We start from the raw sequence: 72089 nt of genomic DNA on the forward strand, positions 1-72089 counted from the left end.
TGGTTTTTTATTATAAGTCATTATCTAGTCAGTGTTCCATTGCTGTGAAGGGACACCATGGCCACTACAACTCTCAATAGGGAACACATTTAACTGAGGCTGACTTACGGTTTCAGAGGTTCAGTTCATAGAATGGCAGATGCATGATGGCCTGCAGGCAGACATAGTACTAGAGGAGTCTGTGAGTTCTACAACTGGATCCACAGATGAGAGAGAGAGAGAGAGAGAGAGAGAGAGAGAGAGAGAGAGAGAGACAGAGAGAGACAGAGAGACAGAGAGAGAGAGAGACAGAGACAGAGACAGAGAGACAGACAGACAGAGAGAGAGAAAGTGAGAGAGAGAAATAGGGAGATGGGGGGAGTTAAGTAGGGGTGGTTGATGGAGGAGGGTTATCTGTCTATTGTGTTATTTTCATTGGTCAATAAAGAGACTGCTCTGGCCCCTTGATAGGACAGAAAATTAGGTAGGCGGAGTAAACAGAATAGAATGCTGGGAAGAGGGTTATGAGGCAGACGCCATGGAGCCAGCCACCAGGTCAGACATGCTGAATCTTTTCTGGTAAGCCACCACCTCATGGTGCTACACAGATTATTAGAAATGGGTTAATATCAAGATATGAGAGTTAGTCAGTAACTAACTCTCTAGAGATAATGGGCCAGGCAGTGCTTAAATGAATACAATTTGTGTGTTGTTATTTCCGGGGCTAAGCTAGCTGTGCGGGAGCTGGGCGGGATGAAAAGCAGGCCTGCCTGCAGCTCCATCACTACAGGTGGTGGCCCAGGGAGTCACTGAACCTGATGACTTGGGCTTCTGAAACCCTAAAGCGTCAGTGGCACACTTCCTTCAAGGCTACACCTTCTAATCTTCTCAAATTGTCCATCTTTGTCAAGAAGTGCCAACTCCCTAATGACTAAGCATTAAATATATAAGCCTATGGGTGCCATTCCTATTTGAACCACTGTGGACATCAGCACTAAAAGCACTAGCAGCCATGAGGATGCTGAAGATATGGGTAGTACTTTCAAGACTAGTGTGCTGGTTTTTGGAGGAGAGAGTTGGGAGGGCGAATAAGCTCTGCCCCCTTTGTTTCCAAGGCAATACCTCCAGCACATCTTAAAACTCACATGCTCAGACTCACATGAGGGCTAGTTAAAACACAGCATGCTGGAGTCTCGTAAATAGGACTCAGAAGCTCTAGAGTGGCCCCCAGAACGTGCAACTCTAGCAAGCCTCCCAAAGATGCTGTTGATCCAGGATCTGCATCATAAGAACCATTCTCCTAGAGTAGACGGTAGGCTCGGGTACAAGGGAGAGTGTTAATTACTTCTCTCATGGTTGTGACAAAATACCTGGCAAGAAACAACCCAGTGGGGAAGGATTTATTCTGATTTACAGACGACAGAATCCAACATGGTACAGACAGCACGGTGGCAGGGACCAGAGACCGGCCGGTCACACTGCATCCACAGGAGGCGGAACATAAAGGAGAAAGTGGGGCCTGGCTATAAAGTCTTTCTTGGCCTACCTCCCTCCCACCAATTTCATCAACTAGGCTGCACCTCTTAAAGGTTCTGCAGCCTTCCCAAACAACGCCACCATCTAGCGACGATGTGAAAACATGAGTGCCTATGGGGGACGTGTCCCAATCAAACAACAGGAAGTTAGTCCCTCACAGGCACCAGTACAAGGGAAGCAGGTTCTAGGGTAGCTACATTGAGCCACACTTTGTGGTATCACAACCTTTGTGCATTTTCCCTTCCTTCTCTGTGTGATCCAGACTTAGGGAATTGCTTCTCTCAAAGACAATTCCATGACAGTGGTGGGAGAGTTTTAGTTGTAGTTTTGAGGGCCCTCCCTACTGATTTCTGAGGGTGCCAGACCAATTTACATTCCCACTGGCAGCAGTGGCTAATCTCCCCGATCCTTGTTTGTCTGTATGTTCCATCGGTTTCTTGGCGATAGCCATTTTGGCTAGGGTGAGATGGAATCTTGGTGTGGTTTTCATTTGAATTTCCTTGATGGTTAAGGTTGGTGAACATTTTTTATACATTTATTGGCTCTTTATCCCTCATCTGTTCACTTCATTGGGCCATTAAGTGGTTGCATTATTTGTTTTCTTTTTCTTTTTTAAGATTTATTTATTTCTTTTTTATGTATTCAGGTGCCTTGTCTGCATGTATGCCCATAGACCAGAAGAGGGCATCAGACTGTGAGCCACCATGTGGGTGCTGGGAATTGAACTTGGGACCTCAGGAAGAGCAGCCAGCATTCATAACAGCTGAGCCAACTCTCCAGCCCCACTGGTTTCTTGGTATGTGTGACTCCTAGATCACACAGCACATACATGTATGTGCGCTCACACACAAACACACAGTAAGTATGTCATGGAAGTAGGAGCAGGATAGGATTAGAAGAACTAAAGACATTGATGGGGCCGGGGAGGGGGATAAAGGAAAGTATGGGGATAAATACGGCCATAGTGGGTAATTTACCTGTGTGATTTTGTTTCTCTAAAAACTATCAAACCATCACCATGTACAATGAACGCATGTCAATTAGAAAAAGATAGTAATAGGATGTGACCAGCTGATGAACAACCATCCTGCCCTCTTGCTGTGTGGCACCAGCACAGTTGGCTGACAGGTTCTGCTCTGTTTAGAGACCTACATGGAGAGACACTGAGGGGGGCCAGGAGCCTACAGCCCAGAAGAACTGAAGTCTCAGTCCACTGGCCAGCGAGGAACTGAATCCTTCCACCAAACATGTAAATGAGCTGGGGAGTTAATTCATTCTTGTCGGACCTTGGCAGACCTTTCCGACACTTAGTCCTCGCCAAACTGCACCCTGACTCCTGACCCATAGTAACTTCAAGGAATTAAATGTTGCTCTGAATGTCTGTGTTTTGATTAATCTGTTACATAGCAAAGACAGTTGATACAAACACATTCCTCTTCTGTCAGGCACTAGCTGGTGATGGGATAATAGGGAACGGAGGGCTGTGTAAGTGTGAGAACCGAGCATCTCTACACAGGGAGCTGTGCTGGCTGCCGCTGGACAGTCGCCTCACGCCTTCTTATTCAAGTTCTACACAGTTTATTTTGTATTTAGAATAACCTCCTTTGCTTTTTTAATTTTTAAAATTTTTTTAATTTTTATTTTTTTAAAGATTTATTTATTTATTTATTATGTATACAACATTCTGCCTCCATGTATGCCCGCACGCCAGAGGAGGGCTCCAGATCTCATTACAGATGGTTGTGAGCCACCATGTGGTTGCCGGGAATTGAACTCAGGACCTCTGGAAGAGCAGCCAGTGCTCTTAACCACAGAGCCATCTCTCCAGCCCACCTCCTTTGTTTTTAAGATTTTATTTTTTGTTTTTACGTGTGTGTGTGTGTGTGTGCATGCATGTGTACGGATGCATGTGTACATATGCATACAGATGCCCGTGGAGCTTAGAAGAGAGTTTATTCGGATATCCTATAGATAGTTTTCAGAAGTTCTTACGCTACGCCCAAGAATAGCTATAAACAAAACAAAATCCAAACAGAATAAGCCAAGGTTCCATTTGGGAGTCGTGATGTTAGCACAGAACTATTCTCCTGGTAAATGCCCGCGATCCCAGAACTGGAGAGGCTGAGGCCGGCCTGGGCTCTACAGGGCGAGCCTCTCCCAGAACATAACCGAAACAAACAACAAAACCAAGCTGCACACACGTGTATCAAAGTGCCTAAGTGAGTATTTTATGGCAGTTTGCATCTCCTGGAAGCTGATACCTAAAGGTGGATAAGAACTAAACGAAGTTCGTCATCAAGGAAACAGTAAACATATAAATGACCCAAAGAGATGGTTCAAATTTGCAAGACTGAAAATCATGCTGCATCATTTTTTGGAGAGGTTTATTTTTATAGTAGAGAAAAAGACCACAGGAAATACACTGAACGTTTCGTGTCCTGTCAACATATCTTGAAACGAATCTGCTCATAAGCCCGTACCAGAATTCTATCATAAAGGACAATAGAGGATGGCTCCTTCTTTAATTTTTCCCAAAGACTACATGACTTCGCTGGATTAAAATCAGGGCGACTTAAATATGAACAAATTAATTTATATGGAGGAAAAGTTACAAATCATTCACTTAAAACCTGGCGCCGTGCCCACATTCTAGCCGTGCACTTGGGAGGCTTGTAGCTGCGCAGCTAATGTCTACACGGAGCGGATTTCTGAGCATAATTTATGTAGATGAAGTGTGCAGAATGTTTTTATTTGTTCTACATCTCACTGTCTCACCTCTGCATGAACTTCCCCAGGCCAGATCTACTCCAAATATTCTCACTCCCCTTCTCCACACTTCCCTCCAACGTGTTTGCCTTGGCAACTTCCACGCTCTTACAAACAATTCTCCCAAGGAAATCAATCACTCTTGCACCCGGAGAGAAATACGGTGCACTCAGTGCGATGACTAAATGAAACATGATTGAGGCAAACCATGTGTTCCCGCGTGTCCGGGATTACGCTGTTTGCTCCAGGAACATGTTCCTAATGTGTTTGGCTTCTGTTACCCCTTGTGATTGCAACTTTCACTGTCTTTTGGAATTTATGATTTCAGAAGCAACTTCTTGGACTCATTTAACAAGACATTTTTAGAACGTGAAGCCTGGGGGACTCATTGGGCCGCGTCATTCTGGTCTCCTTTCTAGGCAAGTCTGGCCCACGTAAGGGCACCTGCTGTTTGAGGAATCGCGAGGCAGTTGATCTTCTTTTCCATCTGGAACACCAGACAGATGGCTTATCTAAACGACATGGGTCCGTTATGCTTTGAAAGCTATCTGGTTCGTCAGGCACATTATTTGGGAAAAAATTTTTTTGGTTACACGGTGAGGCAATGACATTAAGAAGAGGCCTCTCTGCTGTCCCACAGCACGTGGGGTGGATATAGTTCTTATCAATCTATCATATAATTATAGAGATTTAGAAGAGAGAAATTTAGAAGTTCAAATACAGAGGAATAATAAATATTAGAAAGATGGAAATCCCAGCATTTGGGAGGCAGAGGTAAGTTTGAGGCCCAGCTGTGCCATCACAGAGTTTCTGGCCAGACTAAAAACAGAGAAAAGAGTAGGGGGAGATGAGGATCACCCTGATTCAATCACTGCACATCAATTACATATTTCAAATTACTCTGTTTTATGGCCACCAAGATTGCTCAGTGGGGAATAGCACTTCATCTAAGACTGATGACCTGAGTTTGATCCCCAGCATCCACATGGTGGAAAGAAATGTCCCCCCTGGCCTTCACATGGCATACACGGCACATAAGCGCTCCCCCATAGTAAATAAATAATACGTAACAAGAAATCACTTTACAAATTACCACCAAATTATTACTCTGCAGATATGGACACTCATATATCAATGGGGTGAGGGAGAAGGAGGAGGAAGGGGAGAAAAAGGAAGGAAGGAAGGAAGGAAGGAAGGAAGGAAGGAAGGAAGGAAGGAAGGAAAAGAAAGAGAAAGGCATTCTCTTTGAGTTGCGTCCTCGGAGGCCCTCAAGGTACCCACCACACTCACGTTGGTAGTGTTTACTAAGCACTGCAGCAGTAAATTGGTGTCCTATTTCATGTCTGAGGTCACCAAATTAGCCAAAATGTCTGTCTCATCTGCTCCCTCTCCTTTGGCATCTCTTTCCTAACACCAAGGATCACCACAGGGTGAAGTCAGGGCCCTTAGGACTTTGAAGTTTTGTGTTTTCTCCTCTGAAACTCTTCAGAGGTCCCAGGTTGCCTTTCTGTTTGATTCCATTTGCCTATGGGGCCTGGGAAACTCAGTTTTGCCTAAGCCTAATGTAGCTTTACTGTTGTTGTTGCTTGTTTAATACCACCGTAGCAGCTGGAGAAATGACTCAATGGTTAAGAGCCCTGACTGCTCTTGCAGAGTTGGCTTCCCAGCATCCACATGGTGGGTCATAACCTGTGACTACAGTTCCAGGGTTTCCGACCCCTCTTCTGGCCTCTGTGGGCACTGCATGAACATGGCCAACTTACAAATATACGTGCAAAAAATATTATACAACTAACACTAAAAGAAAACCCACACCATTTTCATTTTACATTTAACTTAATTTTTAAAAACTTTTAATATTTATTTACTCAATTTTGGGGCCCTGAGAGTCGAACTCGGGTCCTTATGTTAGGCAAGTCCTCCGCCACTGAGCTTCACTTCCAGCTCGGGTTTAGATTGTTTAGAGACACAAACGGAACAAGCACATTTTTCTACTATGGCGGTTTGGATGAGAACAGTTCCCATAGGCTCATATATTTGATGCTTGGTCTCCAATTGGTGAAACTATTTGGGAAGGATTAGGAGGTGAGGCCTTATTGGAGGAGGTGTGTCAGTGGCGGGGGTGGGTGAGCTTTGAGGTTTTGAAAGCCTACTCCATTCCAAGTTACCTCTAGGTCTCTGCCTCATGTTTATGGATCAGGATGTAAGCTCTCAACTACTGTTCTAGTAACATGCTGGCCTGCCTGCTCCCGGTCACAATCGTCATAGACTCTAACTAACCCTCTGACACTTTAAGTTCCAATCAACGCTTCCTTCTATAAGTTGCCTTGGTCATGATAGCTGCACAGTGATGGGAAAGCAACCAAGACATCTAGTCTGCTGTCGCAGGCACTGCAAACTAAGCGTGTGAAAAGGAAAGCTAACAATCACCCTTCTGGCAGCAAGTGGAATGAACTGGACTTGGAAAGATCACAACAGAATTAAGTAAAAGGGACAAAACAAGACCTGGATTTAAAAGAAAGGAGGGAAAGCCAGGTCGATGGCACAGGCCTATAATCCCAGGCCGAAGCAGGAGGATCACATATCCAGGGCTTGCCTGAGCTACTATGTGAATCTAAAGCTAGCTTGGAAAACTTGGCAAGACCCTGTCTCAAAAGGTAACAAAGCAATAGAGGGCTGGAGATGTTGTCCAGAGGTAGAGCATTTACCTAACGTACAAAATACAGAAAGGAAGGAAGGAAGGAAGGAAGGAAGGAAGGAAGGAAGGAAGGAAGGAAGGAAGGAGAGGAAGGGAGTGAAAAGAAAAAAAAGGGGGGCACAAAAGCTGACTTATTAAAGAGACCTGGGAAATCCAGTTCTATGTAGTGAGAAACATGCTGACGCCCAAAACACTAAGGGTTCTATTTTAAAAAGGTTGACTCCAGGACAGTAAAATGAAACATTTACACTCTCATCATCCCCAGACACTGGGGAGGGGACTCTTCGTGTTCAAAGGTGACTCTTATGACACTCCATTGTTTAAGATCACAAGTTTGGGAGTATTGATAGAGGATAATGGTTTGACACCATTATCTGCCACTAATTAACCTGGCAAAGAAGTTATTTAACCTCTTTGAGTCTTAGTATTCTCACTTGTAAAGTGGACAAAAAAAGAACATCTACCTTGCCTGTGCATTTTGACAACTATGTAACACTGTGGATACAACGTATTGTCACGTGATACATTCTGATCAGTATTAGCCATTGTCAACGTCCTCTTATTATTATCACTGGCTGTGATTGGAAGGTTTCCCTCCCCTAATAAGCACTGGAATCTTTTTATTCCTTTTATATTTTTAAGGTTTATTCATTTTTATTTATGTAGATGGGTGTTTTGGCTGCATGCACGTCCATGTACCATATTCAATCAGAGTACGATGAAGGGCAGAAGAGGGTGTCCTAACCCCTGAAAATGGAGTTGCAGGTGTTTGTGAGTTGCCACATAGGTGCTGGGAGCCCAGGTCTTCCGCAAGAGCAATAAGGGCTCTTATCACAGAACCATCTCTTCAGCGCCAAGAACTGGATTCTTAGTGCCCAGGGCAACGGTGTGAGGTGGATTCTTCATGGGAGGTGCTTAGGTCATGAAGGACCTGCGTTCATGTGCAGACCGAAGATGCAACAGCTGGAGTGGGCTTGTTGTCAGGGGAGTAGGTTTTTCACAGGTGAAGACAGTTCCTCTTCACTTTTGCTTCTGTCTCATGTGTGTGATGCCATCACCAGGTACCCATGCTTTCTGGGGATTTGCTCTTAGATTCCCAGCCTCTAGAACTGTAGGGGAGACAATGTTCCGTTCTCATGAAGTGCCCAATTTTAGCTGTTCCATTTTAGCAGCACACGGTAGCCTAGCACACACCATTGCTGACATACCACTTTAGAAGTTAGGAGGCAAAGTAAGTGCTGTAAAAATCATAACAAGGATGAGGGGACCATAAGAAGGGAAGATAAAGTGTCAAAGGGGAGGTGAGTCTTTTGCAGGACCTCACTTTGAGCCTTGAAGATGGGATGGGACTTGTCATTCAGTGTCCTTTGTGTCCAGTTCTATGACTGTATCCCATGGACACAGGAGTGCTTTTCTCTTGTAGATGGAATGCTTGCGTCTTTCCCATTCCTTTTGTTTTGTTTTTCAAGACAGAGTTTCTCTGTGTAGTCCTGATTATCCTGGAACGTGTTCTGTAGACCAGGCTGGCCTCGAACTCAGAGACCTGCCTGCTTCTGCCTCCTGAGTGGAGCTGGGATTAAAGGTGTGCACCACCACTGCCATCACCACCACCACCCATCGGGGTCATTGTCTCCTCCTTTCATCCTGATCCTCAGTATGAGAAATTTGGAGGCTAGGACTTCGGAACATAACAAGGCTTAGAGGAACTCATGTGGGCAGGGCCCAATGATGGGATCAGAGCCTTTCTAAGAGTCAGAACTGTTAGAGCTTGCTTGGCCTGCTGCCTGGGACCTAGAAAGAAGGTGGGTTTTGCAAGGCAGAAGAGAGTCCTCACTAGGCACCAAATCTTTCCATCCCTGACTTTGGATTTCTGGACTTTAAAATTGCAGAAGGGAACATCTGAGGTTTACACTATCTAGTCTCTGTGTTTGTATTATAGAAACCTGGGCCAAATAAGATGCTTTTTCAGGAGATGGAGCCTTGGGCCCAGTCTGCAAAGATGCCACCCTCCAGGCAGACACTTGCACAGGTCCATTGGACACCAGACACTAATGACGTCGTTCTTTTGAGTGGCAGGGTCAAAGGTTGCCGACTCATGGAAATCTGAGTTTGAAATATCAGAGCTATTTTCTTGGTTGATTCCAAAGACATTACATTGCACTGTTATAATTTTTGGGCTGGTCTGAAAGCTTTGCTTTCCTTAGCTCCCTCATCTCGGCCAGTCATTTCCCAAATAACAAAAACGCAGGCTGTCCTCCTCCCTCTTCCTCCCTTAGTGGGAGGGTGTTGGGAAGAGGGGTGGAAATGGAAAATTTATAATTTAATAAAATTTACTCTAAAAAAAAAAGGAAAAAAAAACAAAAAAAAAACCTGCAGGCTGTTTTCACTCGGTCTTTTCTCTCCTTTTTTAAACTCAAGGACACGGATCTGTCTGAGCGAATGAAGCCACAGTCTCCCTCCACATTTCTCAGAGTCGTTGACAATTTAGTTTTGAGCTGGGGAGCAAAAATAGGTCTCTACCGACAACAGCCAGGTGGCAACAGTCGATGTAATCAAGATTAGCATAAACCAGGAGTATATATCCACGGGGGAGAGACCTAGATTAGATGCCTTCTCCCGTGGCTTCCCAAACTGCAGAAACAGCCCCTGACAAAGAGTGAAGGGAGACACGGATTCATGGCTTCTAGTTGCTCATTTAACTTTCATTTCCGCCACTCTGCTTGCTTTTGGAAGCAGTCACATTGCATTTTCCAGTGATTGCTAGCTTAGGATCCCAGCGACTGCAGAAGCGTGTTTCGCTGTGCATTCGCAGTGATCGATCGATCAATAGATCTCATCCTGCACTTGGGACGTCTTCTCACCTCGGGTAAATTTACCTGCTCCATGATCAAATCCAGCTCGATCCTTCCAGTGCCGGCTGGTCCACATTTGCTGGCAGTGATCTCTTCACCAAGGCAGTCTGGCTCAACCTCATTTTCTTGCCTAATATGACACCACTGAAGAGCTCACTTCAGCAGACAGTGGCTGAGGATGTCGTGGAGGAAGACAGTGGGGAAATCCTGCCCCCACCCCAGTCATACCATGTTTAAAAAACACTGTGTGTATGTGTGCATGCACGCGTGCAATGCACACATCACATGCTACAGAGCACATGTGGAGACCAGAGGACATCTTGTTAGGAAGTAGGTTCTCTCCTATCACTGGGCCCAGGATTGAATTTAGGTTGTCAGGTTAGGTGGCTAATGGCTTTCCCCTCTGAGCCACCCCATCAACCCAGTGCCATTTTCTTAATGATGTCATCACCAGCCAGGATATTTTCATCCGGTTCTCGGTATTAACCAGTATGGAGCTATGGCCTGCTGTTTCCCAGGCATCTTTACTGTTTCCTCTGAACCCTCATTGTCAGGCCTCCATTGACTTAAGCTTCTCGGTTTTTCCTAGACAGTGGCCAGTGGCTTTGCAATGACTCAATGCAGCAGCTGTTTAATCGCTTTTGGATCAAACTCAACAACTTTAGTGGGGCAAAGTTGAAATGAGGCTTTCTTGGGTGAGTTTTGAGAGAGGACTGGCAAGAGGAAGGAAGAGCTTAAAGGGGACCAAGGGGTGTGTGTGTGAAGGGGGGGGTTTCGGCCTGTGTTAATCCCGTGCTGTTTGCTCTTAGGCTGGGATCTGGCTCTGGCCCCCTTTCTTAAGACTGATTTTTCTTTCTTTTTCTCTTTTGTTGACTTGGACAGGAAAGGGCGTGCGATCTTTTCATTCAGCCCAAACATAATACAAGAAGGCTCCCGAGCTTTGGGGGACATGTGGTTGTGTTCTGAGGGACATCTGCAGAAAGATGGTCTTGGGAAAAAGTGCCTTCTCTGGAACACAGAAACATGTCCGGAGCGAGTGATCTCCGTGCGCACAGATTCAATAAGCCCAACCGCACTTGGCTGGGGCACAAACTTAATACGGCAGCCCATATTGTTGCTCGGGAGGTCTCCAGCCAAACCGACTTCTTGTAAAAATAAATACTCATCAGCAAATATTTTGATTAGTTAAAAATGTTCGAGATGGCTAGGCCCTCGCTCCCCTCCTCCCCGCCACGCCGCTTCCCGACCGGGCCCGCTCAATGGGAGCCCGGGCCGCGGGCGCCCGGGAGGCTCGGGCGCCGGGCTCGCTGCACGCGGTTCCTAGGGCTGCGGGACACGATCGCCGGCCGCAGGCAGCCTCGCCCTCCCCGAGGCCGCCGGACCGGAGCCGCGCGTAAGCTCGATACACTTACTTGCCTTAAGCTCTTTATTAACTCCCCCGGAGGAGCGCGGCTGCGGCTGCGGTTGCGGCTGCGGCCGCGCCTCCTGCGCCCCGGTGGTCTGGCTCCTCCGTGCGGCGCACATGCTAAACAGATTAACATGCCTTGGCTGACCCACGCTTCGCAACCCGCGGATAGGGTTTCTGCAGCTCCATGTGGAAATTAACCTATCTGTACCCGTGGTCAGCTGCGCCCGGCTGCTCCCGCTCTGGCCGGGCAATGCAAACAAACCCAGGCCGTTGCCCCCCTCCCTCGGTGACTCTTGACCTCTCTCCCCCTTTCCTGGCCAAATATTTATTGGAAAAGAGGTTCTCCTCTTTGGCCAAAGGTAGGGCACATTTCTGAGAGTTCTTTATTTGTAAATGATTTTTTGGCAGGGCCAGACACCCTTACGAGGGGGGCTGGTAGGGAACTCATTCACGGTTGGGAGCTTTCTACCCCGTTGCAGGCAGGGAGCTATTTGTGTTTGTACAGAGCACACTAGTCCTGGCAGGAAAAACACTCAGGCTGTCTATAGATTGCTTTTGCTCCAACCCCTCAGTTTAACATGATGTTCTGCTTTGTTCTAGGGCAAATTTCCACTGCTCCGCCACTGCCTCCTTTTCGTACTCAGTAAGCACTGTGAAGGAATTTTTCTAGATTTTCTTTCCCTCGTAGATGAACTGAAAAAGGCAATTCAGGAACTGGTGGGTACCAGCCTGAGCCCAACACTTAACCACAGTAGCCTCTATCCATAGACCACCACTGCCTCTTCAGCAATCCAGGGCAACGGAGGGATTATTAATGGGCCTCCAGTTCACTTGCTAAGCATTTTCCGTCTGTATCCCATTATTCAAACGATAATAACATTTAGGCAAGTTCGGCTTTTCACTAGATAGAGGTTGGAGGGAATCTGTGCGGGTTGGATGGGCCGACTACAATGACCAGAGCCAAGGAGAAGGGTGGGGCGCTCCAGATTCCTTACCATGGCCTTCATCCTGAAAATATCTTCATTGTTTGGGAACCAGGAATGGCTCTTTCCTGAGATAACTGCTATTCTTGACTTAGCTACGGTCACCTTGCCTCGCGACTCAAAGTGAATCCAGGCCATATGAGGTTCCTGGCCAGCCCGTCATTCCTCCCTGGCTTCTGGCAGTCTGGCATCATGGTGGGGGTGGTTTGGGTGTTTCTCCAGCGCTGTTTCTCAAGGCCCTTGGCAGCTATCCATCCTACTTGCATTTACTTTCCAGCGCCCTCTGCTGCCTTGGCATTAGTGAGCTGCCTGAGACCCGCAGGTGGCACCCGTCACGCTGTGTGATGGCAGTGTCCATGTGGCAGGTCCACAGTAGACCTGCAGTTGGGCACAACTGCCCATGAGTAGAACCCTGTGTCCCAGCCAGCCAAGTGTGGGGCTGGCTCTGTTGGTTCATTTGGCCCGTTCTTTCCAGTTGAGTATGTATTTCTTGGATGGATGGTATGTTCCTGAGCTAGAAAAGGCTTTCAGGGTGCAAGCTTCCAGAAAAATAATCAAAAACCAACTGGCAGCACATTTTAGCTGGTGGCAGGTATGATTCTGGGGAGATGAGCTAGCCCTGGCCTTGGGAGTTAAGAACAGCATGAAAATGAAGTTATTAATAGATGTGCTGGAGAGAAAGAAAATCATTGCTCCCACCAAATGCACAATGCCATGAGAAGTCTAGAGTCTTCTGCTAAGGCAACAGAAACCACTGGGCCTGAAAAGAAAAAGAAAAAGAAAAAGAAAAAGAAAAAGAAAAAGAAAAAGAAAAAGAGAAAAAAAGAGGCACAAGGCCCACAGAAGCACAAGGCCTGAACCAGCCCAGAGCTGGGCTTCCTTTTTACTTCTGGTATGGATAACACCTCAGAATCCATTCCAGCTCCGGAGGGTGGGGCTTAATTAGAGACTCCCTGGGAGAACATGCCTCCACCTTGTCAGCCACATAGCTGGTACCCTGACTTCTGGGGAGCCTTTTTCTTCATCAACGCCTACACCTGATATTGTCCATATGGAAGCATGTGTGGGAATCCACATTACAGCAACTTTTGTCTTTTGTCGTGAAGGGCTGACAGGGTGATAAACACTCGCGGGCTCCCTCCTCCAGGAATTCCTCAACCTCCCGTGTGACTCAAGCCCTGTGGATAATATCCTTACAGGACTAAACAAATAAACAGAGGATCCGAATCAAGCGGGAGGCGCTGGGGACTGCGCGGTTCCCCTGCAAGGAAGATCCACGTAAATTTACACTCCCAGCTTGGAAGCCCTCCAGCAGCCATGAATAGCTGTTCAGTTCTGTCAGGCGGGGAGGAGCTGGGGCGCTGGGCTGACCCCAGCTCCAGCTTTGCCCCCATCAATGTGGGCTTTCAACGTTCTGTTTTCCTTACCATTGGCAACTGGGAGCAGCAAGGACCAGTAACACTTTTTATGAACCCTGGGCTCCAAGGCGCAGCTCTGACTACAGAGTTAACATTACACCCACTGACATGGAGGGAAGCTTAGCCCACTCTTGCCAGCTGCTTCTCCTTCCAGTATGACTCCTGTGCTCAGGCTGTCCCCGCTCCTGTTGCTACCTAGACCCCTGCCATTATGTCTGCTGGTCACATTCCACAAGCATGCTGGTCCTTTCTGCTCCGACAGGAGAACGTAACGGTTGCAGCAGACAGTCGAATTCTGAGCAACAGTACACTTAATATGTGTTATCTTTCCCATCGAGTACGTACATTGAGATGCCATACTCTTAAGCATGTACAGTTAAGATACTGTGTGGCAAATCTATAAGAACTAATTCATACAGTTTCTTTATTGGAAATGGTTGCTATCACAATAACACGAACACTACATGTGATCGCCATGTTGAATGGAGAAGCTTTCTTTGGCTCTATCACTATAAGTATGCCATGTGTAACAGCTCAAGATCCAGAGTCTACGTCACAGTTATGGAGAACAGTTTCGGTATTTTCTTGTATGTTTCCCTTTTGCAAATAAATGGCAGTTCTGTAAAACCTGATATTTGAAAATCTGGGTTTTCTTTCTTTCTTTTCCAAAACAATTAAAAGACTTCCTCACTGAACTCCAAGTAGAACAGAGACTGTTGTTTAATTCATATCTCCTGTCCTTTACTTCCTTTTAATAAGAGCAAATCTGTAAGGCTACCGCTACAGACTACATTTCCCAGGGTCCTTTGCAGGTAGAGTTGACTAAGTGGCTAGGAGTTGGCCAATTGGAGATTCCTGGAAATGTGCAACCCTTCTGAATAGATGCTTACAAAGAAGCTGCCACTCTTGGCACTCTCTTTTTCTTGCAGCTTGGCACAAGGGTACATAGGGGTGAGGGCAACACTGTTAGGGTGACAGAGCAACACAGTGAAAGGAAGCTCTGCCCTATTCCTGTGTATCTTTTCCCTAAGAGATGTGCCTGTTTTATTTGAGACACTATCATTTGTTCTTTGTTAAAACTGAAACTGTTGTTTCCAGCATAGCTCCAGCGCTGGCTGACTTGGGTGGTGAGAGGATGAAGAAAAGCAAGCATACAGGGTCTCACAGACAGAAAAGCTGGCGTGAGTGAACTCGGTTCGCTTACAGAGGAGCCATGCACCCCAGAAGCCCAGCGTGTTTACTATAAACAGGTAAACAAAGAGATAGGGTTTATGGTATACGGGCAAGTCAAGGTTTAGCTAACCTTGGTAGACGTGGTCTCTGTAACAGAGCAGCCTTCAGGCTGTAAGCATAAGAGATGGAGAAGGCACTGGGCATTTCCTGCACGCGCACAATATTCATGCTCAGACCAGGAGGCAAGATTTTGCCATTTTCCTGAGCTGAGATTGAGGAAGGCTTTGCCATTTTCACGGTGGGTGTGAGGCTGTGGGGATACCTAAACAATGCACATTCACTCAGGACTTCACTCCCTCCCTGCAAACAACCCAACGATCCAACAAATGAAACAAGTGTTCTGAGTTTACTGTCTCATGTAAACCAGTGGGACTTTATGGATCATAATGTACAACAAAGAATAATTTTAAGTCATAGTTTAGGGTATAAATATGCACACATATTCCAGTGTCTATTGAATAAAAAAAAGTTTACTGAGGGTTACCTTCAGGGAAAGGGGACAGCACAGCACAGGTGACGCTGGGTAAAGGAGACAGAACAATGCAGGTGACAAGATAGAAGAGAAGCAGGATACTAGATGTGGAAAGGGTTGAGCAGGGATGGGGTGGGGAGAAGGGAAGATGAAGGGTCAGGGAGGGAGGGGTAGCCATAACAAAGGATATATGAAAAGCCATATGAAGGGTTAGAGAGATGGCTCAGTGCTTAAGAGTGCTGGCTGTTCTTCCAGAGGACCTGGGTTCAATTCCCAGCACCTGTTCACATGGCAGCTTACAACTGTCTGTAACTCCAGTTCTAGGGGTTCTGATATACTCAAACAGGCATACATGCAGGCAAAACATCAATGCACATAAAAATAAATAAATAAATAAATTTAAAAAGAAAAATCCATATGGAAATCTACTTTATAAGCCAATTAAAAATATAGCTTAAAAAAGAGTTAGAAGATAGACATCTTGCTAGGATAGACAATGCTGGTCCTAAAATTCATGAGTTATTGAACAAAATATCCCAATTGGGGAGGCCCTAGAGGCCCCTAAAACAATAAGGCTATTGTTATTCCTCTTGCTTATCCACCAGAATTAACTGATAAACCCTGCTGCTGAAGACACCATGCACCATGGTTACCAGGTGTCGAGACCAAGATGGCACTGAGTGGGAAACTGGTTCCTACTTTCAGCTTTCAGAGCAGGGCAGGGTGCTGGCTGCCTTCCTGGGAAGGAAAGACATCAGTGGCCTCACCCAACCATGAACCTTGTAAACTACGATATCAACCTCGTGGGCAAGGCTGGCCGGTTGGAACAATCATGTCTTTACGGCCACAGGGGTAAGCCAACAGGCCTATGATTGTATTTGAAGCCCAATCCACAGGAGAAAATTCATGTTGATAACCTGGGCCAAAACTTGTAACTATGGAGGTCTGAATACTAGGAAAGAATACGTTACTGTTGTTTAGATACATTGACCTTGGTGCTAAACTGGCTCCCAAGTATTTATATTTTTAGCCATAGATGAATGCTCTTCTCAGCCTTAATCAGAGAAGTTTTTCTGCACCTAGAAGGCGAATACAGACGCTCATGTCTGCTCAGGGTGCGGAGAGTAAGCGACAGCTGAGCGCTCAGCCCTAAAAGGACGATTATAGTACCTCCTCCCCGTCGTCAGGAAACGTGGTGGAAGAGGAGCCAGAGGACAGGGAGAAAGGCCGAGAAATACTGTCTTCTAAGCATGGCGCAGCCCTTGTCTTCACCTGATTGCAGCTGTGGCTGCCTGCACTGGGCCGGTCAATAGTCAACTGTGTATCTGGGAGGGGTTCACAGGGTCCCGTCTCTTCCCACTGAGCTATTGGCAACCTTGGCAAGGAATGGATTCCAGAAAAGAGGCAGTCAATTGTGCCCCCCCTGGTGGGCGAACTCACCAGGCTCCAGTGGATAGTTGCAAACCCAAGATCACATAGACAGCCTCAGTTACACTCAGTGGGTCAGCAACAAACAAAAAGGCCAGGCCGTGGGGAAGGGATGTGTGGGGAGGAAGGAGAGTTGGCAGGAGCGGAAGGGAGGACAAGAGAGGGTGTGAGGTAGGAGGGATCACCCTGCACTTTCTACAAGTGTGACATTGTCAGAGAACAAAAGTAATAAAAGCCAAAGGATCAGAAGATGTGCTGGGCGTGGTGGGACACGCCTTTAGTCCCTGCACTCAGAGGTAGAGTCAGTCTGGTCTCTGAGTTCAAGCCCAGCCTGGTCTATACAGTGAGCTCCAGGACAGCCAGAATAACATAGTGAGACTGTCTCAAAATACAAAAACCAACAAGCAAGTCTGTATGTCCCTGGTCTTGTTCTCTGGAACATTCTAATGAGCTGTCTCTAGCGTGACTTCTTTGGGATTCAGGTTTTTCCTAGCCTGAAATGTGAAACTGGGTTACTCCTTTCCATGACCAAAGGGTTGTCTATGGTCCTGGAGATGAAAAGCATTTAACTAAGTTTGTAAATGATTTAATGATTAGAAAATATATCCTATTGGGACTAAAGAATTAATATCACTTGAATTTATATGGCTCGGTCTGGAGGGAGAAGAGAAATGTGGAAGGCCTCTATAATCATGCTTGAATATAAGAAAATTTGTTGACCAGCTGTTCTCAATTTCACCTGTAAAGAAAGGAAAATGAGGAATGGATCTGAGAGGCTCCATGGGGAACTATAAGGCAGACCTGGCTGACACTGTGGATCAGTGCTTCTCAAATGTCCATGCGGAGAAACCCCCTCCATGCTTGTTTCAAACACAGGTTCCCGGCTTCTACATTTACCAGTTCTGACCTGGCTCATCTGGAGTCTAGCCCAGAATTCCCCATTTTTAATATGCCTTCGCCCTCCAAGGTGAGCGGAGGCCATGGGTTCCTAGAGCCGCCTTGAGTGCCTTGTAAGTAGGTGGTGGTATGGACTGGATCCTAACAGGACTTCTGGAGATTTTCTTCTCTGGATCACCTCATTGCGTTCATTCTATTTTGTTTTACCATAGGAGAACTTACTATGTGTTGGGGGTGCCCAAAGGTTGAAAAGCATCCCCTTCAAATTCACACCCTCCCAAGAAACTTTATGGTATGATGGAGTTTGGACATAGGTCATTGGAGATACACTTTGTATTGCAGAACTCTTCCTGGGAGGTATGAGCAAATGCCCCCTACATGGCACTAATGACCAAAGAAAAGATTTCAAGTCCAGATGGTGAACCAATGGGCTTGTGGATCTTATTTATAGGTACATATGTGAAGGGTTACTTACTTACAGGGAGACCCCAAAGAGATTCCTGACTGGAAAATCCCAGTCCAGCCTGGTGTTGACTTCTCCACAGCTGTGCAGACATAGAGTCTGTCCCATCAGTGTGCCTTTAACCTAATGTGTACTATAGTGCCTCCTCGGATCACATGTGGCTGGGGCAGGGCCATATACAGCCGAAGGAAGGCAGGAGGGAACACGTGACTGTATCCTCTCTCAGGCAAAGGTGATGACCGTGTTCCCATTCCTTTCATCAAGGAATGCAGTTGGTCCAGTTTTGGGAGGGTTCTGCACAGGCATGCACAGCTACTTCAGTTTCAAAATGGCAGCAGTTCATGACAAGCTTGGAAGACACTGTTCCTCAACCTCTAGTTAAGACGAAGTCATACTGGAGTAGAATGGGCCTGCTAAGACAGCTGGCTGGCAAGGCTCAGGGTGACCACTGAGGCTGAGATGCGAGTGCTGGTGGCCGCGGGAAGTGATAAATGAGAAGGGAAGGTTCTCCCCTTGGGCATTCAGAGTCATAGCCTCTCTGACAGTTTCCAGAGTCTCTCTGTCACCTGACACCACCCAGTTTACTGCACTCTGCTGTGGCAGCTCTAGGAAACTAATTCACGGACTCTCACTATGATTCTGCCAACAGATTGAGAAGTAGCTGAGCTCTCTTGTCAGCATCTACTGTTTTATAGACCTGTTTGACTCCTTTTAAAGAGTGTGGGTATTCAACTATTTGCCATTGTCCTAAACTAGGTAAGTGGCTTACTAGCGTTTATCGCATCCTTTCCTGGTAATACCCCTAAAAATTGATCATTTGTGGCGGGGAGAGGAGATCAAGGTACAGTGCCTGTTTAGCATGCAAGAAGTGCTGTGTGTGTGTGTGTGTGTGTGTGTGTGTGTGTGTATAATACACATGGACTATAACTAAGCATGCATTGTAGACAGAGACTGCACATTAGTTTCTGGCCACCCAGATGTGAATAATTACACAGAAACTATATTAATTACAACACTGTTTGGCCAATAACTTATGCATATTTCTAACTAACTCTTACATCTTAACCCATTTCTATTCATCTGTGACTCACCATGAGGCTGTGGCGTACTGGTAAGGTTCTGGGTGGTAGCTGGCGGCTAGCGGCTGGCGGCTGTCTCCTTTGGCAGCTACTTGACGTCTTCTTGACTCTGCCTATTTGCTCTCTGTATCCCTGTTCTGATTTCCCTGCCTGGTTTTACTCTACTAAGCCAATGACTGAAACAACTTATTTAATAGCCAATGGTAATAAAACATATTCATAACATACAGAAAGGAATCCCGAAATACCTGGCGTAAGCGAGAAGGAAACACAGAACAAGAAACATTCCGCTTAGGAGTTTATTATTAGAGGGAGCATGTACAGGCCTGAGGAAGTCAGTGTGCAGAGAGAGAGAGAGAGAGAGAGAGAGAGAGAGAGATGCCGCGTCCAGCTTTTAAAGGCTGCCTAGTGCATGTGCACAGGGGGTTGACATGGCAACGTCATATGCAGATGATGGGGCTCACGCGTGTACGCAAAGGCTTAGCTGAGTCATAACGCAGATGATGTGATCCGCACCGCACGTGGGTCACGTGGGACCCTTTAACATCCCTGGGAGCCATTAGGCACTTCTGCCTGAGGGCTTGTCTGCACATGCATGGCCCCTAGAACCTGGAAATATCAGCCTTATTGTGGCTGAAATCATTACAAATCCCACATCAATGCATGATTTTCAGTATCTCTGTCAGGTGGAATTTTAACATTTATAAGATTATAAAAGTAAACGTGCTTATTTTTAATAATAAACAGAACACTCCAAATTTTTATAAAGACAGTATAAATTTGCTTTGCATTGTGTTGTTGACCGTGACTACGTTTGTAGTTACTCTTTTCTCCTACTAAAATTCGAATAGTTTCAAGAATAAATCTGATTTTTCACTGAAGAGATACTTTTTGTACAGGAAGTTTATCTATTAAAATTAGACCTGGATAAAAAAATCATAGATAAAATTCCTTAGAAGTCATAGTAAGAGAGCCTCCTGTTTTGTGGGGGTACCACTTTGTAATTGCTAAGATGTAACTAATAAAGTTCTGTTTAAATTGTTCACTTTTTAGAGAACCCGGTTTCTAGAAATCCATCGGTTTGCTGGCATCGAACCCCAGTCCCCCACCTCTCGGGTGGGTGCCATAGAACCATACAGCACAATGGAGAAAGGGCAGCGAGTGCCTGGCGTTGCAGGCACATCGTGTTTTTATGCTAATAAAACACTCAACTGAGTCATTTTCTCTGGCCACTTCTCCAATGTGGAAAAACCTAAATCAAAGACCGTGACTGCTTTTATTGGCAAACAGTAGATAAATCAGGAAAGGCAAAAGGCAAACAGGATTCGGCACAAGTGAGTCGCGGAATGGACTCTCTGGGTGAAAGGTTTATTCTGTCGGTTTTCCTCTTGAGACACTTAGGTTTAAGGAAATGTTTGCGCTGCTCTGGAGAAAGTTGGTTGTGTGTTTTTCTTTTGTGTTTGGACCACTCCTGAAGTAATTCCTTGGGGCACAATTATCTAACATATGGCGATGTAGAAAAAAGCCCGAAGCAAAGGTCATTTGGATGTTTTAGACAGGAAAGAAGAACATCCATCTTAGAGAATAGGAGTCAGGAAGGGCGAAGGCACTGCCTGTGGTCAGAGGGCCAGAGAAAGGGAAAGGTAGTGATTCTGTGTAGAAAACAAAACTGTGGATTTTGCTCTTACTTTCGTTTGTGTTTGATTTTCCATGAGAACTGGTTCTGTGGGAGCGAAAGGAAGCCTGTAGGTGACAGACAAGGTGTGACGCCCAGGTCATCACGCCACCTGTGCTTGGGACCTGTGCTGCTGAGCAGGACACTGAATTCAGTGTCCCCAAGCCTGGAACCTATGGTTGCTGTCTTGAAGTTCTTAATACTTTCTTTTAATTAGGCCTTATCATTTTATTTGGTTCTCGAGCTGCAAAGTATGTGACAGTTCTACAAACATGCCCGGTTCTAAACGTCGTTCTTTTAAATGAGAAAAATAGGGTCCTAGGAGAATAAATGACTTGCCTGCAGAAGCAGAGCCCAGACAGATGAGTTGGGCTTCTCTAGGTCTAAACTGCCACTGAGATCAAGTTTAAAGGGTCTAAACAAGGAGAAATGCCTTCCCGCACACACTGAAAAGAAACTTTTACAGCACCGTAAATGAGCCTAATAAAGCACTTGGGAGAAAGTTCTGGATGTAACTGTATTTGAAACAGACCTCATATGATTATTTTTTGGACATATCTGAAAACTATGGTCTGTTATGGTGAGTTTTGTCAGTCCCTAAGGTCTGGGAATGCTGGCATTTGCCCAGCGTTGTCTCGCCCAAAGAACCCTGTGGTCAGGATCTCTAAGCAGAAGAGTAAGTTGAATAATTCTGCTAACATCACAGTCAACCATCCCTCTCTGTCCTTGACCGCTGCCGTCCCAGTGGGAATGGGTTGCTTTTGATAATGCTGTATCTTCTTGCCAAGTCAGCAAGATAACTAAGGCCAGCTCTGTATCAACTATCCAACAAAGTGATATTACATGCCAGAACTGAACCATGTGGCTGTCTATGATTTCCAAAGGGAACCAAACTCAGAGGAAGTCATCCCGAGGTGTATTCTCAATACACTGGGCCTTTAGGCACAGCACGGTTAGGACTCAAATTTATGGTGGATTATAGATGAGGCAAGGCATAGCCAATAGTTGCTTTTAATTTTAAGATGAGAATAGAAGGTCTGCTTTTAACTGCTATGTCTCAGCACACTTTCCATACTCTATGATAATAAACATTAAGATTATATATATATATAATTATATAGTAAGTTAATATATTAAGTTATATAGTAATATATAGTAAATATATATATACACATATATGTATATAGCAAGTTCACAACTCCATGTATACATAGGAAACTGAAATTATGAATCACCAGAAAAATCCAGGGAATTCCCCAGATGTATTTTCCCTATGAGAAATCTTTAATTTTCAGTTCCCTTTGTGTAAATCAGAGGTGAATATCTAGGTTGCTATTAGATGATTCTCAAAGAAAAGGATATCGGAAGTGAACAAACACACTACCACACTCAAGGAGCCTGACAAGTGTCCAGCATCTTTCAGACATCCTGCCCATGCATTCTCGTTTGAGGAGGTGCTAGGGTTCTCCAGGGCGAGAAGAGACACTGCGTAGAGAACGTGACTCATATTCTTTGGTAAAAAAAGAGACAGGATTTTCTTACGTACCTGGTGAGGGTGTGGAAGGGTGACACATCAGGTATTTGCCATGTGAAGATCAAGTAGAAAGAAACAGAGAGTGGAAATAACACAAGGAAACTCTCTTGAGACATATCTCTTGACACATGCTGATATCCCAGCATGCTAGAGCAGAAAAACACTGGTCTTTCATATGTTGTTTTTGTTTTAGCATTACTGTGCAGTTAGCCTGGTCTTGAACTTAGCATCCCCTGCCTCAGCCTTCCAAATGCTAGCTTTGCAGGCAGGTTCCACCATGTCCAATTCCACTCGAAGTTTCTCGATGAAGAAACCAAGCAAGGGCTAAGTAGCCTGTGGTGGTCAGTTGGCTAGTTGGGAGCAAAAGTGATCCACTAGCCTCCAAGTATATTTCTTTCACAGAATGTGGAATCTGGGAAAATGTTCACTGGGGAGGACTTCGGCGAAGACAAAGTCAGTTTGTGTTAAACACTGAGGTATAGTGACCTTGACCCGGGGCATTGGTTTTTCAAGACACTTATATTGGGTTTTGGCTGCTGTGAAAACAATAGAGGACTCATCTCAAAGACCTATCTCAAATAGTCTACACAGGGTAGAGATGAAGGAGATGTAGGCACAGTTTACCTGTCCTGACTACCTGGTCCCAAATAACCAACTCAGAGGCTGAATATGAATTATAAATGCTTGGCTGATAGCTCAGGCTTATTACTAGCTAACCCTTACACTTAAATGAACTCACGTTTCTATTTATGCTTTGTCACATGGCTCGTGGCTGGTTACTTCATTTTCTACACGTTTTGCTTGCTCTGTGACTGGCTAGCATCTCTTCTTGACTTCATTCCCCTTCTTCCCATCATCCTCAATTGACTTTCCCACCTAACTTCTGCCCAGCTACCAGCTTGTCAGTTTTTTACTAACCAATGAGAGTAATACATACTCATAGTGTAGAAAAGGATTGTCCCACAGCAAGAAGGGGCAGAGCCATTAGCCCTAAGCACTTAGACAGGCCAGGTCTTTATAACTACAAACACAATAGGAGCCTCAGAGAGTACAATGAAGGCCCAGACTTGCTTCTCTGTTTGCTGCGCCTTAAGGAAAATTTTATTAACATTGTATCAATAATACATGTTTTGCTTTGAGATAGGATCTTGCCTATAGGCACGTCCTGCGTGGTTGGTATTCTCACTGTGGAAAGGTTAAAATTGGAATATAACCACTGAGATTGCATGTGATTTATGACAAATTGCTGAACATTTAATTGGGGCTGCCTTACTGTTCAGAAGTTCAGTCCATTGTTCTCACAGCAGGAAACATGGTGGCATACAGGCAGGCAGGCTTGATGCTGGAGAAGTAGCTTAGAGTTCTATATATTCAGGCAGCAGGACGAGAGAGTGACACTGGGGCTGGTTAGCATTCGAAACTTCAAAGCCTGCCCCAGAGACACACCTCTTCCAAGGAGGAGGTTGTACTTACTCCAACAAGGCCGCACCTCCCAATAGTGCCGCTCCCTGTGAGCATAGGGGGGCCATTTTCATTCAAACCACCACAGCATGTAAAACCACCATTAACCAATCTTAACATTCGCACCCGCTAGCTTAGCGATTTGTCATAAATCACGTGCAATCTTAGTGGTTACATTCCAATTTTAATTTTCCCACAGTGAGACTAGCAACCATGCAGGACATGGCTTTTCAGTTCACCATGTCTGATATGTGGATTCACTTCTGAGAATAACCTGTTGTGATGGTTTGAATGAGAAATGTCCCTTATAGTCTCCAGCATATGAACACTTGGTTCACAGTTGGTTAGCACTGTTTGGGTAATGTCTTAGTTAGGGGTTCTATTGCTGTGATTAAAAATGGCCATGACCAAAAGCTACTTGGGAAGGAAAGGGCTCATTTCATCTTCAACTTCCAGGAAACAGTCCAGCACTGAGGGAAGTCAGGGCAGGAATGCAAGCAAAGCAGGAACCTGGAGGCGTGAACTGAAGCAGCGACCTTGGAGGGACACTGCTTACTCGCTTGCCGTCCGAGGCGTGAACAGACACAGCGACCATGGAGGATGCCGCTTACTGGCTTGCTGTCCATAGCTTGCTCATTCTGCTTTCTTATACAACCCAGAATCATTAACCCAGGAGTAGAACCATCCACAATGGACTGGACCCGCCCACATTAATCACTAATTAAGAAACTATCTCCCACACTCATGCCTACAGCCAGATATTTTGGAAAGGCATTTTCTTAAATGTAGTCTCCTCTTCTCTGGTATCTCTAGCTTCAAACAAAACAAACCTACTAGTAACCATAAAGAGACCGCCAGTGGCAAGCCAACCAGGACAGGGAGGTTTAGCCTTGCTGCAGGAGGAAGGTCAGTGCGGGTGGGATCTGAAGGGAAAAACCCTCACCTAGCCCAGCTTGCTCTCTGTGCTTTCATGTAATAGCGTGAATACTCAGCTTCCTGCTGCCATGCCTCCCAGCCCTGCTGGGCATGCCTCCCAGCCATGATGGGCGCGCCTTCCTCTGGAATTGTAAGGGCAAAAGAACTGTTTGCTGTAAGTTGCTTTGCTGTTGGTGTTTTTTAGTTTAGTTTTGTTTTGTTTTTGTTTTTTAATCACAGTAAAAGAACAGCAACAAATACACCTGCCTACACACAAATCCCACTCTCAAGCACTGCTTTTTAGGAAACCAGAGGCTAAGACAATAGCAATGAATAACCTGGGCTGGCCTTTTCTCACCCTTGGTTACACAGTTCCTCCTACTTTCTTTCCTAACTCTGACGTCCTGTTTGGCTTCCCAAGTATCTAACTGATCCCCGATTTCAACCTGGTTTTCTCATTGAGGCCTACAGAACTGATGCCCCAAATCCCTCACAATCCTCAGCTATAAAAATGCCTTGATTCTTTTTCCCTTGAGTCCAAACGCTCACTCATTTTAGTGGCCACAAGCTCAGCATAAGGTGAGCAGCGCACTGTATCTTTAATTAGGTATTCCCCAAATCCCCTGTGGTATGCACCGTTTGGTTTGGTAAGTTATATCGTGAGCATTTTATGTGAGGGGATGGTGTGTGAGGATTAATAAACTGCGGTTTCTAAATAGTTTTAGCTGTCTTGAGTGAAAAATATTTTTCAAATATATGGCAGGGCTTTTAGTAACAGACATTGCCTTAGCCCACAGAATAAATTTTCTTTGGGGTTCTCTAGCTAAGCCTGGATAGGCTGAACATGCTGTTGCGATTCGATACTTGGCAGCGTGAACCGCTACAATTTATGCAGCCGTTGTTTCAGAAACAATCCTAGATATTTATCAGGTGCCAGGAACACGGCTAGAGCCTATAGATTCAAAAACACTCTCTGGCCTCCAGGTGGCTACCATCTGCAGGTCGGGGTGGAGTGGTTCGGGAGAAAATAAATAACTGAGCTGCAGATACCAGAGGAGGAGGAAGCAAAGTGCTGGGAAAGCCTGGTCATGTTTTGTTTGTGTTTTTAACACACAAAGCTTGCATGAAGATCAGAGTGCAGAACTAAGTCACTACAGTCCAGGCAGTGGTGGCACACACCTTTAATCCCAGGACTTGGGAGACAGAGGCAGATGGATCTCTGTGAGTTCAAGGCCATCCTGGGCTACGTGAGATTGAATCTGTCTAAAGGAGAAACAGAGCTCACACAAACGTGATCCCAGCACTTGGGAGGTGGAGACAGGAATGATATGGCTGGGAGGAGAGAGGAATACAAGGCAGGAGGAGACAGGAGATTCCTGTAGTCTGAAGACACATTCACTCTGTTGGTCTGAGGTTTCCACAGAGGAAAAAGGGCTCTCTAGTGGCTGCCTGCACTGCTTCTCTGATCTCTCAGCTTTCACTCCCTAATGCCTGGCTCTGGGTTTTTATTACTAAGAACATTTAGTTCTAATAAGAACATTAGAACTACAGGAAAGTCTGGAAGCAAGCAAGCAAGCAAGCAAGCAAGCAAGCAAGCAAACACAGAACCTGGTTGATGCCTCACCCAGGTGTCACAAGGGATGCATTTGGATGCAGCTTGAACGCAGAGCAGAAATTTTATGGTTTTTTTGTGTTTTTTTTTATTTTTTTGAGAGAGAAAGAACATGAAGTTGGGTGGGTGGGGAAGTAAATAAAATAAATATAATTTTATTATTTTGTGCCCCCCTGGGGGAGGAGTTAGGGGAGAGGAAAGAATATGATGAAAATATATTATATGAACTTCTTCAATAAATAGAAACAAAAAAATTTCAAAAGGAAAAAAATGGAGTAAGTTTCGATAAACAGCAACTTACAAAAACTATTGTAGAGGACACCACATATCCCCTAACTTAATGTGGTTTTTTTTGTTGTTGTTGTTTGTTTTTTTAAGATAGGACTGGTCTTGAACTCACCAGGGATAAAGAGTCACCTTGAACTCCTGATGCTTCTGCGTCTGCCTCCCAAGTTCTGGGATTACAGGTGCATCACTGTGTTTGGCTAAATCATGCCCATTCTTAACATCTTACATTTTCACAGTGCATTTGTCAAAGCAAAGAAACCAACATTGACTCAGCCTATAAAGTACACTCTATAACCTTTTTTAAATTTTTTAAAATGATTTTTATTTTGATATTTTGTATTGTATGGGTGTTTCATGTGCTTGTTTGGCTGTGTACCACATGTGTGCCTGGTGTTTCCAAATGCCAGAAGAGGGCAGAAGATCCCTTGGAACTGTAGTTACAGATAGTTGTGGACTGCCTTGTGGGTACTGGGGATTGAACCCTGGTCCTCTAGAAGAGCTGCCCCTGCTCTTAACTGCTAATCTATCTCTCCAGCCCTCCATTAGCTTTTTCAATGTCACCAGCTTTCCCAGTAATGTCCCTTCACCGCTCCTGGGTCCAGTTCAGGCGACTGCAATACCTTCATTGCCATGGCTCTTTGGTCTCTGGTCTGTGATAGTTTTTGTCTTGGCTTATCTCCAAGCTGTTAACTATCTTGACATGCTGTAAAAGATTCCTCCATCTTGGGTTGTCTGATATTTTCTCATGCATTTTCAACTGCAGTCCTGGGTTTGGAGAAGACCATTGCAGAGAACAGTCCTTCTTAGACCACGTCAGGGGCTCCACGGCCCAGGTACGCCACTGGTGATACTGAGTTGAAAGGTCTGTGTATAAGATGAAGGGATACAAAGAGTGCTTGGTGGTCAGTTAAAAGTCCAGTGAACCTCCAGGTAGGCTTCTCGAAAGGGAGTTGAGAGAAAAGCCATGTGTTGGTATGGTGGTTGTATTTTCGTAAAAGATTTTGGAGGAATTGTTTCTTTCCAAGCTTAGCAGCACATGGTAGAATGGTGGGGGAGAATTGTAGTCCTTAAAAGGTGATAAAATGGGCCAATCAGATGAAGGGGAAGGTAGAAGTTCACACAAATAGTGGCAGAGCCAGGACTTATACACAGCCCTCCTGATTCTGACCATTGTCTTGGTCACTGCGTGGTGGAAAGGTCATGGAACGCTTGTGAGAAGGATGGGACAGTGTACATGTCGTGGCTGAAAGCCTATGCTTTCTCCCAACTTTTTAAAAGCTAAACTGTGCTCAGTAAATCTGGGCAGAGTGAAGCAACTCTTATTCTGGAGGCATGCAAACCTGGGCAGGGCTAGAGACATTTCCTTCTCATTGCGAACCTTGCACTTATGACCCGAAAGGAATACACGTTGTGGCTTTGAGTGTGGGACTGTTTGTCATTGCCAGTGGCAAATACTCCTAGTATGTTTCACTGGCTATCAAGGCGGATCAATATACTCTTTTGACAGCTGAGAACTAATTGCACACTTGGTTGACCCAGATGCAGATGTCAGGGACAGCATGAGAAGTGAGTGAAGAATGTCTCACTCCTTCCCCAACAAGCCATGAGAGTTTACCATGGCGGAAAGGAAGCCTCAAGCTGGCTAATTTTAAGTTCCCACATACCAGCTTCTTTGGATCTTACACCCATTTGTCCATTTCACCAACACACGTCATACACACACCCGTATCTAGATATGTGTTAGGTAATAGGAAGGCAAGAAAAAAATAACAGCAAAACATTTTGCTTCTGAGAAGCCCCCCCACCCGCAGTAGAGAAACCAGCAAGAAATAAAACAAAACCAATCAAAAAACAAAAGCCTCTCTGAGGTTTAAAGAAGGGACCATGGGTGCTGGAGCTGGGTGTGTGGAACAGCAAAAGGTTTGGGTAAGACGTCTTATGTAACAGCTAGCAGGGGAGAGGAGAATGTGTGTTGTTATTTTGTTGTTGTGATAAAACACCATAATGAAAAGCAACTTCTAGAAGGAAGAGTTTATTTTGGTTTACAGTTGCAGAGAGTCAGAGGCCATAACCACAGGAAGACAGTCGTAAACTGGAGTGAGAAGCTGGGAGTGGACATCTTGATCTCCAAGCCCAAAGCAGAGAGAGCAAACAGGAAGTAGGGCAAGACTTTAAACTCTCAAAGTCAACCCCCAGTGACATACTTCCCTCATCCAGGACATATTCCCTGAGTTTCCCTAAATGGCAGCACCAGCAGGGAACCAAGTGTTGAAATGCCCAAGACAGGCAAGCAACATTGCTGGGTCTGTGGAAGGGGAACCGCTGGTGATGCTGGAGCATGGTGAGAGTGTTGGTAGTGAGAGACACCGGGCAACCTAAGTCCTAATACAGCCCTGCATTTGGGAAGGACTGGAGACTTCCAAGGTGAGGTCCTCCAGCCTTCTCCCGTCTTCACTGCCATCCGTCAGCCACTCAGCAATGTGGATCTTCCTACTTGATCTTGGAAGTATCAACCCTTTGGATATGTTGAAAGCATAATAGCATTTGGTTTGCGATGGGTAACAGATTCTCTTGCAGGTTAATTTTGCACATCTCAAGGCTGTATAGAAACCGCCTACTGTCCTTGATGCTGTCTTCCTACAGAACTTTTATTATACTGTGTCACGTGAGTTCCCCATAGTTCCCAGAGCTGTTAGATGCTTAAAAAAGGCCAGGATTTTTCCAGCTCTGATCTCATTAGATGTACAAATTCCAAGAGCAGCTTCCCAGAAAATAGAAGTTTTTTTTTTTTTATAAAGCAGAGTGAATGTGTGCATGAAAGATACATTGTTTATTTTCTTGGCACAGGCTTAACTCTAAAATGAGATTACTTAATTGGAGCAAACATTTCCTGACATGCTGAGAAGGAGCATTTGAACCAAATCTCCTCTTTTAGATTCAGTCTTGGGTGGGTGTGTTCTCAGCTATTTAAACCAGGCAAATCTCAAACGCAATCTCTCTTACTACCGAGGCATTCAGTTGCTAAGGCAGAACGTAACCGGATACAAGAGGCAACCGCTTGTGATCAATTATGACTTTCCATTGGGAAAGTTCCTGGGTTTGTTGTTACAGTAGTAGTTTATTTATTTATTTATGGCCACAGAGTATCTTAAATCTGGAAGCATTCAGTTAAACTTTTCATAGCACGCGTATGCTCCTGACTCTGGTGTGCAGAATAACCCTGCTCACTTTCAGTGGTTCTCTTGAGCTACTTTTTTGAACTTGGTGTCAGTGTTGCAGTATGTAATGTAATAGCATATGTATTATGTCTGTGTAATATGTATACTTACAGATGTGACATGTAGACTAGCTTTAATTCTGTGAATATTCTATAAGAAAGTGTTATATACGACTTATAAAGCTATATAATCTACATGATTCACTACTATATACAATAATGTTCATACTGGTGAAACTAGTCTTAGGGTTTGAGAGATGCTCAGGGGCTAAGAGCACTTGCTGCTCTTGCAGAGGATCTGGGTTCAGTTCAAAACCAGCTTACAACCACCTGTAACCCTAGTTCCAAGGAATCCAGTGCTCTCTGTTTGTCTCTGTAAGTACCGGTGCACATGGTGCACATTCATATACTCCTGCACACACATACTTACACATTAAAAAAAACCTAACCTGTCTACCTACATGTAATTGGCCCCCAAAATCTCATAGGGAGTGGCACAATTAGTAGGTGTGGCGTTTTTGGAGTGGGCACGACTTTGTTGGAAGAAGTATGTCACTGTGGGAGTGGGCTTTGAGGTTTCCTATGCTCAAGATGCCTCCCAGTATATCAGTTGGCTTCCTGTTGCCTGCAAGATGTAGGACTCTCAGCTCCAGCACCACGCCTGCCTGCACACTGCCATGTTCCCTCTCATGATGATAGAGGACTGAACCTCTGAAACTGTATACAGCCAGCCTCAATTCAATGTTTTCCTTTACAAGAGTTGCCATTGCCATGGTGTGTCTTCACAGTGATAGAAAACCCCAATTAAGACAATATATGTGAATATATATATATATTCATACATGCATACATACACACATATCCTAGAGGTAGCTAGTTATTCAAAGGGCCTTTGTTCCTTGGCAGGACCAAGAGGCGGCTACCTTATGAGAACTTGTTTTCACATCTTACCTTGAGTCAGGTAAAGCACTATGGTGATTTTTACCTCCAGAATGTGAACAGGGTTCAGATTTGGGGCTGCCTTCTATGTCCTTCTTGCCTCTTTGAGTTGGCTGCAATGTAGGCATGGAGACTCAGCTTTGACCAGGTGGTTAATGGCAGCATGCTAGGACACTGTTACAACATAGTAAAGGGAACTTGGGTCCGTGGATGTCCACGTGGAACACAGTGGCTTTGACCACCTGGACTGGTCACCTCCGAACTGTGTGAAGAAAACGAGCTCCTTAGTTTGTTAAGCCACATTATGAGACAGGGTACAACGAGAAAGCCAAATCATAAGGCTGGGCTTATAGCTCTGTTGGTGTGGAGTGCTTTCTCCTGGCATGCACAAGCTCCCCATTGCTGCAGCCATATTTGCTATGAAAAGAATTCTTTGATCAGAAGCAATGCCGTGTGGAATGGCACAGAGTGGGTATGACATTCTCTAAGGCACACCGAGTCACTTAGAAACATCCTAAGAAGGAAGGCAAGAAGGGTGAGCATCCGTTCTAATAAGCACAAGGTGCTGTTACAGAAAGAGTCCAGTGTAATCAACCTGTCAGCAAGTAGCTGACTGACCTCTCTGGGAGCTGTGCCAAGGTAGGAGCTCAAGGGCTGTGGGCAGATTAGGCATTAGTGGTGGCTTTAGCTGCATGGGTCCTGATGAGTGGAAGTCTAAGTACCGAGGGCGGAACTTCCATCCCTGCCCCCATTGTTCGTGAGCTCACTGGGTAAGGATAAATGTGGATTTAAAGGAGAATGGCTGAATAGGCAGCCTACCCACCTGACCCACCCTCCCATGAACGTTCACCATTCAGATATGCATATCCATGTGCCTTTATCTATGTCTCCTAATTATCAGTTTTCAGTCAACTTCTTCCCATGACCCTGACCACCAGCCAAGCTACTCATAGAGATGGCCACTGGGTAAGCTGCCATCATAGCGTCCTTGTAGCTGAGACGGGTGATTTGAGTCTCAGACAGGTGATTTGAGTTGCTCTCTGGCCTCGCAGACGCAGTCACTTCTATTTTCCAAACGATTCTACTACACTTCTGAGAGACCTCGCAGCTTGTCTTCAGTTCACAGACACTGAACCTTGAATGCTATAGCGTGCACATTTCTACCCCAGCAGCCCCCTTTCTGGCAGGCAGGCAGGCAGGCAGGCAGGCAGGCAGGCAGGCAGGCAAGCATTTCACCAAGATTTTTCGGAAAGTGAATGGATGAGGCACTTGACCATTGCACTGTCGAGACTGTGTGAAGGCAATCAGGGAGGACAAGTCCCTACATCTGCCCGACATCTGAGATTGCACAACACATGAACACTGAGAATCACTCTTCTGAGTACATGCTGAATACATTTTAGATGCCCAGTTACTATGGTAACTTTAGAAAATGTGGATGTGTGTGTGTGTGTGTGCCCACATATATGCAAAGGCCCGAGGATATCAGCAGACAAGGTCAGATTCCCTCAAACTTGAGATACAGACAGTTGTACACTGCCATGTGGGTGCTGGGAACTGAACCCAGGTCCTCTGCAAGAACAACGAGGGCTCTTAACCACTGAGCCATCTCTCCAGCTCTTAGAGTAACGTTTAAAATACTGATTGTTGGAGTACATTAATTTTAAAGAGAATGACATCAATTGTGTAACGTTATTTCTTGTCTTGGATGAGCACATATGTGTATTCAAATTTGGAGAGTTATAGCTATAGCCACAGAAATGCTCCAAATGGGCAGAAACATGCTCCCCTTATTAGTAATTATGTCTCCGGATTGCTGAAGCAGTCTGTTCCTAAGCGCTGTGAGGGTAAAGTCCATTTCAACACTGGACTTTTTCTGTGCTCTTTTAAGCTTTTCTTGGTGTTTGGTACATGAGAGAGCTTTATAAATAATTGCTCAGAGAATGAAGGCACTGTTTATCAAGATCATGTCAAACACTAGCAACTTGTTTAGATGCCTCGAGTTGCTGACCAGAGGGAGCAGCATCTATTTAGAAAGCCTTGGGCCTCGGCCAGGATAGTTAAGTTCTTGCTTTAGCTTTGCCTCTGCCTGCCTGTGTGACCTTGGGTAAGGCCTGCGTTTTTGATGGGCCTTGATTTTCTGATCTGAGAATTTTGGGGAGTTGAACAGCAGCCACGGGAGGCCCAGGGTATTTTTTTTTAAATTTTATTTATTTATTATGTGTACAGCATTCTGCCTCCATGTATGCTCACATGCCAGAAGAGGGCGCCAGATCTCATTACAGATGGTGGTGAGCCACCATGTGGTTCCTGGGAATTGAACTCAGGACCTCTGGAAGAGCAGCCAGTGCTCCTAACCAGTGAGCTATCTCTCCAGCCCCGAGCCTAGGGTATTTTGTTTAGACTGTATAGTGTTCTTAAAAATACCAACAATAACCAAAAATCAAAACCAACCAAACCAAAAAAAATTAGTATTTGTGGGGTGTGGCTGTAGTTCGTTTGACAGCGTTTTCTTAGCATGCACAGAGTTCTGTGTTGGGGCTCAGTGCCGTGCCACAGAAACCAAGTGTGGCCGCGCATGACTGTTACTTCAGCAACTGGATGCAGAGTCAAGGGGATCAGAAGTTCAAACTGTCACCATCAGCTGACACTTGAGTTTAAGATTAGCATGACTACCTGGGACCCTGTCTCAAATCAAACAAATGAACAAACAAACCGGATCAATCCAAACCAACATACTCCTGTATTTGGATGCATCTAGAGATGTATACTTTCTGGTTTGCTGGAGTTTTCATCTCTTCCTAACATCTTTGGCTATTTGAGTTCTAATCCAGGCCCTGGCATCACCTGACCTGGTAACCTCCAAACATGACACTCTCCAGTATCAACATTGTCCATGTCCAAGCCAGTGGAGTAGACAAAGGCAGGAATTAGAGCATGCTTTATTGTTGTTGCATAGGGGTCTGGATGCTTGTTGAATGAATGAACAAATGTGATGTGAGATGCCCCTCTGTATGCTGTGAATACCATTGGCTAATAAAGAGGCTGCTTTCGGCCAGTGGCTTAACAGAATATAGCCAGGCTGGAAACGTTATACAGAGAGAGTAGGTGGAATCAGGGAGAAGCCATGTAAACCCCTCCCCCCCCCCACCAGCAGGAGACAGACACCTATGTGGGAGCCTGCTGAAGCTTTACCAGTAGGCCATGACCTTGTGGTGATGCACAGGAAGTCATGGGTTAGTTTAGGATATAACAGCTAGCTAGAAATATGCTTAAGCTAATGGCCAAACAGTATTGCAAATAACATAGCTTCTGTGTGATTATTTCGAGTCAGGGCGGTCGGGAAACGAACTAGCGGCCTCTGCCAACACAAATGGAAAAATGAATCAATGAAAATGAGGCAATTCTACCAAAGCAGACCTTATGGAAAGGGATGTGGGGTACCATGTCAGACGACTTCTCTCTAAACAAGGAAAGGCATGTGTGTGTGTGTGTGTGTGTGTGTGTGTGTGTGTGTGTGTGTGGTATGTGTGTGTGTCTTCTCCAACCTCTCAAGGTCCCCAGTAGAGTACCAGCAACTAGGGAAAATAATACCTGTGTAGCGGCCATCTTCAGTTGACATGGTTTTTTTTTAAGCACTAATTGCCAGGGAGCAAAAGTTATTCCGGTGCAAAACTGACCGCCTTGTGGAGTCCTTGGTTCTGTAGACGCTGTTTGGTGTCCTCAGCCAAGCTGTGCCCTGCTTGCCGGGCGAATTAATATCAGTTACAGCAGGACACAGCTGGAGGACTTCCAGGAAGCATCCTACAGGTGTTAATTTTTTTTTTCTTTTTTGGAAATACAGACCCACGGCATTGCTGTGAACTCCAACAATATTTTTTTTTCTTCTTCCTGGAAGCTGTTAAATGTTAACATTCGATTCCACTACATGTCAGCAGAATACCCCCCACAGGCCTCTCTCCTCAGCCCCAGTGAGTCCCCCAATGCGTCTGCTCTGGGGGGCAAGGGTAAACAAGAATTGGCTCACTTTTAAAGCCACCTTGGGAGGAATTTCTAAAGCCATACATTAATCCTTTAGAAACAGCAGTGAGCAACGCCACATGACCTCTCAGACAAGACTGGAGACTCAAAGAGACTGATTATATTTTCAAAATTAACTAGAAATTAATGTAGAATTAATTAATATTTAGGTTATCATCTTATATTTTTTCTGGACCTATTTATTTGTTGTACAAATCTTCATTTTGTAGGTTAATAGTGTAACTTGATAAATTTTGTTTGACAAATCCGGGAAAGGAAAACCCATGTTCAAACCCCACATAGAGAGGGCTGAGCCAAGTTTTCTCCCTCGCTTTTGGTTTTAACAGCAGGTTTTTTGATATAGCAGTATATACCTCTCCTCTCAGCACTCAGGAGTGGAGACAGGAAGGTCATGAGTTCCAGGCTAGCCTGAGCTACCCAAAGAGGCCCTGCCAAAGAAGAGAGAGAGAAGGAAGAGGAGAAGGAGGGAGGATGGAAGGAGTAGAAGAGAAACAATGTAGGCTGTGGCCTGGAAGTTGAGGCCTGGATCTGAACTTTACCCCTTCTTGGTGGTAGAGTGACATTTCATTTACACTGTGGACATAGGGACAGAGGCTAGATCCGGTCTGTACCCCCAGAGTCCTCAGTGGTCCTGTCTCAGAATGCTCAGGAGAGACTGGTATCTCTCCCCAGACATGCAGACGGGGCCCCTGTTTTCCCTGGCCAGTTCTGTTTCATTGGAAATATCCCAGCCCGAGTTTCTGCTTTTCATTTCCCTTGTGTTTGTGGACAAGGGAGCCAGGTGCTTTGACTCTGCCCTGGCTGCCCATCAAGGTACACAGTCGGGGGAGTCTTGGGAAGGTAAACATGTGGAAGAATCTGGGCCTGGGAGGTCGCGGTTTTGCCTTTGCGAATTAGGCTGAGCTAGCACAGGACCGCGCTGCGGCCTGTGAACTGCTAAATAGCCAAGCGAAGTTTATTTCTGCATCACTGCCTTGCATTGCGTATTGATTGTCTCATCACCCGATTAAAAATAAATACGTGCAAATTCCTTGTAACGGTGAAGGGGGAATAGGAAGCCTCTGGTTTGAGACAAAGGTGGGTTGCGTAAAAGGTTATCAGGTGGTGACCTTGAGGACGGAGGAGGAAGCTAGAGGCGGTTGGTAGGAACTATCTTCTAACAATTTAAACAGGGATAGCCCATTGCAGAGTTGAAGCAGTGATAATCACTTCTAAAATTCAGTCTGTGAGGAACTCACGCTTTCCTTTGGCATAGCCACCTCCATTATCTCCGAAGCTAACAAAAGCCATTAGAATCTAATTGTTTGTGTAAGTGCTTTGGTCCTGGGTACTTACTCAGCACCCTGCAAAGAGGTGGAGGGCTCTAACTTTCTGCCCTGCCAACAGTGAGTTAGCTGCCGCTGGGGCCCACGGCAATCCTATGTCAAGCTAGAATTAAAACAAACGGATGTAGAAGGCCCTGTGATGAGGTCCTGTTTTCTCTTCGCAGCTTCTGTTCTTACCTGAATGACCTGTACAAGCCTACAGCGAGGGTTGTACAAAGCCTCTATGAAAGACAGAACACTCCTCTCTAACCCTTGCCTCTTCCACTTCCACTGAAGACGAATAGACCCAACCTTTCCCACTGGTTGTCTTGGCACTTAACATCCTGCTGTGGATGGGAGATAATTTAGATGGTGGGCGCTCTCTCCTCAGTGCGACGGTGTTGCCAGGTGATGTGGACCTGTTATGAAGTGAGCCCTAGTATGGAGTAGTTACTGAGGTCCCTGCTCTAGGAAGGACTAGATACAGCTGTAGGAGGACGTGGGTAATTCCTGACAGAAGGCTGTTGCCAAAGAGTGAATCGGTCTGTGTCACCAAGTGACCTCGTCCTCCCCTGCCGTGATGCCACCACTATAATGTGATAGAAACAGGTAAGCCCCTTGGCACAGCCATTACCATTCTCTTTAGACTCTAAAACTGTGAGCTATAACACCTCTTTTATTTATAAACTGTGCAGCTTGAGACATTTAGTTACAGCAATGGGAAATGTTTTAGTGGAGGAAATGTTTTTAAATCTCAGGCTTTTCCTGCTAACCCTTTAAATATTATCTATGATAGCTATGAAAGTAAAGACCCTCCCAGCATCCACATTCCCAGGACTCAGCACCATCCGACTCAGCAATCACAGATTACGGACTTTCAGTTGTGTGGATGGATATGGTCCCATTTAATGACCATTTAGAAGCTATTGGAGCTGAACTATGTGACTTATTCGGATTAATTTCCTTATTTTTATTCTCTCTCTCTCTCTCTCTCTCTCTCTCTCTCTCTCTCTCTCTGTGTGTGTGTGTGTGTGTGTGTGTGTGAGATGAGATGCATGTATCTTGTGAGTGTGTGGAGGTCAGAAAACAGCTATATGGAGTTGGGCTCGGCTCTCTCCTCCCACCTTGACATGGAGTCCAGCGATGGATCGCAGGTCAGCAATCCGTCCGTCGGTCCATCCCGTGCCCCCCCCCCCCATGTTTACATTTGAAAGTACCTCATGGCTATCTGGTATCTTGAGCTCCATGCCCTGGACATGTATTAATTTGATATGTCCCAGTAATATCTTTAGCTCCCAGGGGTAAGATCCATATTTATTATTTCGATGAGTCACCTAAAAAGCTCCGGGGGGGGGCCCTTCTTGGACCATGGTGTGCTAACATAATTTTAAAGGCGTTTCCCTTCTCTTAGCTCCCAGGCCCAGTTAGTAGATATTCCTAACCAGACAGATTTCTATTACCCAGTCCATCAGAGCCCAAGGGCTCAGGGTCTGAGCTGACTTCCTTGATGAGAGGGCTTGGCTGGGAAACTGCTTAGGTCTGGACGCCCGTGAGCTCTACAGATGCGCTGCGGGTTCCATCCTACCCCGTGCTGGGGGCAAACTTCCTTCAGGGCCAAGCCCATTTTCTGCATGAATGTGTTTGTGCGTCGCTTTTTGCAAGACTTTTCTGCAGGAGACCCACCACCGGAAATGCAGGAAACCACTCGGGCCAGAAACAAAACGACGCTTGCGGTACTGTTGAGGGAGAACACATGTAGGATGTTAGGAACCACAACATCCCACACCTGTGGCAACATCGACTGCAGATGGGTCTGCGCTCTCAGCCCGTGGTAGACCCAAATGCCTGTTGCTTCTGGGAAACAAAGCAAGGCTGCGCTGGTGCGAGCCCTCCCAGAAGATGCCTGACCTGGCAGAGCCTGTGCCTCTGGAGCAAAGCAAAGGCTTCATTTTTTAGGGTTACCCTAACTCGAGCCACGATTCTCAAGCGGCGCTCCTACCAGAGCAGTTTTGGCCCAAGATGTTCTGCTTGCTCATTCAAAATGAACAGAAAGCCCAAACAACCCAATGACTTACGCAGGCAAACAGCAGCCACCCCTGTAGTGAGAGCAATAAAAACCCAGAGACAGATATTGGGGTTCAAGCTGAAGATCAGAAAAGCAAAGCAAGCTGGGCATTGGTGGTACACACCTTTAATCCCAGCACTCGGGAGGCAGAGGCAGGCAGATCTCTGTTAAGTTCGAGGCCAGCCTGGTATACAAGAGCTAGTTGTTACACAGAGAAGTCCTGGTTTTTTGTTTGTTTGTTTGGTTGGTTGGTTGGTTAAAAAAGAGAGGTCTTACCTCTGTGAAGGCTGGGCAATCCTGTCCTCAGTGTGACTGCAGACTGAGACCCTGAGTTCCTGTCTCCTCCTGTCTTGTAGTCCTCTCTAGTGCAGGCTGGTGTGCCCCACCACTGCCTGGCCTCTATGGCTAACTATATCGGCTGCTGGAATTAAAGGTGTGTGCCACCACTGCCTGGCCTGCAGGACTGACACTTGTGGCTAACTTTGCACTCTGATCTTCAGACACGCTTTATTTATTAAAACACAAATAAAATATCACTACACACCCCCACACCCTGTCTACTCACTCATTACTGTCTGAACGTAGCGCTTGTTGCCTCTGAATTGGTTCTAATGAGAAACAAGTTTTAATTCTGTTAGTTTTAACTCCCTCACCCTGATATCCTCTAAAAGTAGACGCAGGGACCAGGGAGGGAGTCAGAGTCTGGTTAGGCAACAGGAAACTTTCCATTGACGGGTCCGATTACCTTATCAACAGATTTTATCTTTATTAGCTTCCTATTTAAACCCCAGTCATAAACACCATAACCAAGAACAGTTTCACTGTTCAGAATATATGAACGCGCTCAAGATTGATGGCTATCTACAGTTTTGGGCCCCGATCCAAGGCCATAAACTCCTGTGTGTTATGAGAAGCAGAGGAGGCAGGGAGGCTGCGGGCAGGGGAGTATTGTGTAACACCTCAGGAGACCTTTGAGCTGGGGGATTTTGTTTTCCGTTTTTGTTTTACTCTGTATCGATTCCCAGGGTCTTTCTGCCGAAGACTGCTATGAGACAGTGGCATGGACCACATGAGGGTCCCTAAATGCTCTCCTGTTAATATTGTCCCTTGCACTGACGTGACTGTGGGACAATTAGCTTCTGGAATGGTACATTCCCTGCTCTGTTCCGAACGCTTGAGAGGCCCATCTATTTTCGTTGAAATGCACAAAGTAATAAATAAATCAAGGTGACTTTTGCCTGTGAGGTTAAAGAGAAGCGTCTTCAGTTACTGGCTCTATTAGGTTATATACTGCTCTGGAACCGCTCACCCTCAAACTGAACTTAAAACAATAAACATTCAGTATCACACGGTTTCTATGGGACAGAAATTCCGAAGGGATCTAGCCGGCTGCTTAGGCTTCAAGTGCTGGCCAGAGCATGTTCTTCTAAGACAGCTTCCATACATGTTGTCAAGAGGTTGCAGTCTCTTGGCACATGAGACACAGTCCCTGGGGCTTCTTCAGTAAGTATGACAAAAAGACTGGCTTCTCCCAAAGTGAATGAGCCAGAAGGAAGCAAGTAGAAGCCACTGGGTCTTCTAGGATCTAATCTTGGTGGTCACACATTGTTATTTACTTAATATCCTATTGTTTATATAATTGTGCTATATACTACAGTGGACACCGTAAAGTGGGGACACCAGAAAGAGTGAGCCACTAGAAGCAATCTCGAGGGCTGGCTATCACAAATCTGAAAGACAATGACAAAGAGTGACATGAACTACAAATGACTACGAAGTACAGGTCTGCAATCAGCATGGTTTGAGTATTTCTTTATGTGCGCTCAGCAGAGATTGGTGCCCATTATCTTCCCAACGTCACCTGACAGGCTCTGGGTATAGAATGGCATTAAATACCTACTGTTCTGGAGAGGGGGAGGAAGAGGGAGGGAGGGAGGGAGAGAGGGAAGGAGGGAGGGAGGAAGGGAGAAAGAGAGGGAGGGAGGGAGGCAGATGAGTTTAAGAGTGTCCTATTCCATCTAGTTGTTTCAGCCTGTTTCTTGTACATGGGGAACAATACAGCTACTTCACAGGCTTCATGAATCTGCAAATCAAAAAAACGTAGACTAGACCCTAAGCACTCAGATGTGGTAAGTGTTTGTATAAATTCTGATTGCTTTCACTGGTGAAGTCAGCTTGAGAGATGTACACAGTGCATAGGCTTTGAATCTTGGCTCCCATACAGCAAGACATTTAGAAGTTGCAGTGGTTTGGCCCTCAGTCAGTGCCCTGGTTCTTCTCATCGTTCTTCTCTGCCATCCTTTGTATTATCCCTTCAGGGCTGTAAGACAATGAGAGCATCATGTCTTCATGTGCACAGCCAAACACTAGGTCCCGTGAAGACTGTGTGTGTGTGCGTGTGTGCGTGTGTGTGTGTGTAGAGGGGCATGTACATTTGCACATTGTGCACGGACATATGGAGGTCAGAGGACAACCTTGGAAGTCATTCCTTTTCTCATCTTCCCAAAGATTTCATCTTTATTTCTTGAGATAGATTTCTCACTGGCTTCAAACTCATCAAGCACTTAGGCTGGCTGGCTGGTGAATCACAGAGAGCTACCCGTCTCTGCCTCCCCAGTGCTGAGATCACTGCAACTGTGAACCACTACCCGTGGCTTTTTTGCCTGAGTTCTGGGGACCAAACTCGGGTTCTTGTACTGGCAAGGCAAACACTTTACTGTTATCTTCCCTGTTCCCATAATGCCCCCTTTTAAAGTGTAGGAAACTTCCTGTATTATAGTAGACTTCCCCAGATTACTCTTAGCCAAGTTCCTATTTCTAAGCCAATCATTGGCTAGAAGTGGTGAATTATCAGTTATTAATTGAAGCTATTCCTTACACCCAGAGAAAGGTGTGGTGTTCTGGAAGCATGTCTGTATGAGGAAAGGGAGAGAGAGAGAGAGAGAGAGAGAGAGAAAGAGAAAAAGAGAGAGAGAGAGAGAGAGAGAGAGAGAAACGTTCATGAGGATGGTAACCAAGCAATATATTACAGGTATGAGGGAGATAAAATTTTGTGTGTGTGGAGAGTGGAGAATGTCTTTATTCTTTCTGTCTGTGCTGTGCACTTAAAGCGTAGCTTGCCTGGATATAGAGTTCCAGACGGGAAGGAATTTTGCCTTATTATCACAAAGCTACTGCTCTACTCGGCTTCCATTTCTGTGGTATTTTAAGAAGTGATGTATTTACAACTCCTAACTTTTGGTCTAGTAGACCAGATTTCCTCCTAGAAGTTGTTTTAAAGTTTGACTTATTCATGAGGTCCTGAGGTTTTATGATAATGTGTTGTGTAGGCCTCGTTCTTAGTGTTGGGCCCTTCTTTGTCCTTCTGGTTTAAGAACACATCCCGGTGGGTTCTGGGGCACATTCTGGTATTGTTTCTTTGAAAAACAAATTATCTTCCGCACTTTCCTCCTAGAACTCAATCAGCTGCTCTATCTCTTGAATTGATCTTCAAGCTCTTTCTTAAGTGACTTTCCATTTTTCTTTGTTGCTTCCTCAAATATTTCTTCAGTTTAAGTTCTTATTCTCTCACTGGATTCATTTCTAATCAATACTTGTAATTTCCAGAATTTCTTTCCTTTATAAGGCTCCTTTTGGGGGGCATCATTTCCTTAATTTATAAAATGATACCTTTTCTCATCTCCCCAAAGATTTGACCTAGAAAGCCAATTTGTGTTTGTATTTAAATTTTCCTATGCTTCCCCCAGATTCTTATTTTTCTATATTGACTTCTGTCCTTTATTACTGACTTTTTAAAAACTATCTGGTGCTTCTTCATTTTCTCATATTTAAGTAAATATATACTTTTGCCTGTTGGCTACCTGTCAGCTGTGAACAGGAAGGAATAACCAAAGTCTTACATTATGATATCATACCCAGATGAAATTGAGGCAATCATCGCCAATATTTATTAAGTGTGTACTCTTTTATTGAACACCGATAACTATGATACAAGTTGAAATTGAGGAAACGGAGGCTTACAGTGCTATATAACCTATCCAGGACCGTATAACCAGAGGTAGTGAAATCTGTTATTAGTTACAAGGTTGTACTGTCTCTTACTAGGGGAATTTTGGCCTTGGCAGTGATCTTAATTTATTCTTTCTCTCACCTTCTTGTTGGTTCCAGAAGAAATAATTAAGACATAATTTTTAATGAAGCAGAAACTAATGACAAGGGAAAATCCAAGTTCTTCCCCCAAACACTACTCACTAGACATCTTTTAAAAAATATATTTACTTTTGTACGGATGTTTTGTCTGCATGTATGTCTGTGCAGCATATGTGTGTAATGCATGCTGAATCTAGAAGAGGGTGTTAGATTCCTGGGAACTGGAGTTACAGACAGTTGTGAGCTGTCGTGTAGGTGCTGAGAATCCAACCAGGGTCCTCTGGAAGAGCAGCCAGTGCTCTTAACCACTGAGCCATCTCTCTAGCCCCAGCACTTACTGGAATTTTAAAAGGGACGATGTTGATTCAAAGGAGCTGTGGGAACCACAGAGCTAACCTTCCATCATCTGCTTCTGTGCTATGGGACAATGGTACTAGCCTGTCTGTTGGGAGTTTAAATTTCATCTCAGGAGGCAGATTGCTTCCTGAAGGTTACATGTAGTTCGAATCTTCACGTCCCCTGAGGTCCACATGCTAACGGTGTGCTTCCCCGCTATTAATGCTCTTGGAAAGTACTGAGGCTTTGGGAAGATGAGGTCTAACAGCAGGAAGTTGGTCATTGGGTTGAACCCTTGAAGGGAATCATGGGACCAGAGCCCTTACCTGTTTTTTTTTTTTTTCCTCCCAACTGCCATTAGGTAAGCTTTTTCCTTCCCTGTAAGCTCCCACCGTGATGTACATCTATACTACAGGGCACAGCAACGCAGAGCTCCAATAAATTTACTATCATCTTTATAAGTTGTTTATCTTCGGTGCTCGATGAAAGTACCACCCAGAAAGATAATTATAACGTGCTATGGTTTGCCCTTGGAGATAATTAGCTTCTTAAAGGTATGACAACTTGAAATCATAAAAACAACTTGACGTTGCAGGGACATCAAGATTTCGTAGGGAGGTGTTGGCTCAGGGAAGGTGGTCATGTTTATAACGGTGATGGAGGCTGCGTGTGTGTGTGTGTGTGTGTGTGTGTGTGTGTGTGTGCGCGCGCGTGCACGCACGCCAGCGGGATCTAGACAGGGGAAACCGAGGAGTAAGGATGGGAGCTTAGGAAAGGTGACAGCGCCTGCCACTAGAAGGGATCAGCAGTTGCCTCCACTTTCAGAAAATCCTTGGAGCAAGAGCAAGGGGGGCACAAGAGTGAGGAGCCAGTCCGCAGTCACATCAGTTCCTCCCAGCTCTAAAGTTTCGGAGCACTCAACGGTCCACAAAGCTGCACTAAGAGGAGCTTTGGCTTCCTGTTTCCAGAGAAATACTCTGATCTTTCTACTATTTTAAATTGAAAATTTTTGTTTTTAATCTATTTGAAAATCTGGAAGGCATACTATAAATCAATGCAAGAAGCATCATCACTTTTAAAGTTAGTCATTGTTTTCTTGAACAGAATTCCCCAGTTTAAAGAGCAATAAGAAAGCAGAGCCGCTGTCAGCACTGGGAGAGTCACAGGTAAGTAGGAGCCTGCAGGTCCACTTTTGTTCAAAACACATATCAAGTCCTGTTTCGACTTATTTTTAGCCCTTAAACCTCCCCCCAGATTTTAACTGTCTCCTCTGGGTAGCCTCTTAAGAGCTTTGCCTTTGGGAGGAGCGACGAGTTCCCTGCTGCGGCCAGACACGCAGTCATTGGTTGTATCCGGGTTTTCTGTAGCTAGAAGAAATGTGGCCCTAGGAACACAAACTTAAGCCCCAAATCTGGCGAGCCCAGGACAAAGCTCCGTGCTGTATAAAGACCCAGAAGGTATGAGGAACCCACAGCCCAAACACGCTGTTAAGCAGCCTTGCCTTACTGGGATGCTCAAGTGGGGTCTGAGTTATTTAACCAAGGTAGGATAGATGAATCTCTCACACGGAACAGGCTGGCCTGATCCCGGCCAGTTCCCTCTGGAGACAAGGGTGTGACTGGCAGTGAAGGGTGAACTCATGAGATCCTCAACTTTTCTGGGTTCCTTGGCCTGGCCAGCAGGGAACAAAGGACACTAGCTTCTTCCACACGCGTGCAAGTACCTCGCGAACTACCCTGGGCTCATTTTCCACTCCGCTGCTTAGCTTGCCCGGCTTGTAAACCTAACCTGACGTGGGCTCATTAATTTGGCAGCGACTGGAAAGCTGGACCATAGCGGCACAGCCGGGAGGCCTTTGTGGACCCGGGGTCAGGTCAGAGGGCAACCGAAACACGGCTGAACCCTGCACGCTGCTGCTCCAGGGGTTGGAGTCCCTGCGAGCCTTCCGGAGCCAGGAACCCGCGACCCAGCCGGGTGCTTCCTCCTCACCCAGGACCCGAGCCTGAGCCCCCACCGCTGAGCCCCCACCGAGGTCGCCTCCTGCCTTCAGGATGCGGCCTCTGGGGTGCAAGCACCAAGCAGGGATGTGATGATGCAAGGATGTGCGCATGCAGGGACGCGGGATGCGCATGTATGCGCTTCTCCCGGTGCCACCCGGAGCGTTTAGACTGCAGAGCATTCCTGAATCTGGATTACCTTGGATTTAGATGTCTCTCACACATGCCTGCGGCTAGGTAGCCGGCAGCAGGCTAGGAACTGTTCTGTGTTTTACGAGCGGCTCCAGCACAGATTAATTTTTAGCAATTTTCGAAAAAACAAAGCGGCCTCCTTCTGAGCCTTTAGGTGACTCTTGTGACATTTAGCAGCAAAGAAAACTATTTCCTCTGCCATTCAGAGCTAACCACGTGTAATTAGCCCAGAAGTCTGTTGTATTTTGGGAAACTGTTTGCGATATCCCATCTGTTTTCATCTCGGGGGTTCAAACGAGTCTGTGTTTACCCTTCTGCTGGGGAAATTGGTTTACATGCGTGGCAATTTCGGTGGACACTGAGGTATTCCCTTGAACTAATGCTGCGGGTCCAACAGGCTTTGTACTGCTAATGACCCTCCATTATGTCTGTCAGGAGACATTTACACAGCTCCATGGTCGGTTCCATAAAGGAAATTAAGACCTTAGGTTTATCATAACTATTTGTAAACCAATTGGTCTTCGACGATGGCCAGAGAACAGTAGGGTCACAGGGGCAAAGCCTCCACCGGTCACCCATCTCTAACTCCGGCCTTCAGCCCTGCTGAGTTGGTCTTTGTGGCCCCAGTCTCTCCTTACTGTACCGTGAGTGCTCCTAGAGTTGTGGTCTGGTTCCCCGAGTGACGGATCAAGAAAACTCAGGTCCCACGTATTGCTGACCTGGTGTATTTCAAAGACTGAGAGTGGACTGGAGTTTAGGTAGTTCAGGTACCATCCCGTGACCTCTAGAACCGCAGGAAGTTCGTCACTCTCCCAAGAGGCGGGTGTCTCTTGCTCCCTGACTGAGGGTACAGAAAGTGGCCAGGTCAAGAATGTGGGAAGAGCCGGCCTGATGGAAATGCTGGTGCAGGGTACTTTGTGTGTCAGGGTGGGCAGACAGGTCAGGGAAGAGGCTGTCCAGGAGGCTCCTTGCACCCCTGTGCGGTCCTCCGGTTGTGTAATCTGAGAAATTGTTCCCGAATCACTTCAGATACCCTGGCTGAGAGGCCTACAATCAGGTCCTGGCAAGTGTGCAAATGCTGATTATGCGGGTGTTACCTCATTCACCCTTGTGGTAGGCAGGCTGCTCTCGCTGCTGGGCTTATCCTGGCACAAGAGGGCAGATGCCGGGGTGGGTAAAGGGTGTTAACCAGGGAACCCAAAGCCTGGGAGCATAAAACAGGGTGGAAATGAAGCTGTTGACAGTCTTGCCTAGGGCTTCAATGCCAGTTCCCTGTCTCTGGATCCTGGTAGAGTGAGCCATTGCTTCCGAGAACTTCATCTTTCCATCTTTCTCTTGAGAAGAAAAGAAGTAGAGCAAAACCGGAGTGATTCACTCATGGCACAAAAGGGTCCAAGGCTGCCTTGATGAAGTTCAGCAACCTGGAGAGGTGGTTCAGCCAGTACAGATGCTTGCCACTGGAGTCTGGGGGCCTGGGTCCCAGCTGGGAACCCAGGTAAGGTGGAAGGAGAGAGCTCCATGAAGTCATTTGGCTTCCACACGCACACCCGTTTCCCAGAATCATGTGCACATAATAGCAATATTGTAGATATTAGTTTAAAATTTTAAATTCAATGCGAGATTCCCTCCAATGAGACTTCTCACAGCTTGCTGAGATCCTGTCATTTGCTTGGAACTGTATATCCAACAATGAAGATGTGTGTCCTGCCCCCATAGGACTCTCGCTCTTTTGTTTGGAGAGAAAATGATTTAAAAGATTTGGAATGTTTGTTGCAGGAGGCAGGACCTCCAGACCGTTACTATGGAGACAAGTGAGGACGTTCCAGGCTGCTTCCCCATACAGACACCTGAAGAAAGGCACAGGCTTGAAAGGTGGTTTTCAGGTCGTACAGGAGAGGAAACAGGTGGGGGTTGGAACGCTATAAGCCCTTGTTATTTTTCCCACCTCTGCTCCTGCAGTGGGCCACCCCAAACACCTGAGCTCACTGCGTATTGTCTTGACTGTTCCATCATTCACTGAGGCAGGGGAAACCCCGTTTTCTGCCTGTCAACCCAGCTGCCTGTCTTGCTATTTGTATCAACACGACACACCGTAATCTCTAAGAGATGTGTTAGCTGAATTATGAGCCAAGGTGTCACGTGGCTTTTTCCCCCATGCTAGGACTTCAACAGCTGTTCTAGACAGACAGCACCCAAAAGAGGACTGCTCCCTTCACGAGATGAATCGGACAGGCTTAATTGCCAGCAGGAAATTCACAGAGCGCTCTTGAAATTTGGTGTGTGATTAGGAGGAATCTCCGCCGCAGAGCTCAGATTGCATTTCTGATCGATTCTGAGACCATTTCTACCCAGTCTGTGTTTGGAAGGAAATAATTCTTTCTGCTTGAAAAAAAAAAAAAACTAATTCTGTGCTTGAAGTAGCCTAGCAGAGTGGCAAATAAATCGGGAAACATTTGCTGTTTTGATTCACGAACACACGCGTGCGTGTCCACACACACTCACACACAGCCTCTCTTTTTGCCTTATTAGGCTGTGCACTGAGAGAATGCAGTGTCCTGTAAATGCTCACAGTCTTATCAGTTCTAAAGGTGTCAAGTGCTTGATTTTGAACACGTTTTCATAGCACATTGCCCTGGGAAGGGTCTCTAGGCCTCCACAAGGTGGACTGTGCAGACCGCTCCAATGGCCCCTCTTTTGTCATCTCAAATCCAGCTTGTTTAAGTCTAATTGACTTGAGACCTTTCTCTCTTGCCCAAGGTCTTTCAGGATAATCAAGCATAAATGTCATAGGCCTGGGCTATGAGAACAGGCCAAGGCCAGAGGCTGCCTCCCTGTTGAGGTAGCCTAGGCAAGAAGGCTTGACACTTACACATTCACCCCCCATCATCTCTCCTCCTCCCCATCTGAGAGTCAGAAATCCTACTCCCCAAGACACTTCGAGCAAAGTACACACATTTAAAACGTATGCATTTGGATAGCACTCCAGTTACAGCTGAGTTCATTGCTCCCTGGCAGGGTGCTTAGGAAATTTTCATTCAAAAACAAGGTAAACAAACAAAGTCCCCATTTTTTTTTTTAAAAAAAATCAACTTCTCAACTTCTAATTTTTTTTAGAGTTATGTTAGGTGGCTTTGAACTTCAGATCCTCATGTCTCAACCTCCCAAGTACTGGTTTTACAGACATACAACAGCATACCTGGCTTCTCATTATGAATTCCGAAGCACTTAATTTGCATTTCTTCCATGAGTGTATTCACTGGTGGGTTGAAATGTTCTCAGCACATAGAACATCTGGTCATTAGTTTTTCCCTTCTGGAAACTTCCTTCATATGTTTTCGGGAATGACCAAGGGGTCTAGGGTTGAGTTTATGGACAGTGAATGAGACCTGTAACCGGAGAAAACATACCTCTGGCAGGCAGTGGATGAGGCAGAGGAGAGAAAGACAGAGAGACAGATTCAGCTTCTAAAATGTCTTGGCAGATTCTCACCTTTTCTCTAATACAGAAGGAGCTTTGGAAAAGAGAAAATGACTGTGTGTACCCTGACTGCAGTGAAATGATGACCATACATGGTGGAGACAGAACATTCTAGTTCCAGCATCTATACACTGAATTCTTTTTGTCTGTTTCTTCCTGCCGGACATAGAGGTGAACTATAAAAGTTACCATTTATTATTTATCATATAGATAAAACATACAGGAATGTTTTAATTCTAAAATGTACGGGACGTCTATGTTCTGTAGACTGAGTTCTAGTGACATAGAACTCATTTTAGATTATGATTAACCTTCAAGTTGTGTTTTAGCTAAGTTAGCTTTGCCTTACTTACAAGCTATGATTTTATGTATGTATGTATGTGTGTATGTATGTATGTAGTCATTTGTTTATTTATTTATTTAGGGTATTTATAAAACGCTCCCTTCATTTCAATAGCCACCTGTGGGTGTCTAAAAAATGACTTAGAGAACTTTCCAAAATATGGTCAAACCCTTGTAGCCAACCGTTACAGAAACAAGCAAAGCAAACCCTCTACTACCTGGGGAAAATAAACCGAAGTGACGTCTTTCATCGTGTGGGGAGGGCAGCTAATGAGGCTCCTCCGGCAGATTCAGGAAGTGTGTGCTATGTCCTCCCTGATGGAGGCATCCCCTGCCTTCAGCTCCCAGAAAGTCAAGTTAGGGAGGACTGGGGGGACTAATCCCACTGACAGAAGAGAGGGAAGTGGAGTGCGTGTCCTAGGTAATGGAGGTTCTGGGTTGTGTGGATAAAGCAACACTGGGTCATGCATTTCAGCGCATATACCTCTTCTTGTCCCACAAGTAGAGGAGAGGGAAATATTTAAGGTGATATTTGGGAAGGGCTGGAAGAAGGGTGATGTTCTGAGGTGTGACATTGCTGTCCAGACATGGATTTTGAGGCCCACGGTAACTTTAGGTAGAACTGAAATCTTGGGCAAGTCAGTTTGCTTCTCCTGAGTCTGAAAGTGTTCTTCTCCCTTTGTCTTTACACGGGTGTGCACCCACGTGCACATGTGTGTGCCCTCATGCACAGTCTTCACCAGCTGTCACTCAAACCCAAGGGAAACTGGAGCGACCCTGAAAAGGGATGGGAGGCTCAGTCCCATGTGGCACCTCGTCTGACGGTGCAGGGTCGGACACACAGATAGATGCTCAGGCGGTTGAGAATGAAACAGGGCCTGGAGGTAGACCAAGTGTAATGAGGCAGAGGAAAGGGTTAGTAGGGACACAGGCGAGAGTCACCTGACTGTTGTCAGGCATGCTGAAAGGGACATAAAGTAGTGCTTTTAACAGTGTCTCTGAGGCCTTCTTGCCTATCTGGGCCTTCTTACCAGTCACCCTTACTAGATCTCAGGGGACAGAAGCAGTGACATTACCTGCTCCCCAGCACTGCAGTGAGGTTTAGACGCATGAGTACGTGCCAAGCATTTGCCTTGCTGCCCACAGTGTGTGTAACTGGAGGGTCAGAGGGGTGGGATCCGACTAAAGCACCAGCCTCCCTGAGCCTGACTTCATCATCACGTGACTGTGGGAAGGTCCCACCCCCATGCTTCAGATTCATCCTTCGTAGACTAGGAACAGTAATGGTGCCTCCCGCCTGATGGTGGTGGTGGTGGTTATGGTTACATGCACGGTCTCTGGCATGTAGCACACATTTGCTTTTGGTTTGTCCTTTGAGACAGGTTCTTGCTCTGCAGCACTGACTGGCCTTGAACTTGAGATCTTTCCAATTCAGCTTCCCTGGTGCTGAGGTAATAGTGTGCCTTGCTTCCGATTTGCTTTTAGTGTGATTGTTTTTAGTATTGCCATTGCGGTACGCCCAACAGCCGCTTGAGGCAGATGAATGACAGTCTGGGGTCTTTCTAGGACTCTACCAGCCCATGCCTACGCTGCCTTGAAGATCTCTGTGAGCTGTGTCTATGGAAGAGAAATGGGCACAGTCCATTGGCCAAGCAGGCAGACCTTATCATATCTCGTTCCCCCATCTCCACCCATGCCTGGTCATCACCTGCACTTCTCCTCCCTGCTGCCTCTTCTTCCGAGTCCGCTGGCTCCCAGGAAGGCTTGCTGTGGCTGCTGGTGGTCCAGATGGAGAAAGAGAGAATGGAATCAGTAGGCAGTTCTTGGCTTTTAATGTCCTTAAATCAAAAAGAAATGAAAAATGGAATGCATGGGGCTGGAGAGACAGCTCGGTGGTTAAGAGCACTTTCTTCCCTTGCAGAGAACCCGAGTTCTATTCCCAGCACCCACATGGCAGGTCACAACAGTCTATGGCTCCATTTCCAGGGGATCTGGTACTTGCTCTGGCCTCCTTGAACACCAAGGATGCTCACCGTGCACTTTACGTCCATTCAGGCAAAACACTAATACATACATAGAAAATAAAAACAAAGAAAGAACAAAATCAGAATCCAAAAGATTAGGTTTTTTAATTAATTAAATAATGTATTCTTAATGTGTCTATAGATCCAGAGTGCTATCACTACCATTTTAAGGGACAGGAAACTTTTCCAGAACATTTCAGTGCCTCCACCCCATAGGTTCCTCTGAAAACACCTTTCCCTGGGGAGTGGACTTGAGCTCAGTAGAGAGTGGAACACGCTTACACACACCCCCTTCGTTAGCCCACGATTCAAACAAAGGCTGTGGCGTTCTTCCACAGCTGGGCAGAGCAGAAATGGGCTGGGCAAACAGTCCCAAGCTAAGCCCCAAATCCCCGAATTGCAAGGCCTTTAATTTGTACCTCTGTGTAGCTTTGTTATTGACGTTTATTAGCCGAGAGTGTGGCTGCCAACACCAGTTTGGAGTAGATTGTGGTAAAAACAGATCCCCTCTTTACACACTCCAATCAGTGCGGAAGGACTGTTTTTATTGAAACCGTATCTCAGCTCCAGCCTCTCCATACACCCAGACACACATGCACAGAGTTTAAATTGTATTTATAGTTGGTAAATGTTCTAATTATGGGGCTGCGTGTGTTCGGAGAGGAAAATTAAATCAGCGAGCATGGGAGGTCATGCCGCCCCTTCCGCTCTGGTTTGGGCTCCTTATGGTTTTCAGCTTTGAGAAATCAATGCCGTGAAATGGCGGGTGACAAGCCAAGCAGACATTTGTCTCCTGGTTGATTTGCAATGTTATCTGCAGATTGTTGTGTTTTTGTTGTTGTTTTATTCCCCCCTTGATGAGGTGAATTTTTGATTCTTTCTTGCCCGCTTCCCTTAACACATCCCAGAGCAATTTCTAACAAGCGTCTCTCCTGGATAGTGTCGCAGGCCTTGCTTTCCATATTAGGACACATGAAATGCTGAAGGGAAGATGAATGTCATTGATATTCTTCCCGGCGCTCGGTTCCATGCTGCTGTCATGATGATGCTGAGACTGCCAGCCATTGGAGTACCCACCCTTCTGCTGTCCTTTGCCGAGTCACTAAAGAATGAGTCTTAGGGCTGGGCTGGGGTGGGGCGCCTCAGTCAGTAAACCGTGTGCTTTGCAAGAGCACAGACCTAAGTTAGTCCCTGGAACCCATGGACAAGTGTAGTGCACACTCGTGGACTCAACACAAGGAAGGAAGAGATAGGAGGCTCTCAGGCCGCTGATGAGTTCCAGGCCAGTAATGGACCCTGCTTAAAAGAGGTGGACAGCGACCCCAAAGATCACGCATGAGGTTGCCCTCTGGCCTTTACACACAGGTGCCCTCACACACATGCACACATATGCATGAGTGAGTGCACTGTCTTAATCTCATTCACACATTAAAAAGAAGAGGAGGAGGAGGAGAAAGAATCAGAGCTACAACAGACCAAGGGGATTAAAGGGTTTGGACATGGCTGTTCCTGTTCCTCTACTGTTAGCTCAAGGAGGTTATAACGTTCAAACAAGGGCATAATCTACCCAGGTCTTCTCTACCACAGTAATTTTGCTGCTACAGGCAAAATGCCTCGTAGTGTAGGACTGAGTTGACAGATCACTGAGGGGATGTTCACCCATACTCTTGAGTTATCCAGCTTATTTATGAATACCATACTTAGCCTTCCATGCAGACTGTGTGGTGCAGACCTGGCACCCTCCGCTGACGGATCTCTTTGCTGACAGTTGAGAGTAGTGTCATCTGTGACAATCCAATGGAGGCCTTGGGTAGATCCAGATGTAGAGTTGATTAATGTTGGAGTCAGCACTGCCAGCAGCCAGGTCACGCGAGTGCTGATCCCCAGGAAGCAGTCCTGGTGGTTGTGACATCAGTGACCAGTGACATGCCAATAGATTCTAAGCAGGTGCCAGAATTGTATCAGCTCAGTGGAATTCCCGAAAATCCTGCAGGATGCAATCTTCCAAGCAGAAAACTGGTTTGCTCTTTTTCATATTCCCTAAACCCAGGGGCTGTTTTTTAAAATCAATAATTTCTTAACTAAGAAATGCAGGAAGGTACCAGGAGCAAGCCTCTCACTCAGTGTTAGGACCCGACTAGGTTGTGAAGAGCACAGAAAAGTGTAGAATGGCAAATCAACCTATTTCACGCTTCCGCAGCGCTTTTGATGGGCCACATACAACCGTGATCATTTTCCTTTTTCAGCTTTATCTCACATCTCCGCGAAGAAGGTGAATCCCATGAAAGATACAGGGTGTATACTTTGAAGCACTCATGGGTGTAAGGCCCCATTCTCTTTCCCTATCTTCGTGGGTTGTGATGAGATGGGCAAACGCCACATGGTTTAGTCAGCGACAGAGCCACATGGTTTAGTCAGCGGCAGCGCCTACAGAACCACAGATTCATCGTTCATCATCCTTGCTCATTCTTAGGGCCAAATGTTTCTCAACGTGTGGTCAGCAGCACCAGCACCATCCAGACCTGCTAAATGGGCCTCTGGGGATGGGGCCTTCTGTTCCAACATGTCCTCTAGACTCGCCCAGTGCTTGAGCAAAATAGAGAACCTCTGGCCTTAGGTCAATGATTCCCAGTTTGAGTTTCCAGACACCAGGCCTCAGGGGACACAATGGTGAAGCTCCATCAGTGGTTTTCATAAAGCAGTAGAAATCACGTTGATGGTAGCCTGCAAAACTGTGCGTTCATCATGTTCCACCCGAGCATGAAAACTGGGAGAAGAGACGGTGATTGATTAGTGTTAGTGTTCTTTTGTTATTGATTGGTTACTAATATGCTTTGTTTTAGACAGAGGGAAGGCCAAAGATGGGGGTATCCCTGTTCTCAGGATGATTTCAGGTTTTGAACGGGTTATTCTAACACTATTCTGTAAGTGACAAAAAGATGCAACTAATTCTATAATAATAATGATGGTGATGATGATGATGAACGCTAAAATCCCCGGGGGAAAGAAACCTAGAGATGAGGCGATGCGGCTGAAAGATAAGGGTGGGGAGAGAAGGAATGGCAGGCCACAGCCAGCTGGATGCCTGCCCCTCTAGTATCTTGTTCCCATGGCAGCAGAGCCCACTTCTGGTATCTGCTCCCACCACCCAGCCTAGAAGGCCAGGTTCTGTCCTTCACACTGTCCTGATCACAAGAAGCACACACTGAACAGGCTCACAGAGGTTCTACCTTCGGGTGGCACTCTTCAAAGAAGACCCTCAACTTAAGTTTTTTGTAGACCTACCTTTAAAAACAAACGAGCAAACTTTATCATCTTTGACTATACTCGGCAGTTCTTCTAGAAGTGACTTCTCCATCTTAGCAAGGGCTTGACACCAGATAATGTATGTACTCGGAAAACATCACTTTTAATCTACAACCATTACTTTAGAGAATACAGAGGTTTAATTTCGGCTCAACAATTTTGCAGATATTATATGGTTTGTATTTCAACAAGCGAGGTAAATCTCTGCTTAGCAAAACCCTGAGCTTGTGTGGATGGTGGACCTAGCTTTAGCTTTGCTTTTGACCTCACATCCAAATGCCTGTGCTCTAAGGACACCCTGTACAGACACAACATGATGGACAGGTAGGCAGAGCAGAGATGTGAGCACAAGGAAGCTTCCTGTGGATAGCTGACACCCTGAGAACATTAGCTAGCATTTCTTCTTAGTGGGGAAGGGGGTTCTGGTTCTAAATGAGGTGTGAGTGTTCGAGAGGGTGGTAACCTTGTCCCATTGAATTATGATGAGAAAACAACTCAGTTGCCTGCAGAGCCAAAAACAAACCTCAGAACTGCTTAACTCATCCGTCAAACAAACTGTATTTTAGGAAATGCAGGACAGAGAAAAATGCACAAAAGAAAAGGAGATTTATTTATTTGTACAAAAGTGGAATGACAGGCGTTTGAGTGGATCCAAATAGAGTTTAGGGAGGAAAAAAATGTGATTCATTGCCAGCTATTAAATCTTGTTTATCCCTTTTTAAACTAACCAGAAACACATTTTGGAAAAATCCAAGTTAACAGTTGAAGCATTGGGAGCTGCTTCAGGCACTGCCTGGGCTCTCTGCCTACCAAGGGGAGGGCAGGAGTGACCTGAGTCAGCAGGTTTGGGGACCAGAAGAGTGAGTGACCTGTCCTGATCCAATAGCCCACCCAGCCTCTGCCAGGAGCCCATCACTTTCCCCAGAGAAGGAAATGCATCTAACGGCAGCCAGAAGAAGCCAGAAGTTTACTCTGCTTTGAAGGACACAAACTATTTTTCTAAAGACGCAGTCACCAAGAGATGCATCTCTCGGTGTGCACCCTTTCCCTGGGTCCGTTCCCATCTCCCAGGACTCCAGCTGATCTGACCAGAGCCGACTCCAGACACAGACACGAGACTGAAATTTTTCAGCGCACTTGACAAGTGTCTGAAAGCTTGGCTGGAATCCCAGCTGTTGGTGGAAGAAATCTCTGCGATGCAAGGGCTGAGGTGGCCTCTGTGTACCCTCCTGCCAGGGCCGGGGACGGAGCAGCCTCCTCTAGCTGCTTCCACTGCCCGCCAGCACCCTCTCGGGTTAATGTGCTGTGTTACTGGCAGTGGCTTACACCGAGAAGAGACGAACTTAGCTGTAGATTTAAAGAATCATAAAAGGTACATATTTCAGGGTCTGGGTAGAGTCGTGCAAAAGTAACTTTTCTGTAACAAAATCCCTGATCTCTCTCTTGTTTTTCAAGCAAGTAATTCCAGCCTGAAGAATACGTGGGCCTGCTGGTCTCAGCTGTGGCTGCAGACAGGACTCCTCTGAGGCCAAGGACTCCTGGAACCCACGAAGGGACTCAGCCAGAGAGCTGCTGTTCTCGGTCCACTCCTGCGTGGAAGGGGCAACCATGTTGTGCTTCGCCAGCTTCCAGCCTTTGCTTCTGCCCTCCCCCCCAAACCTCTGCACACCCCGCCCCACCGTTTCCTTCTCATATTTCTATCAACACTGTAGATTTCTTGATGGTAAGATCTGGGCCTTAATCTCATTTCTTACCAGTAGGCCTACTGCATAAAGAAGGCCTTGAATGTGATAATTAGGCTGAAGCCTCCTGGAAATACGTTCAGGCTTTGGACCTGGTTACAGCGTGTGCCGTCTGGGCCAGGTGGACACAGGGCCAGGGGCAGGTCGAGATGTCTTTCTCCAAGTGTCTATCTCAATATCTAGGGCGAGGAAAGTGATTTAAAAATACTTTAGCTCTAGAACCAACAGCTTGGCCACAACAGAAGAAACATCGGCCCTCTCATCTCGTGGGGCTCTAGCATCTGCACATGCAAGCGTGTGCTCAGGCACGCACGCACGCACACACACACACACACACACACACACACACACACACACACACAGAATCTATTTAAGATGTTGTCACAGTCCCTATGGGGTAGCCTTTATGAGAGGTTCACACCATGACCCAAGAGGGAACAGAGAGAAAAACTTGGAAGAAAGTGGTACTGTTTGGCCAGGCTGACAGTTTTCAGAAGGACTAGACAGAAATGTCACAGCATATATGATGGTTAATTACCTGTCAGCTTGGCAGAATCTGGGATCACCTGGGAGATAGACCTGGGAGCATGCTCAATTACCTTAACTGAGGTAGGAAGACCCGCCCACTGTGGGTGGCACCATTCCCTAGGCAACCAATCCTGGACTGTTTAAAAATGAAGAAAGTGAGCTGTGCACTGCTGTGTGTGTCTGCATTGCTCTCTATTCCTGACTATGGATGCTCTGTGTCCAACTCCTCAAATTTCTGAGACTGTGAGCTGAGTGAAATTCTTTGTCCCTTAAGTCATTTTTAGCAGAGTATTTTAAGATAGCAGTAGGCTCGTGTAAGGAAAGCTGAGGAAGCCCTAGGTAACTGTGTAAAGAGCAGATAAATTCCCGAGTGAACGTGCATCTCTTGACGTGAACATAGCCATGCAAAGACCAATGCCTCAGACCCAAGGGAAAATTACGAAGTGTCCCCTGGGCCCCCAGATGGGCGACAAAATGAGCACCCAAATGGCAGCTCACAGTTATCTCTTCTCTGGTCTGAAGTGCAGATGCTGGCGGGATGTGCGAAGACTGGCACTCTCGGATTCCTCCTCCTGGATATCTGTAGCCCGAGGTCCCGGGTTGTGCAGTAGATAGCGCCACTCTCCTGGAGCGCACACCAGCCACCTGGCCCTGGCTTTTCTATACACGTCTGCTCTGCCTTCATTCCCTTATCTCCCTAGCCAGGTTTTTCAGGATCGAGTCAGTCATATTTAAGATGTGTTCCCCAGTTGCTGCTGGTTTTGTAGGATGCTGTCTGTAGGGAGTGGGGTCTAGATGGTGGAGGTAGGTCACAGGGTGGGCCTTTGAAGGGCATGACCCTACCACTGGCTCCTTCTGCTCTCTGGTTCTTGGTAGCTGCTACCTCACACCACTTACTGCCACATGGATTAGCCCATCCAAAAGACCCACGAATCTTTCTAAGGCCCTCCCTACTACTTCCTGTGTTTCTCTATATGTATCCTGGGTCCTCCAAAACTTCTATGGCTAATTCTGGTCAGTCAATCACTGACTCTACCCTCTGATTCAAGGTAAACTTTATTGGCAGTCTCAGAGTGTCAGTGTGAAAAAATATCCTCAAAATTTCCCATTTTGTCTAAATAAAAAGGAAAAGTTTTAACTCTAACATATTAAAACTAGATGCAATAATTATCAAGTAAGAATTAAATTCACAATGTCTAGTTCTTTTGTATTTGGCATATTCAGAGAAAATATTTCATTATCTATTCTATCTTAGTGAGTCCAAAGTTTTGTATCTAATTTTCTTTCTAGCATAAATAGTATTACCAACCTAGAACTATCTTGTAAGACCTTAAAACATTTTCTTAGATAAACAACTTAAGCTTTTATGTCTCTCAACCTCATACACTTAACATCTCTTTAGTGACTTTCTTTTCCGAATTTGGTGACAAGGGAAGCTAACTATGACTATCTCATCTTCAACCTCATCTGAGACCCAAGAACTATACCTGAGTAAATAGGAAGTACAGAGCAAACGACTTCCAAAACTATAGAAACAGCAGAGATGATGGCTGCCTGGACAGTCACCCAAAGTTCTTCTGCAATGTTAGGGCATTCATCTTCGCCCTACAGGCCTAGAATATCAGACAGACTTTTCTGTGAAGCAGGAATTTTGGAGGACTTTCCTACCTTGTCTTGGCAAAGTTTGGCAGTTGTTTTCTTTTGTGTCCTGCTTGTCCAGTTTAGCAAACAGGCAAGTTTCCTGCCTAAAGGCTAGCTTTACCACAATGAAAACAAACTCAATATGGAGGTTTTTTGATGGCCAGCATCCTTTTTTAAAGTAAGTTGGTGCTGCCAAGAGCAGATGTGGATCACTGTCATGAAAAGCCTTATGTTATTAAAACATCTTAAATGCCTATTCTGTAGGTATTTTCAGTGTTTGAAGACCACCGATCTTAAATATATCTCTGTTTGACCTTGAAAACATATCTAACATTACCACAAATTTGATTGTTATAGATGACTGCTAACCTTAATAATCCTAAATTGTAATACGAGGTTCTCCTTGCTTGTGAGGGTTTCTGTTTCCTTCGTTATGATAAAAGATAAAATAGATATAAATATTGTAACTGTAATTCTAGCTTGATACCTCTTTGTTATTTGTAATTTTACGATGCTAAAATGAAATCCTTTCTTTTTTAAACAGAAAAAGGGGAAATGATGTAGGAGATCCTTCTATTTATGTATTGCTTTCATTGGTTGAATAAAGAAACTGCCTTGGCCTTTTGATAGGGCAGCAATTAGGTAGGTGGAGTAGACAGAACTGAATTCTGGGAGGAAAAAAGCGGGGTCAGTGATTGCCACCATGGAGCCAGCTGCCAGGTCAGACATGCTAAATCTTTCCCAGTAAGCCGCAACCTCATGATGACATACAGATTATTAGAAATGGGTTAAATCAAGATGTGAGAGTTAGCCAATAAGAGGCTAGAGCTTATGGGCCAAGCAGTAATTTAATTAATACAATTTCTGTGTGGTTATTTTGGGTTAAGCTAGCTGGGCGGTGGAACACAGCCCGTTCCTCCTACTACACTAAATAGTTTCTTAATTATCCTAAATATTTTTTAGTAATAACTTTCAAGGACTATAACTTTATATTATATTGTTAAATAGGCTACATAGATAGGTATAATACCTTAAACAAGAGTGGAAACATGTATACAGTTTAACAAAAATAACTTTAAATTTATATCAATATGCAAAAATCCATACCAATGTAAAATAATTGAGACTAGTAGTTACTTGTTTTTAGTTTAAAAGTAAATTCAATAATCTAACCTTTTATCCTATCTTATATTCCCCCCTTTTTTCTTTTCGGAACAAGATCCCTGAATCTAATCTCCTTTGTTTAGTTTTCTCCCTGACATAACCAATAACAACTTGCAACCAAGCACTCTAAAGAATGTCAAACATCCGTAACCCAATGAATGACAAAAAAACACTCATCCTACCTCTTGGGAATGTGGGTGTCATGCTCTTAAAATTACTTCCTGTTGTCTGGGGGCAATGGCATCTTTAGGAGACCCTGAGGAAATAGAGATAATGGTCAAATCCTGGAAGACCAGTCTCTAAGTAATGGGAGAGTTCAGGGCTTGTCTGAAGTACTGACTAGAGTAGTCTGTGAGGCTGGTTCCTCTTAGCTAGCTACTTTGAAGTTGTTCTGGATGCAGAATCTTGAGGAAACACACAACAGAGGCATTCTGAGAAGTTGGATCACCTGGACTACTTGTTTTCCTTGGTGTCTGGTCCTTTTTTTCTGGAAACACACAAATGTTTAAAGTAAGCATAAGTCCATTTGGACTACATACAACTCTCTGTCCATGCTGTATGAAAGGATTGTATATAATAATAAGTCAGGAGGACTCTGTAACCAACAAGGTTTACCATGTCTCATCTCAGAGCTTTTCTCAGGTAGAGGGATCAGCAGATACGTCACCTGCCTTGGAGTTTTTCTCTTTCTTCCTTCAAGTCTACAGCCAAGATTTTCAGGAAGTCTCCTTTGGTCAAGTCTGATCTTTAATAATTTTGACGTAATCCATAGATTTTTGGTTCCTGTGAAAACAAAAGCATAACCTTTTTCTCAAAGCAGCACATTTGCTGACTTCCATTATAAAGTTAAGACTTTTTAAAATATATATAATTATAGGCTGGTTTAATTTAACAATTTTTCTACAATCGAATGTCTCTCCAAAGCATTTGCCCTTCACCCATCAGCATTCAAAAATTCAAAGTCAACAAATGACCATACAGGATCCAGACACCCTGTGTATTTTCCACCCTCGTGTCTTATTCTTTTTATATTACTTTACTCTTTCTTTAAAGGCTTTATTATTTTTAAACTATTTATTTATTTACTTTCTATGACTGTCTATATCTATTTTTTTTTCTTTCTTCAGCATCTAAGCACAAATTAAAAAATTCTGTACCTGTTTAGAATTTTTTTTTTTGGTCTGGACCTTACTTTACTAAATGCCCGCAACATTCTCTGACTGTATGACCCAAGATTTAAACTGCTAGGCTATCACCACATGGCTCCACTTAGCACATGGTGCTGGCAGCTGACTCCGCTCCCATGAGAGCCTAGCTTCATACCTTTGGGTACCCCCCTGGAGTCGCCTTTACCTGCCCTAGAACTGGGAATTTGCTGAGTTCTGCTGTGACAAGCATTTTTTAATCTAGTCTTCCATTCTAGTAGCTATTGTAGTAGGGCACCATTCAAGTGTTTAACTGTATATCAGTGCCTCTTAAAGCATCCACACCTCTGTACACTGCAAAAGATGAACCTTCAAAATACTGTGTAAAATTTCATTCATAGGAAATTTCTAAATGGGTAAATTCATAGAAACAGAAATATGGGGAGAGACGGCAGTGGCTGTGGTATTCCCAGGGAAGCCAGACATCACAAACACTGGGAAGCAGCAGGAGACTGGCTTAGACTGACTGATAATCAAGGCCTGGCATACAAAGCTTGGCAAAATGCCAGCTCTGGCGAGCTACTCATGTTTTGCTGATGTCATCGCTGTGGTCACAAGGCAATCCCGTGGGGTGAAGAGACACCGCTCTCACAGAGATCCTGAGGCTGCCACAGTTCACTCTTCTGGTCTGCCTGTCCCCTCCCTCGCAGCTGCCATTTGTGTCTATTTAGCTGCAAGTGCGAAGGTCGCTCAGGGACAAATCCTCATCCAAGTGAAAGCCTGGGCACTGGCTGTGCCCATTCATGAAGGAGTCCTCCTTGCCCACCTTTCACTCGACGACCTATTCTGCACTCCAGGAGGATGAGGCGCCTTCCTGTGGTTCCACAGGTACCAAAGTCGAGCCTTTCATCCTCACATACCAGGCCTCATTTCCAATAAGCACAGCACTGGGGCCTTTTCATGCCAACAGGGGACTGAAAGACAGCGTGGGAGGCTTCTCAACTTATCCCAGGAAGGATGGGAACTCACAGCCAGGGCAGACATGCTGAAAGGTGACAAGATTAAAATGTGACCCTCTCAAGTGGTCACATCATCAAGGCTAATAAAAGCAGGGGCTCTGGTCTCATTTAATTTTTAACATGAATAGCCTCCCAGAATAGTCACATAGGCTGAAACCCCTTCAAGTGATTCCTGGGTGAACACTGGTCACTGTTTGGTCCCCAAGGGTGACACGTTCCTGATCCTTTGTCTAGCTACATCCCAGACAACCAGCAGCTTCCTGAGCTCTCTTCTGCAGACTGCAAAGATGTTTCTGGAATTAGAAATATGCTCTCCTGACTTGTCTTAGCGGGTCAGTTGGAGGGCCATGGAATGAACAGACAGATATCCTGGATAGGCCAAGCAAAAGAGAGCTTGCTGGCGGCCATGGGATGCTCAGTTATTGACAAGAATCCTGGAAAACCAGGCTTAGGAGAGGAAGAAATAAAGACCGCTATAGAGAACGGAAGCTTGGGGTGTAAGAGTGAGGCTATGCTAGAACAATCTGACTAAAGCAAAGCTAGGTCTTCGGCTGGGCTGGATTCGAAGGCGTGAGGGGTACACCTGGCTGAGTCTTTTGAAAAGTCTGCTGATGACCGCCACTGTCTTGTCTCTCGGCTTCTGTGGTAGGAGGCAAACGCCATTCCGGGAGAGGGAAAGTTTCCCTCACTTGAAGCAGTCAGGAGCTGATGAGGAGTACTGTAGAGGAGTCAAAACTAACCTTTATTTCTTACAGCTGTAGTGTAGAAAATCACCCCAAACACGCAAAATTGAATCACAGCTCCTCTCTGAGTGCGGGGAGCAAAACAGTGCTATGTTGCCAGTTTGGGGTGGGGGTAGGGGTCTGAATTTGGGAACTTCTTGCAAAGTTGGCATCTGGACATGAGCTAAAGGAATATCCAATCTGGCACCAAATAACTTGCTTGCTTGGCTGGGCACACTTGACTACTTCAGGGCAGATAAAGTGAGCTAGACCATGGAACAAACACAAACAGCAAATCTGGATCATTTCAGATAGATTTAAGCAACCCTACATGGTGGGTGTCTTCAGTTGTTCATTTCTTTGAAAATATTTAATAGGTGATTAGCAGTTAGAGAAAGGGATGAACAAAGAGACTATCTGCATTGAAAAATGCTAAACGTAATTAATGTGCATTCATAGTTTATGCGTTTCCACACACAGGCTGTTAGCCTGTGAGAGCAGAGTAGTAACGATGGGCAGGGTGCACCATCCTGCAGGGGTTGGCAGATGAAGCTCCAGCCATGTGATCCTCGGCACAGTGCGGCAGGCAAGGCTTTTAAGTGGGCTGTTTCCTTTGCTGTGATCTGTCAGGCAATTAAGTTTCGTTCTGGCACCCAGTTGGACCGTAGGGCTGAAAAGACCCAATGTGATGGATGTGGATCTGTTTCAAGGAGACAGAAACTGAGAAGCATCCAAGACCACAGGTTTTACAACAACCTCCGCCCTCTGAAGACGGCTGAGCCAACACTGGGTAGAGCTTGACAGGCAGGAGAATTGGAAGGCATTCTCTGATGTGATGGGAGAGCTCACAAGCACCGCAGCAGCTTTGGAAGACTCTGGTGGCTTTTGTGAAGGACAGAGGAGGAGCTGTCTGCAGAGGTGCATTATGGGAATTGGAAAGTTCTGGAGGGCGATTGCCAAGACAGTCTGCTCACCAACGCTCAAGGGAGGGACAAAGCGATGCTCCCTCTCCTCGGACTCAGGAAGTGGAAGATGTCATCACACAAGGCCCGCCTGCCTCCGGGAGCTGCCATCTCGCTGCCTCTTCTCCAGAGACTTGATTCTCATCTTTGGCGTTGCGGAGCTAATCCCTCAAGGTTCCAGGAGAAGGGAAGCCTGTGTGTTTCCACAGCGCTCATAATGGTTCTGTGGTTTCAGTAGGCACGCCATTAGGAGTCTGTTGGGGGAGCCAGACGACACTCTCGACTCCTCTTTGGTGAAATCTTACTGATGAAATGATAGAGCACTATTTTATTGATTATAAGGAATTATAAATAACAATGGTTGTAGTTTTGAAAAATATCTAGGGAAGGATAAGTAGAAGCAGATTTTTTTTTTGTCTTGGCAATGAAATAACTACCATGTTAGTGTATAGTGATATTTCTGAAAGAATAAGGATTGTTTCTCTTTCTAAAGAAAGATTTCTAAATAAAGAGCATAATGCAATGCTAAAGATAAAGAATATTGGGCTGGAGAGATGGCTCAGCAGTTAAGAAAACTGGCTGCTCTTTCAGAGGACCTGGGTTCAATTTCCAACACCCACATGGCAACTCACAACTGTCTGTAACTCCAGTTCCAGGGAATCCAACACCCTCACAGACATACATACAGGCAAAACCAATGCACATAAAGTAAAAAGAAAAAGAAAAGAATATTCTTGGAAAATCTAGGAGTCAGTGTGAGAGAAATGCTATCAGCAACAGAGGGCTAAAATATAAAATTAGATATGTTGCTTATGAAATTTCACTTTCAAAATATTTGACTTTAAGAAATGGTACATTGAGTTGAGTTCGAACAACCAGTCTTCATACCACTGAGATTTGCCATAAAACATCCATGCATTTATATAAAAGTTTATTAAATACTCTAAAATACATTAGCTCTCTATATACATAGTCTTTAACTATATATACATAGACTTGAAGGATTTTATTTGTTCTATGTATAATATAGCTTCTTTTTAAAAATAGAATAATGTTAAAGTAGCATTTCACAGACTTGGGAAACTCTCTCATTTAGCTACGAATCTCTAGACACAGCCTAGGATGTATTATTTGTAAAAATCAAATATTAAAAACAGCCGCTGTTCCTGGAACCTAATAAATTTCTCTGGGAGATTCACACAAAACATTTTACAGTTCTGTTAACATATATTCTTTCCATTTCTTTCTCAAGCATTCACCCCAAGACATAAAATAATAATAATAACAATCACAGCAGGTTCTCACTGGTTGGGTGGAAAAGGAAAATCCATCAAGAGTCTATGGGAATGATCCAATAAGATCTACAGAGAGTTAGCGTTAAGATAGAACAAGAATTCTTGTTCTACAATACATATGGAAATACCGTTACGCTATAATACAGTCTTGTGTAATAGTAAAGTTATCTAAGAAACCCCCTAATTTTTATAGCTGTAGTCTGAAATACCTGTGAGTGGACTGCCCTATTGCCAGGAACCTGCTTTAAAATAGTTCAGCGAGTGGAAAAGAAGTGAAGCAGATAGCGTAGCATCCACTCATTAGTCTTCATTCATTTGTTTGACTGGTTGGTTTGTTTTGTATTTGATGGGGGTCTCATGATCTTGTTCTAACTGGCCTGGAATTTACAATGTAAATCAGGATGATCTTAACTCATAGAGATCCACCTGCCTCTGCCTCCCAAGTGCTAGGATTAAAGGTGTGCACTGCCATACCCGGTCTGTTCATAATTCTTAATTCTGGGTGATGTGATTATGAGGTTTGCTGTTATCCTCAATTTTTTTGACCCTTTCAAACTTTATTTATTTATTTTTTAATTTATAAAAGTTTATTAATTTATAAAAGTTTCCATTTCCGCCCCTCCTCCCAACACCCTCCCACTTCCCCCACTCCCTCTCCTCCTCCCTCTCCATCCCTAAGAGCAGTCAGGGTTTCCTGCCCTGTGGGAAGTTCAAGTTCCTCCCCCCTCCCTCCAGGTCCAGGAAGGTGAGCATCCAAACAGACTAGGATTCCAAAAATCCAGTATATGCAGAGGAAACAAGTCCCAGTGTCATTGTCAATGGCTTCTCAGAAAGACCCCGTGCCAGCCACATTCAGAGAATCTGGTTGGATCACATGCTCGTTCAGTCCCAGTCCAACTGGTCTTGGAGAACTCTCATTAGATCAGTCCCCTTGTATCAGTGGGTGAACGCACTCCTCACGATCCTGCCTTTCTTGTTCAAGTTCTTCCTCCTTCTGCTCCTCATTTAGACCTTGGGGGCTCAGTCCAGTGCTCCAATGTGGGTCTCTGTCTCAATCTCCATCCATCAATGGGTGAATTTTTCCTCTGATCTTGCCTTCTTTGCTCACATTCTCTTTCCTTCTGCTTCTTGTTTGGACCTAGTAAAAATGGCAATTCTACCAAAAGCAATCTATAGATTCAATGCAATCCCCATCAAAATCCCATCAAACTTCTTCACAGACCTTGAGAGAATAATAATCAATTTTATATGGAAAAACAAAAAACCCAGGATAGCCAAAACAATCTTATATAATAAAGGAACTTCTGGAGGTATTACCATCCCTGACTTCAAACTCTATTACAGAGCTACAGTATTGAAAACAGCTTAGTACTAGCATAAGAACAGAGAAGTCGACCTATGGAATCTAATAGAAGACCCAGATATTAACCCACAAACCTATGAACACTTGATTTTCGACAAGGGAGCTAAAGGTATGCAATGGAAGAAGGAAAGCATCTTTGACAAATGGTGCTGGCATAACTGGATGTCAACCTGTAGAAGAATGAAAGTAGATCCATATCTATCACCATGCACAATAATCAAGTCCAAATGGATTAAAGACCTCAACATTAATCTGACCACTTTGTTATCCTCCATTTTATAAATGATTAAAATTATTCAATATAGAAAATCTTTTAAAACTTAGGCAAGTAGAAGAAATGGAATTCTTGACATCAGGAATACACACATTTTTCTTTTTCTTTTATTTTTTTATGAGACAGAGTTTTTCTGTGTAGCGCTGACTGTTCTAGAACTCATTCAGTAGACCAGCCTGGCCTTAAACTCAGAGACCTGCCTGCCTCTGTCTTGAGTGGTGGGCTTAAAGGCATGTGCTACCAGGCCTGGCCCGGAACACAAAAATCTTATGAGGAGTCTTGCGATAGAAGGGGAATAGATAAAGTCCTGAATGAATGTGTATTGTGCACATTAGCACCATCATATGAAAAACTCAGGTGCCTCAGACTCATGGGAATAGCAAGGCCTTCCTGGGATGTAGGTATGGATGTTGACAGTGTATACAGAGAGCCCTGGCCACAGCTTCCTCTTCCCTGAGGACAGCAGCTGAGACTCCTCCCCTCTAGAGACCCCTGCTGAGATTAGATAACCAGCCTCCTCCTCCTTCATACCGAGTTCCCAGGCTGCTATTGGTGTGTCCTCATCAGAACATCAACTTTTCCTTCCTGCCTGTTGTTTCTACACTGCTCTCAGCTGCATCAGGTCAATTCCTGACTTTGCAGGTTAGAGGAAGGAAAAGGTATAGGCAATGCTTGGCTTGGTCTCAAGATGTTCTTGGTAGTCCATTTCCTTTTGGAGGCAGGAGAAGCTATAGAATGTTTGAATGCTGATATAGGAGCATGGGTAAGGCAGGCAGAGTAGACATCTCCAGTGTGCTGTCCTCGAGTAAGAAGAAGCAATGGGACCTGTTGAATGTGCCGCATTCATCCAGAGTCAACCAGAAATGGCAGCGAGGATGGGGAAAGGGCAGGAGCTATCCTGGCAGGACGGCTGCTATTTGTTCTGGTAAGTCACAAATGAGATCATGGACCAAGGGTGAAGAATGGAGAGAACCCATTAGAGGCTTAAGTAGAGAGGGGAAGATGAGGGAGAAATGCAGAATTGCCTAGAGAAATGAGACAGAATCTTCAGAGATTACCAGAGACCTACCTGAGGCTGAGACCAGCCAGTAAGTGGAGAAGCTGTTTGTGATTGTGTTCCATGATACCCCGCTCTCATCCTCTCCCCATTCCCTCTTGCGCAATGACCACGACCAGTTCACTCTCTGCCTAACTGCTTTGGGGGAACATATTCTGCTTAGAAGTAGAGCAATCTGGAAGCAAGGAAGTATTTCTGCCTTCACAAAGCAGCAATCAGCCAATAAGGCTCTGCTTGCTGTTAGGTAGGTCCTGAATGTTTATGTTTCCCAGAGACTCATGAGGGAAACCCTGCTGGCAGATAGTGGCAAGGCCATGTGGTAGACAAGAGGCAATGAAGTTGGATGCAGATGGAAGATGTCAGTGAATGCTAGAGTTGCTGCAGTGTGGGAAGAGGTGTGGGACACAGACGGCTGAAATTGAGAACAGGAGGTGGAGAGAATTGGAAATGGGGTTAGCTGTTAAACATTGTCCTTGTAAGAGAGGAAATGAAGAGGAAATGAAGGAACTAGAAACCCGGGGCATTGGAAGATGCCAGGAGCAGAATCAGAGAGATTGAACATAACGTAATATCTTCAAGGACTCTCCAAGGCTCCTTGGTGGTCAGGCATCAACTGATGCTTGAGAAGCAAGGTGAGAAAATGATTTGGAAGATGCAGAGCAAGAAGGTACCCGGCCCAGGCGAGGACCATGTGAGAGGATGCTGCAAGGAGACGCTCTTGCAGCATCATATTCCCATCCAAGTTGGAAAGTAAAGTGGTACACGGACCAGTGGTGGAGGACATTGGCGGTTTTGTTGAGACTGGTGTGAATTCCAGAGAACATCCAGGACAAGTCTGGGGATGGAAACGGTGGAGGGCTGGTCACACTGGGGACATACGGGGTTCTGTGGGAGTGCAGCTGAGTGAGATGGGGCGTCTGGGATCTTTGTCTTCTTGTTTTGATTTAAAAAACAAAAAACAAAAAAAAAAAAAACAAAAAAAAACCCAAACAACTAGGAAGCAAATGGGGAAGTGGATATCCCAGGATATATGGAAGTTTCTGTTCTGATTATTCTTTTCTATGGCATATAAAAGAAGGGGTTTAATCATGCCATTTTCATACACGTGTGAGATATCTCACTTCCATTAACCTTTCCTTGCCTCTCTGCCTCCTCCCCACTAACTCCCTTCTCCCTGACCCAGCCCCCTCACTCTCATGTCATATAAAACACGTATATCCTACTCTTAGTCACCCTGTCACGCTTTGTGACTTCCAGTGTCCTTCAAACTATCTCTCTGGGGAGAAAAGTCTGTTCTGTTGTTTGTTGTTAGCTACCACGTCTCATGAAGGCTGTGTCTAATGTGTTGCCATTCTCTGGAAACCTCATTGTAAAATGTTTCCCTAACTTAAATCCCCAAACTCCGCCTATTCTTCCCCTAGCAGTCATACCCTCCTTTTTACTGTTTTACTTTTGTCAAATGTAAGAGTTGAAATTCTGCAGTATGCGGACGTTTCAGACTGCCTTGTTTCACTCAGTTGTGTACATTTGCGCTCCCTTCTTGTCATGGTCTAGCTCAGTGGCTCATTCATTTGAAGGACTGAATGACAGTTCATCACCTGATCTGCCTTGTCCATTTGGGTCTGAAGGTCATTTTGGTCACTTGTTCTGCACATTTTGAGTAAAATCGAGATCAACATAAAGAAGGTTTTTGCGAGTATGTCAGTTATAAAGGAGTTTTTGGTAAAAACAAAATATATTCAGAAGAAACAGACAAACCCTCTTCCAAAAGTAGCTGTAACATTACTCACAAAGCTGGTGAGGTTGCTCTGTGGATAATGGTGCTTGCTACCAACCTTGAGGTCAGTCTCTGAGACCTACCCAGTGAAGGAGAGAACCAGTTCTCACAAACTGTCCTCGGATCTTTACACATATGCCATGAACACACACACACACACACACACACACACACTAGATACAAGCACATGAACACATACACATGCACATAATTAATAACTTCACAAAAGTTTTTTAAATAAAATAAAAGCTGAAGACACTATTCATGAATGAGAATTCCTGTTGTCTCACATCCTTTCCCATAACTGGTGTTGTTCTGTGTTTTTATTAAAACTAAGAAAAAAAATCAGTGGCGAACATTTTGTAATCCTAGTTTCAAGTGATGCCCTAAGTCCTAGCAAGTACCCCATTTCCACACTCTGAAACACACATTTCTGTCCTAATACAATTGCAGGATTATTAGAGGTCTTTTGTGGATAAAGACTTGAGAAAGGACATCCTGCTTAGAGGGCATCCTGCCTTGGATCCAAAGAACCAGACATGGACACTGTCCAGCTAAGGAACACAGACAGTGAGTCATCAATTGCCCTCACCCAAGCTGCATGTGTCCTGGGACTTGCTTCCCCACGGAGACTGGGTTACATAGTGTTCCAGAGTCTGACCTTACATCTCCAGGATAGGCACGGCAGCCTGCCAGTACCCAGAAAACTATGGATTTGCAGTTTCCCAAGAAGCATCACCATCAGCAGGACATGGTACAGACAGACAACGTCTCTCCTGGTCAGTCATTAACCCCCGCTTTCTTTCACCTTGAATCTTCTACTTGCCGCTGTGCGGGGGATACTAGCATATCACTTTGGGCATACTAGCACACTGAATGATCCTTTGGGGATGCAGTTTGATTCATGTTGGTGGCATGGCATACCCCACATACCCTTTCTTGTCACCTGGCTCTGGGAAAGCAGTGTCCTTGTCTTCACACGCAGAGGATTTTAGAAACAGGGAACATTTCAAACTATTGGGTTTCTCGCTGGAAGTTAAACCAGAACAGCACAACAGCAGGGTTTGCTTTGCCTGCTTGACTGGCCCCTTGGGTAGAAGGCTGGCCAGCCCTGGCAGGCTCTGCTTCTCTCCAAACTTCCCCCGGTGACCTCAGTGAAAGATGGTTTACATCATGAAGAGAAAACCCATTTATTTATTTGTAATAACTTCAAATTTTATGGACCCACAAGAGGATATAATTTAAGAAAACATTAGCAAACAATTCCAAATACCAAGGTTTTACAATTTGCCAGGTCAAAGAACCATCAGTGGAAATATTTCAACGTTAAGAATGGAAAGCTACATGAAAACTCCTTTTGAATGGGGCTAGGGAGGTGTAGGCCTTTCACAATGTATATTTTTGTTCATGACATCCTGGGGTCTTAGGGAAAGACAACTGAGTTTCCAGGAACCATTCTGAGCAACATATGACCTAAGAGAAGTGGGCCCTCTAATATTGCCCTTGTGGGGTATTTAGCCCCATAAATAATGTAGGCAGTACATGAGCTGGTCTAAATAAACCTCTTGAGCCTCGCTTTGAACACAGTGTTGGAGCAAATTACGTGGTGTTTTTATTAGGGTTTTTAAGACAAAATAAAGAGGTTACCAGGAAAGGGAGTGAGCTAAGAGTGGCCCCTTGCTGTTGAAATATGTTGATTTTAAAGTTCCCTTTCTATTAGCAGTCATCTACTAAAACATCCAATACCATGAATCTTTTAAAAGGAAGTTTTGAACCATGTTCAACCTCTTTTTCCATACTAGCGTTTGAACGTAGGGCCTAATATATCCTAAGAAAGCACCGTACCACTGAGCTGTCTTTCTAACCTTCTCTGGATTAGAAGCATGCAGAATCCAGTGCTGGAGGACACAACTTCTGCACCCAATAGCCCCTCACCTTGTGCCTCCAGGGAGCACAGGCTGGGAAGAGCAGAAGGGTACTCGTGACTCACTGCTCTCACCATAGCCGCACACACTAACTTACTTCTCAACCTAGGTGTTTGCCTTCCTTCCTCAGCCGACCCCTTGGAGGGTGCGATCAAATCCCACTTATGATGTAGCCCCAGATCTGCACCAGTGATGTTTGACTGGCTACGTTTACGGCTCTCTGCTTTCAGGATCCTGCATTAAGGACTGCAGTCGCACGCTCTGGAATGCGCTGCAAAGGCGCATTGTTGCAGGTGGAGGTGGCAGAACCTGCAGGAAGTGGAGCCTGCGGGAGGTTAAGTCATTCTGGGTGCGACTGAAGAGAGTAGGCAACCTAGTTCCTTTCGGTCTCTACCACTGAACTACTACTGCCTCTGGGTCACCCCTTCTGCTATTAGGTTAGGCTTTTTTATTATTTTATTATGTCAGCTACTTGACAATTTCATACATGCGCATTACACTCTGTATAGATATAATAGAAATTATATATATAGCATACATTATATTCTGATCACTCCCTCCTCTCTTGTCTCCTTCCTATCTATCTCAGCACTCCTTCACCTTTAGGAGTACCTTTCCCAGGCTCATGACTTAGGTTTTTGTCTTGGGGCCCACTTAATTTAACCAGAGCCATCTGCGACACCGTTGGCTTGGAACTATCCATTGGATCCGGGTATCGTCACCAGTGTGTACACAACTGAAGGTCATGGTTCCCCCTCTCCCTGAATCCATCAGTAGTAAATAGTCCAGCAGTGAGGGGTACGGTCCCTTGAATCCCTCTTCTATTTGTGCCTGACTATTAATGGGCCCATTCTTGGGTGGACCTAGCGCATGCCTCCCAGCGCCTGCGAGTCTGTGCCTGTGTTGCTTGTGTCTTGCCCGGGATATGACCCTTCACAGCCCTTCTCCCTCTCTCTTGCTCTTAATGTTTCTTTACTCCCCACTCTTCTGCAAAGGTTCCTAGGCCTGAAGACAGGGTCTCACTAAATTACTCAAATTTGCTTTTGCTTCAAAGTCCCATGGAGCAGGGATCACAGGCCCGTGCCACCAGGCTGGACTTCTTTCTCTTTGGTGTCTTGGCCGTGAGGTGAGTGGTTTTCCCATGTGTGACCATGATAGGCTGCCCCTTCATGGACCTGAAAGTGATGGGTCCAATCAAACATGGGCTGAAACCTCCCAAGCTGTGAACCAAAGTAATTTTCTCTTTATGAGCTAGTTAACTCAGCTCTTTGTTGTGCTGAAGAAAACTGACTACCCCCACGCACCATTAGTGAGAAACAAAATCTGGGAAAGTGATGAAGTCATCTTAAACACCCTGAGTCTGAGGAGAGGAGCTCCCACTTCAGAAGA

Source organism: Myodes glareolus, chromosome 15 (assembly GCF_982192425.1).
Source record: "Myodes glareolus chromosome 15, mMyoGla1.1, whole genome shotgun sequence".
NCBI lineage: Eukaryota > Metazoa > Chordata > Mammalia > Rodentia > Cricetidae > Myodes > Myodes glareolus.